This window comes from Halichoerus grypus, chromosome 8 (genome assembly GCF_964656455.1).
Source record: "Halichoerus grypus chromosome 8, mHalGry1.hap1.1, whole genome shotgun sequence".
NCBI lineage: Eukaryota > Metazoa > Chordata > Mammalia > Carnivora > Phocidae > Halichoerus > Halichoerus grypus.
The window spans coordinates 70841104-70911968 of record NC_135719.1 but is presented as its reverse complement, the minus strand read 5'-3'; the positions used below and the strand labels follow the sequence as shown (position 1 = coordinate 70911968).

At 45.3% G+C, this 70865-nt stretch overlaps 2 protein-coding genes and 2 long non-coding RNA genes across 6 annotated transcripts in view; 2 read left to right on the top strand and 2 right to left on the bottom strand.

The window, feature by feature from the left end:
* The window catches only part of LOC144382764 (uncharacterized), a 1008-nt gene extending 804 nt beyond the window's left edge, over positions 1–204 (bottom strand). The window contains exon 1 of the long non-coding RNA XR_013450153.1: positions 78–204. This is a non-coding gene — a long non-coding RNA (uncharacterized LOC144382764). The remainder of the gene's footprint in view (positions 1–77) is intronic.
* Positions 205–15455: 15251 nt separating this feature from the next.
* LOC118530624 (uncharacterized) lies at positions 15456–55542 on the top strand. Of its 2 annotated transcripts, none has more exons than XR_013450498.1 (3): positions 15456–15533; positions 28210–28315; positions 55476–55542. It is a non-coding gene; the product is annotated as an uncharacterized LOC118530624 (long non-coding RNA). The 2 variants fall into 2 exon arrangements; XR_004914735.2 differs by lacking the exon at positions 55476–55542 and adding an exon at positions 38225–38287.
* On the bottom strand, positions 51292–59795 carry CCDC32 (coiled-coil domain containing 32). Of its 2 annotated transcripts, none has more exons than XM_036084255.2 (4): positions 59692–59795; positions 58043–58298; positions 55536–55692; positions 51292–52229 (listed from the first exon to the last, which is right to left on the bottom strand). In XM_036084255.2, exons 2-4 carry the CDS (start codon positions 58284–58286, stop codon positions 52091–52093), a joined length of 540 nt encoding a protein of 179 aa, XP_035940148.1. In that variant the 5' UTR covers positions 58287–58298; positions 59692–59795; the 3' UTR covers positions 51292–52090. The 2 variants fall into 2 exon arrangements, with proteins under 2 accessions (XP_035940148.1, XP_035940149.1); XM_036084256.2 differs by having other exon boundaries at positions 58043–58293; positions 59692–59778.
* Positions 59796–64301: 4506 nt separating this feature from the next.
* Positions 64302–68369, top strand: RPUSD2 (RNA pseudouridine synthase domain containing 2). Its single transcript, XM_036084254.2, has 3 exons — positions 64302–64938; positions 66406–66702; positions 67423–68369. Exons 1-3 carry the CDS (start codon positions 64312–64314, stop codon positions 68155–68157), a joined length of 1659 nt encoding a protein of 552 aa, XP_035940147.2. The 5' UTR covers positions 64302–64311; the 3' UTR covers positions 68158–68369.
* The last annotated feature ends 2496 nt before the right edge of the window (positions 68370–70865 follow it).

Below are 70865 nucleotides of genomic sequence, written 5' to 3'. Positions count from 1 at the left end.
GTAATGGGTGGCTCTGCCAGGAGACCCGGGGCCCTCTGGTCCTGTCCACTTGGGGGTCCTGCCTGGGGCTCACCTACCTCATTCTCCTCCTCCAAAGATAGGGAGACGTCAGTATTTGTCAGAGTGCACTGTGGCGCAGACAAGCGAATTTGGCAGCTGTGGCGTCTTTCTTAAACCCAAGGAGGAGCGCAGGCATGAGGAGAAACAAGCACCAGATGTCTGAACATAGATAACTGTCGCTGTCAAATAACTGTCTCTGAAAACTCTTCCCTTTAATATATGCACGGTCTGTGCATAAATACGTTTCAAGTGTGCCCCAAGCCGTTTTTAAGTAAGGCCCAGCGCTCTCGGTGTAGAGCACCTCTGCTATCGATCCGATGTGCCGTAGACCTACTTGCCTTAAGGAACCTCAATTTGAAAGTTTCAGACCTTCTCTATTCTCCTGACATGTATTTCAACTTTTCAGGATGTGCTTCTTTCCAGGTACAAAGAATACAGTAGAAAGAGGGGTACCAGCCTCTGAAACGGAGCCTCTGGCTATCGGATGTTAGTTAGGAGATTTGGGGCATATGCACAAAGATCAAAAAAATGCCCTGTTCCTATTCAGTACCAAATGAGTGCTGTCAGTGTCTTTAAATGGGTCAAAATGTCTGAAGCATTAGGATCCAACATGACTGAAGGAATCCTCTGCCTTTGACGTTGGGTATCACAGCTCAGGCCTTTCGTGTGTGTCTCTGACTCCCCGGTTCCTCCTAGTTCCCATCTGTGAGAGTTGAATGAATGTCACATACCTGTGTTTCCAGAGCAGACCCTCCCTCTTGGTTTTAAGGTGGCCTCGGTGCTGTGTGAAGTGTCCCGGACAATGGTGGGGAGACCCGCGTGCTGCTACATGCCGTGAGTCAGGAATTCTGATGCACACATCCATCACTGTGATTAGTCTCTTTCCCTCTCGCTTCCTGTTTCTAGCAGATCAACAGGCTAAAAATGCCCCTGTGTCGGTAATTGTTTACCAAACCATCTGCACATGCAGATCATGCTGTTTAGGTTTACAGACGCATCCCCAAAATGAAGAGCATTTGTCTTGTTGATGCCATGATATATGTAGCAATCCCACCAGAATCAATGCTCCACAGATTCATTAAGGGGGGGGGGGTACCAATTTTGTTAGTATGTGGATTTCCCATTGACAAATGATGGCTCTCTTTCCATTGAAATATGGTACTTGCTTCAGTGAATCCTAATGCACAGGTTTCAACATCACAATTGCATGTTCTAACAGAATAATCAAGCTTCTAGAAAGAGTTGTTTATACTTGCTGTCTCCATTTCCTAAGTTCCTATTTATTCCTCACCCTGAGCCCCATCACTGCATGGAAACATCTTTCCCCAAGATCAAGATCTAGTGACCTCTGACTCACTAGATCCAGTGGACATTTTCAGCTTCATTTTCAACCTCCAAGAATACATTCAGTGACCTCCAAGCAGCATTCGATCCCGTGGACCACTCTCTCCTTCCTGAAACACTCTTCTCCCTTAGATTTCTGGACAATCCCTCTACTGGTGCCCTTCTCACTCTCTGATCCCACTGCTCTGGCTGCTTTGTGGGCTCATCTCCATTCAGCCATTGAATGTCGAGGCTCATCAAGATCTTTCCTGGGCCCCTTTCTCTCTTCCTGTATGCTTTCATCCCCAGCCCAGTGTCGAGTACCATATATGCCAATGTTCTCACACATAGATCTCTAGCCCAAGAGCTCTATCCATCACCCTAGTGCCAAAAGTGAGGGGACAACTAACATTATCTGGTGCCTAGGACAATTGCAATAGCCTCCTTTCTCTCTCCCCAAACCACAATTGCCCCGTTCTAATCCCACTCTGCTTACATCCTTCAATAGCTTCCCTCTTTTCTTAAGATGAAGACCCACATCCCCAACACAGCCGTAGGCCCTGCATGGTCCAGCTCCTGTCCTTCCATTTTCCAGAGCACTCCCCTCGTTCCTTAGTTCTCCCTGCTTCCCTGCCTACCACAGGGCCTCTGCTATTCCCTCTGTCTGAAATGTTCTCCTTCTGCCTCCACCCCCACTTTGCCTGGTTAATTCCTCCTCGTCATTCAGATCTTCTCAGTTGTTACTTCCTCAGGAGAGCAGCCTCTCTGACTCCCTACAGCAGATCAGTTGGCCTGGCAATGAGACATACCTCATCTTTATGACACTCCGGGCTGGGTGTGATTACGTATCTGTTCGTGCAATTATTTAATTAATAGCTGCTTCCCTCATTAGCCAATGAGTTTCATGAGGATAGGGACTGTGTCTAATTTTGCTTACCTTTCTACCCTCAGTTTAGCCTTGGAGTCTTAGCTATTTCAAGTACTGAAAATGGGGGCACCTGGGTGGCTCAATCAGTTAATCATCTGCCTTTGGCTCAGGTCATGATCCTGGGGTCCTGGGATCGAGCCCCGCATGGGGCTTCCTACTCAGCGGGAAGCCTGCTTCTCCTTCTCCCACTCCCCCAGCTTGTGTTCCCTCTCTTGCTGTGTCTCTCTCTGTCAAATAAATAAATAAAATCTTAATGGGGCACCTGGGTGGCTCAGTCATTAAGCGTCTGATCCCAGGGTCCTGGGATCGAGCCCCGTATCGGGCTCCCTGCTCGGCGGGAGACCTGCTTCTCCCTCTCCCACTCCCCCTGCTTGTGTTCCCTCTCTCTCTGTCTCTGTCAAATAAATAAATAAAGCTTTAAAAAAAAAAATCTTAAAAAAAATAAAAAACAAGTACTGAAAATGTTAACTATTTAATGATAAAAGTGGCTTTTCAAATTTTGCTTTAAGAAAGTTTTTAATGGGTTTTTATTTACATTTGCTTAAATGACCATAAATGTAAACATTCACTACTCTTACTCCTTTTCTTTTGGTAGGCATTCCAGTTGTGGGTAGATCTACAAAAATGAGGGAACAGAGGGCCCCCAAAGAGTCAGAGCCTATAGTAAATTATGTTTTTGATGTCCCAGATCTTATTTGGACTCTGAGTGTGCCAGGTGGTTATTGTATCTGTTGTTTATCAGTACTCCTGGAAATGCCCCCTGAGAGAATGCCACTTGTTTCAAGGGACCGTAAGCCGTGCTACCCACACAAACCCCCAGTTGTGGACCTCTGGGGGGCTTTATCATCATGTTTTCACAATCTGACAATCTGGAGGTCAGTCAAGGGCATAAAAAAATGCAACGATGTCTAGCAGCCAGCCCCCAACACACTGACGTCATTGGATGAGACCCTAGCACCCCAGGCCCACCTTCTCCACTGGGTTGATACCGCTCGCTTAGGCTCAGATGAAGCCGCCCTCCCTGTTCTTGCCTTTCCCCATCTGCCACTCCCTGTAGCTGCCATTTCCTTACTCCACCCACTGAGTGCCAAGGGCCCGGGGCCACTATCCCAGCCATCGTGATGGTCAGCTGCAGCTGCCATCCCCTATCAGTTCAGGGGCTGGGGGGTTCCTCCCTCATCTCTAACCCTAGCTCTCTTGAGTCCGGGCCAAATCCTGAAGAGTCTGGCTTGTGATTGGGACACTAGCTCATTTCCCCGGATGCTGTCATGTGGCCTATCCCTCTCCAACCTGCCCACCTGGCTTGCTTCTCTCAGAAGTTTGGGGCAACATTTGTCTACCTTTCTTACTTAGGAGTGCTGGTTTGGGAGCCCCCAGAGCCTAACCCTGAATCCCAAAATCTCTCTGCCATTTTCCCAGGATGAAGTGGGCCTTCATACAAAGGAGGTTCTCGATAGCCAGTACTGTTATCCTAGACCCTGTTCTGTGACTCCAGCATAATCCTTGCTACACTTTCCCTCCTGCGAAGACACCTCCCTTACCCACCCCCACCCCCACCCCCCGCATCCCCTCACATAGGCAATGCCTCAGCTCAGTTGTTACTTCTTAGAGCAGCCTCCTCTGACCCACAGACGCGATCAGATCTCTCGGAGGTTTGCTCCCTCTCCTCTGTAGCTCTTACTAGAGTTTGTAATCCTATATTTGATTTATATCTACATCCGCCTTGAGAAGATAAGGTCATGGAAGGCGGCAGTTTTGTCTTTTGCCCACCATGGTGTCCCCAGCCCCCTGCACAGCACCTGGTCCATGTAGGGACTCAATAGATATTTGTTGAATGAGTGAATGAACTATGATTCACTTCATTATGTGTCAAGCTTTTGAGAGCCTGTCTTCAGCAAACCCATTGGTCGGTGATGGCGAATAAAACGCTTTGGGGGCCAGTCACGAACCAGCACTCATTGCATCTGTGAGCACCACAATATTTTTGCTTGTGGGTTCGATACTCCAACCCCATATTTTATTAAAGTATTTCGTTCAGGGTGGTAAAAAACACTGTTACTGGCTTGCGGGCAGTTAAACCTGGCTCTGGGGGAAGGGGTCATGTTACAACACTGCAGATAAGTGAGCATATCAGTGCCAGGCAGGGAGGAGGCTGCAAGAACACCCAGCTCCTGCTTGGGGACATCTACCTCCTCCCTTCAGCTGTGTGGATTGCAGAGGGCTTGAAGAAGGGGTGGACAGTCCCAGAACCAAGTGACAGGTATTCCTATGATCCCCATAGTCATGAGGTGGCTCTTTGGTGTGGGGGGGGTGGTCCTCAAAATGGGACGCAAGTTGGCATCAAACATTTCCCGGTTTGCTTTGTGGTTTGTCAAGTCATCACACTGCTGTGCTGTTGGAAGGTGGCAACAATGTTTTTGAACAAAAATTGACAACAAAGCAGCTGTGATGTTGAGTGATGAGGCCCACTGGAGTAGGAACCACCATCCAGGGGCGCCTGGGTGGCTCAGTCATTAAGCATCTGCCTTCAGCTCAGGTCGTGATCCCAGGGTCCTGGGATCGAGCCCCACATCGGGCTCCCTGTTCGGCGGGAAGCCTGCTTCTCCCTCTCCCACTCCCCCTGCTTGTGTTCCCTCTCTCTCTGTGTCTCTCTCTGTCAAATAAATAAAATCTTAAAAAAAAAAAAAAAAAGAACCCCCATCCAGTTCACCGGTGCTCAGTAAAAGAAAGAACCCTTGCTGAATGGAAGAAGCTCCTGGGAAGCCAGTGTGGAGAAGGTGGAAAGCGCACCAGGCATGTTAAGGTGATGACCATGCTACTTGCCACGGTGGGCGGTGGGCGCTGTGCTGAGCGCTTTGAACACGTTGTTTCATTTAATCCCACAATAGCCTATGAGGGTTCTCATTATCACTATGTTTCAGATAATGAAACCACATGTCAGAGTCAAAAAAAAAAAAGTGCCAGAGGTAACACAGTTGAGTAACTGACAGAGTCAGGATTTAAGGCCGGTTCCGTGTGACTCCACGTCAACCCACTTAATACTGGGATACACTGCCCATTGGGAAAGTTGGGTTCAAGCCCTGATTCTTCCATGATGGCTGTGTGTCTTGGAGTAATTGCTTCACTTCTGCAAAAGTTTTATTATCTGTAAACTGTGAATAATAATACCTACAGCAGAGGGTTAGATGAGACAAAGTCCCTCACTAAAACTGTGCTAATCCCTCAGCCACTAGCCGCATGCGGCTCCTGAATACTTGCAATGTGGCTAGTCTGAACTGAGATGGCCTCAAGTGCAAAATAGACACTGGATTTTGAATACTTATTATGAAAAAAAGAATGCAAGGAATCTCATTAATAATTTTTCATGTGGAATATATGTTGCAATGATAATATATCGGGTTAAGTAACATATAGTACTAGGATTAATTTCACCTGGTTCTCCTTATTTTTTTTAACATGGCTAATAGAAAATTAAAATTGTATATATGACCCACATTATATTTCTATTGGACCACTCTACTCCAGAGAGCTATAAAGATGAGGGATTCTTGTTATGGTAATTTCGCACAGAACCATATTCCATTTCACCACTGAGGTCAGCACCTAGACACTCTGACGCAGAGTGAGTCCCCGTTTTTCTATAAACGTGAGTTTTAATGAATTTTAAAAGCTGTAGGTTTTGTTTATTTATTTATTTTCTTTGAGTATAGCTGGCACTTAAAAAACAAGCTGTAGGTTTTAATCTTTCTGAATCCAGCCTTTCTGATTCGTGTCTTGTGTTTCAAATAAACAAGATCTTCCGGGTGGAGGGAAGTCTCTATGTCTGGAGAAGTGAACCCACTCAAAGTGGGTATGGATGACAATTCAAAACATTCTGACCCAGATTCTTTATTCAGGTAACTGGAGAGTAAGCTGCATCTCATGAAACACAAAAATCCCTTTTCCCTGACACCTGGTAGAAATGCTTCCTTTTTTTTCTTTCACTGCTTATCAAACATTGCATAACCCAATTCATCATAATGTATGAATTGTTTCAGACCACTGTCAATGAAAGCATATCCTTTCAGTAAGTGCCTAAATTTTGTCTTGTTACTTTTAACCCACCATTCCAGTCTAGAGAATTTTGGATCCTGATTCTCTCATTGAGCATCATCATGCGATCTCTTTCAGCTTTGCGTTTGTCTGCAAATTTCATTTTAGACCTTCCATTGTTCCTTTAGGTCACTAAATGAGAACATGGCTAAAGACAGAAGAGTCAACTTAATTATAACCTTCATAAGGACAGAGGGGCCAAACGTATGTAGCTGAGACTAACGACTGGTCTACATTCCACGTTGAAGTAATATTCCAGGAAAAAGCACCCTATCATGAAAGGATTTTTGTTTTAGTTGGGGTCATGCTAGCTGATGTAATGCCCAAACCCCAACATTTCAGACGTTTAACACCACAGAAGTTTATTTCTCCCTCATCAGAGTCCAATGCTGGTGTTCCTGCTCGGTGGGTATCTTTTCTTCCTCTGGTGATTCAGGCCCAGGGCATTCCTTCCAACACCATCACACGGCTCCACCACCTCCTAGGACCTTGTTATCCTCTGCAGCCAGTCAGCGAAGAGAGCACTTGGAGAAAGCACCTACGTTTCTTTTTTCTTTCTTTTTTTTCTGGTGGGCAGCAAAGTTTATTGAGCAATAGCAAAGTGACAGTACAAAGCTCCCAAAGAGGGAGGGGACCCGAGAGGGTTGCCCAGCACCTACATTTCTTAAACCTGGCTTGAAAGTGGTATACAGTGACTTCTGTTCATATTCCATCAATGCAAATTTAGCACATGGTCCCTCCCAGACGTAAGGGGGGAGGCTAGAAATACAGTTCCTGGATGGGAAGCCCCTTTCTAGAAATGTACTGTACTATGGACAAGGAGCATGAAGTGTAGTAGACAGTTCTCCATCTCTACTACCTTATACATGGAAATTATTTCCATAAAGATGAATGCAAAAATGTCAATGTATTTTGAGACTTCACCATTCAACATTACCTGTCATCACTGCCCCCCAAACACATTAACTAACCACTTAAAATGCATAAAATAAGAGGAATAATAAAAAGATCGTTTAATTACTCCTGGTTTAAAGGGACACTACACTATTGCCCCAAAGGCAATGGTCATAAAAGTATATTCTCAAGATGGAATGAACTAGGCATAGGAGGATGAAGGAGGGAGCAGCAAGACAACCACCATACCTCTATTCACTCCATTAAGGGGGCAGATGTAGAGAGAACTCAAGTTACATCAATTTGAGGGAGGCTGCAGTCCGGCCTCCTTATCACCCTTGAAGTTGGTAAAAGAGAAGTGAAGTATCAACTGTTTTCCTTTTTTAATTTTAGTAACAAAAATCACAGAGTTATTCATATTTGTTCTCTGTTGGCCAAAGTTTCTGGATGACTTGCCAGACAAATACCTTAGAAAGATGACTTAATACCTAAATTGTCACATAAATATGTGCAAAATTATGTAAAATATCAAAGGGTAAACATGAACAATGACCTTTCCATTTCTTTATAGCCCCCGCAGTGCTCAGCAGTACTTACCGCAGCAGGCACCTGCTACGTATGTATTGATTTTTGATGGATTGAGGTGGATCCGGAGTTTGTTATGATTGTGCCTTACCTGAGTATTCTGTTCTAAAAATATTGATTTTAATAGTTTTATATATGGTAGAAGCATCAGTTCCCTTCATGGAGACTTCTTCCTTTGGTGTGAAAGGGTATACTCTATAAAAAGATACCCTAGATTGAGGTTTTCCCATGTCTTCCGTTTTGAATCTGGCAACTGGTCAAGGAATTAAATCTCTGTTCTTTATGTCAGTAGAACATATTAAGTAAAAATATCTAAAAATAGCTGAATATGGACATCTTTCTGCTTAAAAGAGCAGTCACTTTTGGTCATATTATGCTTATTTATCTTATGTACTAAGGTGGGGCAGGGGAGGGGATCAGCACTATGCAAAAAATGCTTGTAGATAGTCTTATAAAGGGGCACCTGGCTGGCTCAGTTGGTGGAGCATACCACCCTTGATCTCAGGGTCATGAGTTCAGGCCCCATGTTGGCTGTAGCGATGATTTAAATAAATAATAAATAAATAAACTTTAAAAATAGTCTTATAAAAATATAATATGTCCTGCTGTTTTAATAAGCTCCTCCCTTAAAGTGGGAAGATCATTTTATCCCAGCATCCACACACACACAAAATGACTGATATATTTAACCACATTGGAAAGAAAACACTCCTGCATGGCAAAAATACTATAAGCAAAGTCAAAAGACAATGTAAAAGTTGGGGAAATATTTGCAACTTGAATAACTAAAATCTAATTTCCCTGTTATGCCAAGGACTCTTAGAAATAAAACAAAAACAAGAAACAAAACCCACTAATAACCCGGTAGAAAAATAAGCAAAGGATATAAAAGACCACACATAGAAAAGTAATACAAAAATCCTTATATATGAAAAGATGCTCAACCTTGTTCATAAGTGTAAGTTAAAACGACAGTGAGCACATTTTTCAGTAAGAATTTGGCAAAAATCTAAACCTTTGATAAGACACTGTGTAGGTGAAGGTGTGGGGAAACACAGAGGGTAATGTGGAACAACTTCTGCAGAGAGCAATTTGACAATATCTCTCAAAACCGAAAATGCACTTACCTTTACACCCAGCAATTCCACTTCAAGGAATTCATCTCAAAGATATAACTTAGGTGCAAAGTGACATGTATACCAGGTCATTCATTGCATTGTTTGTATAGCAAAAATACTGGAAACAACCTAAATGTCCAGAGATAAGAGGAGTGTATAATTAATTAATGGCTCACTCATACAGTGAAATACTATCATACTATGAAAAAAAGCATTTTTATTTTCTATTTTTTTAATTCAGGATTTATTTATTTTTGCGAGAGAGAGAGAGAGAGAGAAGGAGAGCATGAGTGGGGGGAGGGGCAGAGGGAGAAGCAGACTCCCCGCTGAGCAGGGAGCCCGGGGACTTGACCCCAGGACCCTGGGATCATGACCTGAGCTAAAGGCAGCCGCTTAACTGACTGAGCCACCCAGGCACCCCCCCAAAAATTTTTTTTTTAAGATTTTATTTATTTATTTTAGAGAAAGAGAGAGAGCACACATGTAAGGTGGCAGCAGAGGGGGAGGGAAAGGGACAAGCAGACTCCTCCTGGTGGAGCAGAGCCTGACCCGGGGCTCAATTCCACAACCCTGAGATCACGCACAACCCTAAGATCACAACCCAAGCCAAAACCAATAGCCAGACACCCAACCAACTGAGCCACCGAGGCATCCCAACATTTTTTTTTTAAATGAGGAAGCTCTCTGAATGCTGACATGGAAAGATCTTCAAGATACATTTAGGGGGGAAAGCAAGATGCAAAATGGTCAACAGTATGCTATATTTTGTGCAAAAGAGGGGAGATTATTCTTATATGCTTATTGGCCCATAAAGAAACTCTGGGATCAGACTAATGACAGTGGAGGAGGGGCAGATCAGAACCAGTAGCTAAGAGATGGCATAGGTAGGAGACCTTTGTGAAAATGTTTCGAACATCTCCAAATGTTTGAACCTTGGTAATGTATGGTCTATTCATAAGTTAAATTTTTAAAAAGTAACAAGTCTCAGAGAACTTTGCAGCTTTGGTAGGATGATGATGGTCTTGGGACATGTGAATTTTCATGGTGAGTGACATAATTGTATGGTATAGATCATCTTGTATGGCTCACTGATTGCCTCTTCTGCCCAAGTCTTGTCTCCCCAGCAAAACCTCCAGTCCTCACCTCTTCTGGAGCCTCCTCATTGTCTAACCTGAGTACCCAGTAGGGGTCTGAGGAAAACTTGTTGATTGATTAAGCCTCTCAGACTTTTATCTCTTTTCATCACGAGCACTTCCTATGTGTTTTCACTTCTTCCTTTCACAGAAATCAAAATATTAGTGTGAAAGGACAAGGAAGGTAGAAAGTTGCCAGGTAAATTGGGCCTCTTGAGAGTGCATCTTCAGATTAAAAAAAAAAAAAAAAAAAAAGACAGTCTCCATCTCATTGATGAAAATGTGTTTGCTTTCTATTTAGTCAATTACCTATCGTACGTTGGATGGTATTTTCTGGTTCAAATGGCTGTCTGTATCAAATGCCAGCATTTAAAAATCGATTTCCTCTCTATAAAAAATCTATTTCCTCCACTCCTGTTTCAATGTCAACAACTCTACTGTTAGAATCTGGGAGTTGGTGTCTTTCCAGCCAAAGGATAATTCAGCCGAGATGCTTGATTTTATGATACAAATGTGATCTCACTTCTCCATGAGCTGCCTCCTGAAAAATCACTTAGTGGAGAAGAGACAAAAAGACCTAAGAGCCCAGCGCGTGCTGTGCTAGCTGCTGGCTTTGGCGGCGGCGGCCGGGGCAGCCAAGTCTGAAAGAGTCCCGCCAAGGCGGGAGGGGGCTCCCGGATCCCCTCCAGGAGGTGGACACCCGTCCTCCCCCCGCCTCTCGAGGTGGAGGATCGGCAGAGAAATCATCCTGGGCCAAGCGCTCTAGCCTGGTGTTTCACGGGAGCCCGGGTAGAGAGGATAGCTCACCGCCCTGCCCGCCCGCTGCTTCCTGCTGGGGGAGTCTGGGCGAACAGTGGCGGGCCAGGGGGTGTGGTCGGCTGCACCCCAGGCTGGATCCCAGGGGCCTAGCCCGACTGCACATGGCCCCTCCCCCAGGACAGACAGAGCGCCGCTCAAGGCTAGCCCCTCGTGGGTTTCGCACCCTCTTTCCTCCCCCCTCTCTCTATCCAACAAAAGACTCCAGAACACACATGCTTGGACAAGTTATTTGGGGACAATAAATGAAGCTGGCAGGGCCTCAGTTTCCTCTTTTGTATAATAATATCAAACTTTACATTTTTTTTAAAAAGATGTTATTTATTTGAGAGAGATCAAGAACGAGTGGGGTGAGGAGCAGAAGGAGAAGCAGGCTCCCTGCTCAGCAGAGAGCCCAATGTGGGACTGGATCAGAGGACTGAGCACGGAAGGCAGGCACTTAACCAACTGAGCCACCCAGGCACCCCAAACTTTACAATCTTTAGAAAACGATTTGGTAATGTCCTATAAAGTTAAATATACACTACTCAATGTATAAGTATTTCCCCAAGAGAAACTAAAATCTTTGTCCACTGAAACACCTGCCTATAAATGTTTATAAGCACCTTAATTCATAATAGCCAAAGACTAGAAACAACTCGAATGTCCAATCAACAAGTAAACTGAAAACACACAGTGATGTATTCATATAATAGAATACTGCTCAGCAATAAAAGGAACAAACTACTGATGTTACATGTTTAAGCATGAGCTAATCTCAAAAAGATTATGCTAAATAAGCCGGACTATGATTCCACTTATATGAAATTTCGGAAAAAACAAAGCTAACCTGTGGCATAAGAAATCAGAACAGTGATTTCTTTGGATGATATGGACTGAGAAGGGCAGAGGGAACTTTCTGGAGTGATGGAAATATTCTGTATCTTGAAGTGAAGGTTACATGAGTATCTACATTTGTCAAAACTCATAGAATTGGGGTGCCTGGGTGGCTCAGCCGTTAAGCGTCTGCCTTCGGCTCAGGTCATGATCTCAGGGTCCTGGGATTGAGCTCCACATCAGGCTCCCTGCTCCGCGGGAAGCCTGCTTCTCCCTCTCCCACTCCCCTTGCTTGTGTTCCCTCTCTCGCTGTGTCTCTGTCAAATAAAATCTTTGAAAAAAAAAAACTCATAGAATTGTACTTAAAATTTTGTATGTTTTATTTTCTATAAATGACACTTCAATTTTAAAATATATCTGAAAGAAAAAACATTTGAAAAAATAATAGTACCTTATAGGGTTGTTGTAATAACCAAATGAGTGAATATGTGAAGTGTTTAGAGCAGCACCTGGCACATAAGATATTACCATGTAAGTATTTATATAGTATTTATAGTCTGAACATGTAGTATTTATATAGCAGTTTTACATAATACCTGTAATTAATCTGAAATCTGTGACACTGGGACTTATATTTTAAAATACTGTATGTCAGAATTTTCCATAAAGGAGTTCACATTGGATGAATTGACCTCCCTAAGCCTCAGTTTCCTCATCTGTAAAATGGGAATAGTACCTATCCCATGTGGATTTGGGGGACCATTGTATGAAACCACCTGTTTCAGAAATAAAACTATTGCTGATCTCTGCGGAAGTGGAACGCTGGTGACGAGAGGGTCTTTGTTGAGCATGCCTTCTCAAGAGCAGTTATGGGAAGACAGGCCCCAGCTGCTCTTCTCCGCATGAGGTTGGAGGAGAGATGCAGAAGCTCAGAGGAAAATCTTGGAGGGAGTGCCTGGAACTGGGCTAGATTCAGAGGCCTCTCAGAAAAAGCGTGGATTGGAATATCCAAGAAGGCGAGTAAGGCAAGAGATGTCTAATGGAATGAAATACTGCACCCTGCTGTATGTATAAAATTCCCTCTTTTCTTGGTCTCCTCTATAAGCCTTCAAAAAAAAAAAAAAAAAAATCTACAAGATAAAGCTCTCGTGTTAAGTGGATTTTTTGGAGAAGTGAGAGGAATTGCTAAATCCTGCATCAAGGGTGGCACTGGGAGGGAAGGTAGGCTGCAAATACCCAAATCTGGGTTATCCGGGTGTCCGGCACCGTCCTGAGTGCAGGGTACGTGCTTAATAAATGACAGACATTTTACGTCGTGTGTACACTGCTGGCGGAAGATCCTGCCTCGTTGCAAGCGGTGGGCTGAGGTCAGAGCTCCAGAGCAAGTGTTTCTATGACAACAACGGCGTCTCTGCGCCCCGGAGTGGGCGCGTGCAGTAGGGACGTGGCCGGGGTGGGCTCTAGTTTGCCTCACCTGTGGACCAGCAAAACCTCCCTCTCTGGGGCGCAAATGATTCCCTCCCACCCTCCACTTTAGCTTCGTGCGGGTCCCCAGGCGCCGCTCGGCGAGCAGTGAGCGGCCTCTCAGCTGTCGCGCCCCGCCGCGACCCTCGCCCACGCCCTCCCGGGATCTGGCCACGGGGGCCCGCAACCCGGGCCGGTGACAGGACCCTGTGCTCTGCGAGCTGTCCTCATTGCGGCCCTCGGCTCGGGACTCTGGCCCGGGGCCCGCCGGCCGCCCGGACTCCCCACCGAGCGAGCCGGAGAGTGCGCAGGGACGGCTCCCCGGCCCAGCGCTCACTCCCCAGGGGCCGGGCGGGGGTGTCAAGGTCTCGGCTCCGTTCGCTCGCAGCGCCGCCCCCTGGCGCTGAGCCGGCGGCAACGTGCGGACGGCCGCAGCGCGGATCTGGCGCAGCCGGTTCCGCCGCCGCCGCCGACGGGGCGGAGACTGGGCGGCCGCGTGGCCCCGGCAGCCGGCCGGAGGGGTCCGAGCCGCTGGCTGAGTAACCGGCCCGGGCCGCCGGGTCGTGCGTCCCCCGGGGGCCTGTGCTCTGCCTGGTCCGAACGGAACGTTTGACGTCGCAGACGGCGCTCCCGAGGCTGCGCGGATTGGGACAGGCATGTGTAAAACAGGGTCGCAGCCTCAGTGCCCTCAGCTGGTGATGCAGCCGTGGGCAAGAGCCAAGCCCTTCTGCAGGCAAGGCCAGGCAGGCAGCCTCCCACCCACCGAGGAAGTCAGGAGTTCCTGACCTCTCCCCGTGACCACATCCCATCTGCCTCTGCCCTGGCCCTCTGCTCCCCGAACCTGTTTTGAGGATAGGCTTGAACTCCTGCTTCTGACACTCACACCTACTGAGTGTCCATCTGTAGGGACCTAGCGTTGCCCTCTTTGTCTTTGTCCTCCCCCACCACCCCCACCCCAGCCATCACCCTGTCTTCCCCAGTGACCCAGTCTCTCCTAGACCTTTCCTCAGCCCCACCCCTGACGCTTGACCCTTATCACAGGTGAAGCTCACGTAGCTCCTTCAGCAATAAGCCTGGTGCTCAACCCCACCCCTATTTTCATCCGTGTTTCCCTGTCTTCACAACCTTGTGGCTATTTCTGGCTCCCTATTCCCCCAAGTCACCACTATCCATCCTTAACAGGGACTCCAAACCCTGCCTTCCCCACTGTCGTCATGGTCCCTGACTCAGCCCCCCAGCCCTCCTTGAATCTGGGATTACTGCCCCAGTCCAGTGCAGAAGCTTCTCCTGACACGGCCTGATGGACCTGCTGGTGTCCCCGCTTGAGACTCCAGCTTCTGCCCTGCTCTGGGTCCCACCCCCAGCCTGTACTCTCACTTGTGCTCACAGAGCTGTCAGTGGAATCCAGACTCCTGGCAGAAACTTCTCTCCCTGTTCAGCAGCCCTCCTGGGGTTCACAGAGCAGATTCAGGCTCCTGCTTTTTCTGCCCGAAAGGATGGAGCCCCATTTTTTAATCTCACTTGCTCCTGTGGGTCCTGCATCCTCCAGGGACCTCCTGGGATGATGGAGAAGGAGGGGAGCTTGCCTCATCCTTCCCTCTGGCACACCCTGGGTTGCTGTTTGGTCAGCTAAATATTCCCACCAAAAATTGGTAAAGGAAGCAAGAGCTGGTTTAATCCTCAGAGTCTTGGCTGCCCCTGTTTTCTGGAGTTTATGATGGCAACATTGCCACTTTCTGAGCACCTACTGAGTGTATTAATGGACCCCCCAGAAAGGAAGATCATCACCCTTTCCCCTGGCTTAGCTAAATCCTAACCCTGCCATCAAGACTCAAGCCCCATGTAGCCAAGGGCTTAATTAAGAGCCCACCTTTATCACTTGCCATGATTTTCTCACTCTGTTGTTGCTGTCTCCAGAAAGAGACAGTGATGTCAACTCCGTCCCTGTGATCAGCTCTGGTGTACCCCAGCACACCCCAGCACACCCCAGCCAGTCACATGCCAAGAGAGGGTGGACTCCCCTTTCCAGTGGCACTCGGGATGTATGTTGTGGATGGGTGCCCAAGAAGATACGTGGATGCAGGTCCCTCATGCCCCATGAGGCCACCACAAAGCTGTTCTTGGCCCATTACTGAGGACACATGGTGTCCTGCCTCTGGATGAAGACAGGAGTCCATCCTTTTGGGGATACACACTAAAATAGTGCTTCTCATATTTCCAGGTTTTTTGCACCAGGAAAAATCACTGGCGTAGGGTCCACTGGGAGCTTGCTAACTTTTTACTTTGCCAAGAAGTGCACTGACAGTAAGTACCATCTACTATCACCATCATTTCATTTATAAACGAATTTTAATTCCAATAATATGGGAATGGCATTGATGCATACTAACAGATTTTGCTTTTTAAAAAGCTTTTGTTTTGAAATGTTTGCAAACATAAACAAATTGCAAGAATAGTACAATGAACTCCTATATGCCCTCCCCTCAGATTTACAAAGTACTAACATTTTGCCATATTTGGCTTATTGTTCTCTCTTTCACACACTCAGAAAGAGAAAAAGTAGTCTCTATACAAATAAATTTATTACCTAAACCATTTGAAAGTAAGTTGTAGATATGGCACCTCTTAACCCTGAAATACTATAGTATTATTATCGAAATCAGGAAATTTAACATCTTTGGTACAATAGTATTATCGAATCTATGTACCTTCTTCAATTTTTGTCAGCTGTCCCAATAATGTCCCCTCCCCCTGCTGCTGGAGGGGAGCTGGAGGAGGGTTCCCTCCTCCCTCCCATCTCCTCTCCTGCTTCTCTCTCCTCCCTCTCTTCCTCCTTCTCCTCCCTCTTCTCCACTTCCTCCTCCTCTCCACCCTCCTCCTTCTCCCTCTTTCTCCTCTTCCTTCTCCTCCTCCTGCTTCCCCTCCTCCTCCTCCTCCTAATAGCTGTTGGTTTCTCTGGTCCAGGATCCTGTCCAGGATCAGATACTGCATTTAGATGTCTTGTCTCTTTAGTCTCCCTCAAACTGGAAGAATTCCTCAGCCTTTCTTTGTGTTTTATGACATGGACTTTTTTTATTTTAAGTACAGGCCAGTTATTATGTAGAATATCCCTCAGTTGGAGTTTGGCTGATGTTTCCTCATGATCATATTCAGGCAGTGCCTTTCTGCCAAGAATATACCACAGCAGTGATGTGTCCTTTCTCAGTATATCACATCAAGAGGCACATGACATTGGTTTGTCCTATTTTGAGAAATGTTAATTTTGATCACTTGGTGAGAATGGTGGTGACTGTTTCCCCACTGTTAAATTACTATTTTTTCCCTTTGGAATTGGTAAGTAATTTTTCAGGTGAATTAACAAGCCTTTTAAATGAAATAAAATTGGCTTTCTGGAAAACTCATTCCCTAGTCCCTATTTTCCTCATTTGCTCATGTCTGTTGAAAATATCTTCAAATCATCAGTGATCAGGGCGCCTGGGTGGCTCAGTCAGTTAAGCGTCTGCCTTCAGCTCAGGTCATGATCCCAGGGTCCTGGGATTGAGTCCCACACTGGGCTCCTTGCTCAGTGGGGAGCCTGCTTCTCCCTCTCCCTGCCGCTCCCCCTGCTTGTGTGCTTTCTCTGTCTCTCTGTCAAATAAGTAAATTTTTTAAAAAATTTAAAAAAGCAAACAAACAAAAAACAAATCAGCAGTGATCCATACACTGGCTCTTAAAAATCGCTGCACAAGAATGCAACTAAATTATTTATCTAACAAATACTTGAGTACTATATAAGGCATGCAACTCAGAGGAAGAATGGTTTACAAGCAGGACCAATAAATAATACAATCAAATATGGCACACCTCTTTTATAGAAAGCCTCTGAACCTAACTTCGGATTTGATGAAAACACAGGGACAGAGGAACAAGCTGAACAACACAATGGGGAAACAATCACTAAATCCAGAATGTGGAACATTCTGTAAGAAAGCTGGCCTGGGGCACCTGGGTGGCTCAGTCAGTTAAGCGTCTTCCTTAGGCTCAGGTCATGGTCCTGGGATCAAGTTCCGCATCAGGGTCTCTGTTCAGCAGGGAGCCTGCTTCTCCCTCTCCCTCTGCTGCTCCCCCTGCTTGTGCTCGCTCTCTCTCTCTGTCAAATAAATAAATAAATAAAATCATAAAAAAAAAAAAGAAAGAAAAAGGAAGCTTGCCTGCAATCTTCAAAAGGACGATGTCATAGAAAAAGAAAGGAGTGACTAATCTGAATTAAATGATGCAACAATTCATGAGCTTTGATTGAATCTGATTTTAAAAAAACTATAATTAGGGACAATTGGGGAAATTTTCATATAGACTAATATTAGATGATACTATGGAATTATTTTTGGTTTTCTTAAGTATGATAATGGTTTTATAGTTATATAAGGGAATGCCCTTATTTTAGGAGATGCATGCTAATGTGTTTAAGGGTAAAGTGGCATGATGTTTCCAATTTACTTTCAAAACGTTCAGCAAGAGGCACCTGGCTGGTTCAGTTGGAAGAGCATGAAACTCTTGATCTCAGGGTTGTGAGTTCAAGCTCCACGTTGGGTGGAGAGATTACTTAAATAAATAAAACTTAAAAGGGGCGCTTGGGTGGCTCAGATGGTTAAGTGTCTGCCTTCAGCTCAGGTCATGATCTCCTGGTCCTGGGATAGAGCTTGGCATAGGTCTTCCTGCTCAGTGGGGGGAGTCTGCTTCTCCCTCTCCCTCTGCCTCTCCTTCTCCCTCTGACTCTCCGCAGCTCATGCTTTCTCTCCCCCCCAGCTTGTGCGCTCTCTCTCTCAAATGAATAAATAAAATCTTTAAAATAAATAAATAAGGGATGCCTGGGTGGCTCAGTTGGTTAAGCATCTGCCTTCAGCTCAGGTCGTGATCCCAGAGTCCTGGGATCGAGTCCCACATTGGGCTCCCTGCTCAGCGGGGAGCCTGCTTCTCCCTCTGCCTGCTGCCCCTCCCACTTGTGCTCTCTCTCTCTGACAAATAAGTAAAATCTTTTAAAAATGAATAAATAAATAAATAAAACCTTAAAAAAAGGTTCAGCAAAAACTCATGCATATTATATATAGAGAGAGCAAAGTTGCAAAATATTAAATGTTGAAGCTTGATAGAGAGTAAGGATGCTCATAATACTATTCTTTCAACTTTTCTGTGGTTTTGGATTTTTGAAAATCAAAGATTTGAAGGAATAATATATAGGTGTAATTATGATTAATAAAAATAAAACTCCCTTTAAACTGTTCCTGAATTTACAGGGCACCTGGGTGGCTCAGTGGGTTGAACGTCTGACTTGATTTCGGCTCAGGTCATGATCTCAGACTCCTGGGATTGAGCCCCGCATGGGGTTCCACACTCAGTGGGGAGTCTGCTTGTTTCTCTCTCCCTCTGCCCCTCCCCCTGCTCACACATGCTCTCACTCTCTCTCTTTCTCTCTAAAATAAATAAGTCTTTTTTTTTTTTTTTTTAAGATTTTATTTATTTATTTGACAGAGAGAGACACAGAGAGAGAGGGAACACAAGCAGGGGGAGTGGGAGAGGGAGAAGCAGGTCTCCCGCGGAGCAGGGAGCCCGATGCGGGGCTCGATCCCAGGACCCTGGGATCATGACCTGAGCTGAAGGCAGACGCCTAACGACTGAGCCACCCAGGCGCCCCTAAAATAAATAAGTCTTTAAAAAAAATAGTGTTGCTGAATTTACAGTATTTTTTATTATTGTAAGTTTTCTCTACTAGTTTCTCCTTACTGTTACATGTGGAGAAGCGCCTCAATTTTTTTATATTTAAAAAGGCTCCTAATTCAGCCTTTCTGGAAAGAATCTTGGTGATATATGAGACATCTTACAAAGTTCATTATCACCTTTGACTTGGGTATTTACCCGAGAAAATAACCATGCACTTCTGTAAAGATTCAGCAACTGAGTTGTTCATTCCAGCGTAACAGTACCTCAGTGAAGAAATTGTGTATAATTTAAATGCTCAACTCTTTATTGCTGGTTGAATAAACTATGGCCCAACCACCTAAAGAAAGGAATCTGGCACAGGCATTGAAAACGTGAGGTCAGCCATGTTGTTGAGGCTTGTAGCACAGGTGTCGTTGAGGCTGGATGACTCGTATATAGGAGCCCATTATTTTTCATTAATTAAAAAAAAATGCAGAACGATGTTTAACAAATGAAAAGATTGGTACAATATATTTAGCTTATGAAAAAAATAGTATGTACTGTCTAATCCTATTTTTGTTTAAAAAAAAAAAAAAGACTGGGAAAATATACATCCAAATGCTCAACCTTGGTTATCCGTTTTTATTTTCTCTTATTTATTTTATCTTATTTCAACTTTCTAAAATTTATAGACTGCACGTGAATTACTTTTATATTAAGAAAGAACAATAAAAATGATGTTTGAAAGATGACAGAGAGAGACACAGCGAGAGAGGGAACACAAGCAGGGGGAGTGGGAGAGGGAGAAGCAGGCTTCCCGCCGAGCGGGGAGCCTGATGTGGGGCTCGATCCCAGGACCCTGGGATCATGACCTGAGCAGAAGGCAGACGCTTAACCCACTGAGCCACCCGGGCGCCCCCGCAACGTGTTCTTCTGCCTAGTTTGAAGGAGCCCCACTGGGGGTCCCTGGGGCCTCACCCAGAGGTGGGACCATCCCCGGCCACAAGGTGGCAGTGCTGCTCGCGGAGGGCGCCTCCTTCTACAGAGCACCCTCGGCCGCACCCCCCCCCCCCCCCCGCCCCCAGTGTCTTCTGCCACCCCCCACCCCAGCTCCCCTCTTACCCTGAAAACACAGGAGCACTGCCTGAAAAAAAGAAAGACATCCTGGTGTGTACGGGGGCTCCTCCCCTTTCTGCACCTAGGTTAGGGGTGCAAATAGTGCCAGCCCTGAAGATGGCAAGTCTGGAAACGTTCCTTTCCTTGGGGATACTAGGCGGAGAAGCCTTCCCCGCAAACAGTTGTCTAGTTGTATCTAGATGTGGCAGAGCTGCCAGATTGAGAGAGAGAGTGTGTGTGTGTGTGTGTGTGTGTGAGAGTTGTGTGTGTGTGAGAGAGTGAGAGAGAGAATGTGTTAAGAATGTATTCTGCATGTTTTACTGATGTTATTTTTCTTGTTTGTGTGTGTGTGTGTTAATATTTAGAACATGTTCTTTTATTTCAAAACAACAATATGGGTAGAATGTTGAAGAAAACACAATATTTACTTCATATCCAATTCTATGCGTATTTTCTTCTGCTTTTCAGTCCACACATTGTCATCATCATATTGGAAATCCTTGCTATACCTTCCTTTGAAGCAGGATCAATGCACTATGCAGATATAATTTCAGCAAATAACTTAACCAATATGAAGTGTATTGAATAATAGTATCCTTTTGTGTTATGCTCTGTGGGCTTCTAAAAAAAGTGCTTTATCTATAAAACAATAATGTAACTATTTATAAAATTGTTTCCCAATTAAGAAAATGTCCAATAATTTATAAAAGTGGACATTTGCACAATTTTTTTTATAATTCATCTAGTGGTTTAAACTGTAAAAATGAATGTTTTTAGTATATTCACAGAGTTCTGCAACCATTACCACAATCAATTTTAGCAGTCATTATACTGCTGTATCCATTAGCACTCAGTCCCCATTCCCCCCCCCACCATTCCCACCCCAAGGACCTCAGCAAGCGCTACTCTGCTGTCTCTATACATTTCATTTGCCTGCTCCAGACATTTCATATTAATGGAATCATACAACATATGTTCTTTAGTGACTGACTTGGCATTATGTTTTCAAGATTCATCCATGTTGGGGCACCTGGGTGCTCAGTCAGCTAAGCATCTGCCTTCGGCTCAGGTCATGATCCTTAAAATCCTAAAAAAAAAGATTCATCTATGTTGTCACATACCAGTAATTAAGTCCTTTTTATTGCCAAATAATATTTCATGGTATGAAATTTTACTTGTCCATCAATTGATGAATATTTGGGTTGTTTTCCACTGTTTGGCTATTATGAATAGCCAAGCACTTGTTGTTAACTGTCTTTTGGGGCATAGTCATCCCACTAGGGGTGAAGTGGTTTGATTTGCATTTCTGTGATGGCTAGGGGCTATTTGCATATCCTCTTTGGTGAAATGTCTATTCAGATCCTTTGCTCATTCTTTAGTTGGATTATTTGTCATTTTAATACTGGATTGTAAGAGTTCTTTATATATTTTAGATACAGTCCCCTTATCAGACTTCTGATTTGCAAATATTTTATCTCATTCTGTAGGTTGTCTTTTTACTTTCCTGATGATGCTGTTTGAAGCACAAAAGGTTTTTTTTTTTTCCAAAGATTTTATTTATTTATTTGACAGAGCGAGAGAGCACAAGCAGGGGGAGCAGTAGGAGAGGGAGAAGCAGGCTCACTGCTCAGCAGGGAGCCTGATGCGGGGCTTGATCCCAGGACCCTGAGATCATGACCTGAGCCCAAGGCAGCCGCTTAACCATCTGAGCCACCCAGGCACCCCAAAGCACAAAAGTTTTTAATTTTGATGACGTTCAGTTATCTGTTCCTTTCTAAAAAGATTTTAAGTAGGGGCGCCTGGGTGGCTCAGTCAGTTAAATGTCTGCCTTCAGCTCAGGTCAAGGCCCTGGGCTCGTAGAATCGAGCCCCATGTCAGGCTCCCTGCCCAGCGAGGAGTCTGCTTCTCCTTCTGCCCCTCTCCCTCTGCCCCTCTCCCCTGCTCATGCTCGCTCGCTCTCTCTATTGCTCTCTCTCTCAAGTAAATAAATAAAGTTTAAAAAAACAAAAAATAAAAAGATTTTAAGTAATCTCTACACCCAACATGGGGCTCGAACTCATAACCCTGAGATCAAGAGTCTCATGCTCCTCTGACTGAGCCAGCCAGGCTCCCCAGATCCATAGTTCTTTATAAAGTTAACATACATAACACAACAGTAATTCCACTCTATGCTATTTACCCAAGAGAAATGAAAAACTATATATCCACAGAAAGATTTGTACATGAACGTTTATAGCAGTTTTGTTTGCAATAAGGAAAAATCAGAAACAACCCAATAGCCATTAACCTGAGAATGGGTAAATAAATTGTGGCATATTCAATACAAAATAAAGACAATTCAATAATTTAAAGGTACAAATTACTGATACACACAACATGCATGAATCATAAAAATACTATGCCAAATGAAAGAAGCCAGACACAAAAGAGTACGTACTGGATGATTTCATTTAATTGAAATTCTGGAACAATCAAAACTAAGCTATCATTACAGCAGGTCAGTGGTTTCCTGGGGACAAAGGGGGAGGGAGGACCAACTGCAAAGAGGCTTGAGGGAACTTTCTGAGGTGATGGAGGTGCTCCATCTTCATTGGAGTGGTTGTTATATGTGTGTATACCTTTGGAAAAACTCATCAAGCTGCTTTTAATGTACTTGATGTACCTTAAAATTAACATACTTAAAATGGGTACGTCTTATTATATGTAAATAATACCTCAATAAAGTTGATTAAAAAATAAGTCCACACTCGAGAGTTGGCTATTACAAGAGCTTCAGGTATCTCTATATCTTATCTGTCTCAGGCACTTCACTGATTATCATAATGAATATTAGAAATGGGTTTTCATTAAAAACTTAGAAAGACCATAAAGTATAATCAATAAATTAGTAAATGCCTCTCTCTGTATTGTTATGAGGATCCAATGTGATAATGTATATGAAAGTACAGCTTTGATGGGCTTTACAAGTTAAGTCTTGGCTCATAAGTCAGAGACGTCCCAGGCTTCCAGATTTCCAGCCCCCTTACGATCCTGACCTCAAGGCCTGAGAAGTCCCTCTGGGTGTCCCCTGCCAGGGTCTTGGCTTGCTTACACTTACCTCTAGGCCTCGCCTTCTGAAGGGCCCTGATCCCGTGTAGCATGGTGGGGAAACCCTTAGAATCTGCCTTGCCTCTGAGTGCCTGGGCGGAATTGGAATTGACCTTTACCTCTTGGCCCTTACCTGTCGCCCCAGGATGCTCTTTGCTTTGACTGGCCTGGGAGTTTGTAAGCAGTCAAGACAGCTCCACTGCACTCACACAGCCCTTGTTATGGCCTGGCTGCTTGTGTACCCCTCAAGTGGGTACCACAATGGGATGGTGTTTGGAGGTGGAGCCTTTGCTAGGCATTTGGGCTGAGGTGAAGTCATGAAGGTGGGGCCCTCATGATGGAATTCGTGTCTTTGTGAGAAGACCAAGAGACCAGAGTGCGCTCACTGCCCCTCCCTGCAACCACCACCACCAGGTGAGGACACGACAAGAAGGTGACTACCTGCAAACCAGGAATAGGACCCTCACCAAGACCTCAGCCATACTAGCAACCTGATCTTAGACTGCCCAGCCTCCAAAACTGGGAGAGATAGCTATTGTTCAAGCTGCCCAGTCTGTTGTAATTTGTGATAGCAGCCTGAGCAGACGAAGACAAACCTCATCCTGGCAAATAGGAGATGAATTGTGGCCCTTCTTCTAAAAGTCTCCTCAACTACATTATGTCTCCTAAATTTAGACAAATTCCTCCTGAATATTCCAAAGCCACCATACTGTTTTGTACCCATTTCCAGAATCCCAGGGAGGCCCGCCCAGCCTGTTCAGGCCCCTGTAAACTGACCCTCCCGCTCTCCAGTGACCTCTTACCCAGACCCAGATGTTCCTCTGACCTCACCCTGGTGCCGCTGGAGTTTCACACGGTCGTCCAGGCTCACCCTGCCTGACTCTGTCTCTCCCCTAAGCTTTGAGCATAGAGACCTGAGACTCCGGATTCAGCTACTGGAGTGTGACCCCCTGCTCAGGGCATGGGTTCTCCAAACCTTAGAAGCCACCCACCCACAATGTCTGGCCCACCCAAGACCTGGGCCCCTGGGGGTTCATGCTCTGGTGTCTCTCCTTAGGTATAAATAAAACAGTGTCCTACGTAACTGCACATCTTGTCCTTAGCTTTTTTTGCCTGACCTTGTAAGTTACCTTGAGCAGTGATTGGGAGTGGCTGGGCTTTCGTGTTCTTTCCCACGGAGAGAGCAGAACTAAAGACCCCCCAGCAACTCCTGTGAGCTGTGTGGTATGTGGGCGGGCTGCCCACTGCAACCTCACCTCCCATCATGTGAGCTCTATAGACCAGAGCCGAGGAAAGTTAAAGCTGCTCAGACCCAGGGATAAACACCATTGACAGTGGCCACTGTCCTTCCACAACTTTTTTTAGACATAGGAAAACATAGGGACTTGTTTCTGAGTGTGTGTTGGGGTGGTAATATTTTTTTTCTTTTAAACAGACTGGGATCATATTCTTTCAATTCAACAAGTATTTATTGATTACCTACTGTATTCTAGGCACTTTGAGCTCACTGAAAAATAATTCTGCAACTTGCAGTTTTTGCTTTAAAGCATAAAATCTTTCCATGTCAATACATAATGATGTGTCGTTATTTTTTCCATCATTGTAAAACTTTAGCACACTTAGCGCTTTAATGCATTTTCTGCTCTGATAAATATGGAATTGATCGAAGTACCTCTAGCTATTTCCATCACCATTATTGGGTGGGATGCAATGAACAGATTTCCTAAGGCTTGGGAATTAGGCAAAAGCAGGGTCATGAATTTAAGTCATAGAATCTTTCTCCCCAATGGGTTAAAACATATTTTTCAGTTTTACTTTCTACGGTGGATCTGTAAAAAAGTATTAGATTAGTACAACTATTTTTGATCTACATGTTTGTGATAGCTGATACAAAAAGGAATTTGTTGGGTTTGGGAGATAGCATGTGGGGGGCAAGATAGGGCTGGAGAAGATAGGCCCTGAGCACTTAGGACATTGGAGGTCATGCAAAGAGCCATGGAAGTCATTGTGGGGTTTTAAGCAGGAGCAAGATTGGAATTCTATTTTTTCCAGTTTCACTGATATATGATTGATATATAGCATGGTATTATGTTTAAAGTACACAACATAGTGGTTTGGTATAGATACATATTCTGAAATGATTACCATGTTGTTTAGTTAACACCCATCACTTCACATTGTTACTTTTTTTTTGTGATGAGAACTTTTAAGATTTACCCTCTTAACAAACAACTTTCAAATATACAGCACAGTATTGTTAACTATAGTCACCATGCTGTACCTTACATCCCCAGAACTTACTTATTTATAACCAGACGTTTGTACCCTTTGACCCCCTTTCCCCATTTCCCCCACTCCCTACCCACTGGCTCTGGCAACCACCAATCTGTTCTCTATTTCTGTGAGTTTGTTATTTTAAATTCCATATATAAGTGAGATGATCCAGTTTTTGTCTTTCTTTCTGGCTTATTTCGCTTAGCATAATATCCTCCAGGTCCATCCATGTTGTTGCAAATGGCAAGATTTCCTTCTTTTTTGTGGTTGAATAATATTCCACTGTATTGATAAATACCACAGTTTTTTATCCATTCATCTGTTGATGGACATTTAGGTTGTTTCTTTGTCTTGGCTATTGTAAATAAATTGCAATGAAAATGGGGGTGTAGGGGTGCCCGGGTGGCTCAGTCAGTTAAGTGTCTGACTCTTGATTTTGACTCAGGTCCTGGGATCCAACTCCGCATCAGGGTCTGCCCTCAGCGGGGAGTCTGCTTGAGGATTCTCTCCCTCTCCCTCTGCCCCTCCCCCACTCTCTCTCTCTCTCATAAATAAATAAATCTTAAAAAAAAAGAAAAAGGGGTTATAGATGGTGTAGATGTCTTTTTGAGATAGTGATTCTGTTTCCTTTGGATATATACCCAGAAATGGAATTGTTGGTTCATATGGTAGTCCTATTTTTAATTTTTTGAGGAACCTCCATACTATTTTCCATAGTGGCTGTGCCAATTTACATTCCCACCAACAGTGCGCGAGGGTTCCCTTTGCTCCACATCCTCTCCCACACTTGTTATCTCTTGTCTTTTGAATGACAGCCATTCTAACAGATGTAAGATATCATATTGTGGTTTTGATTTGCATTTCCCTGATGATTAGTGATAGCGAGCACCTGTTGGGTGCTCACTTTTCATGTACCTGCTAGGCATTTGTATGTCTTCTTTGGAAAAATGTCTATTCAGTTCCTCTGCTGATTTTATGATCAGATTGTTTATTATTTGCTAGTAAGTTGAATTTCTTTATATATTTTGGATATTAACCCCTTACCAGATACATGATTTGCAAATATTTTCTCCCATTCCGTAGGTTGCCTTTTCATTTTGTGGATGGTTTCCTTTGCTGTGCAGAAGCCTTTAGCTTGATGTAGTCCCACTTGTCTATTTTTGTGTTATTGCTTTTGTTTTTGGTGTATATTAAAAAAACCATTGCCAAGACTGATGCCAAGGAGCTTACCACCTATGTTTTCTTCCAGGAGTTTTCTGGCTTCAGATCTTTTTTTTTTTTTTTTTTTTTTTTTTTTTTTTTTTTTTTAAAGATTTTTTTTTATTTATTTATTTGACAGAGAGAGAGAGAGAGATCACAAGTAGGCATATAGGCAGGCAGGCAGAGGGAGAAACAGGCTCCCGCCGAGCAGGAAGCCCGATGTGGGGCTTGATCCCAGGACGCTGGGATCATGACCTGAGCTGAAGGCAGATGCTCAACAGACCGAGCCACCCAGGTGCCCCCTGGCTTCAGATCTTATGTTCAAGTCTTTAATCCATTTTGAGTTGATTTTGTATATGGTGCAAGATAATGATCCAATTTCATTCTTTTGCATGTGGCTGTCCAGTTTTCCCCACACCATTTATTGAAGAGACTATCCTTTCCCCATTACATATTCTTGGCTCCTTTTGTCATGAGCTAATTGACTGTACGTGCATGGGTTTATTTGTGGACTCTCTATTCTGTTACACTGAGCTATGTGTCTGTTTTTATGCCAATACCAGACTGTCTTGATTTCTATCACTTTGTAACATAGTTTAAAATCAGGGAGAGTGATGCTTCCAGCTTTGTTCTTCTTTCTCAAGATTTCTTTGGCTATTTGGGGTCTTTTGTGGTTCCATACAAATTTTAGGATTTTTTTTATTCCCATGAAAAATGCCATTGGAATTTTGATAGGGACTGCATTGAATCTGTAGATTGCTTTGGGATCTGTCATTATTTTTAACAGCTGCATGGCACCCCATAGCACAGCAGCAACATAACTCCACAGTTTCTAGTTCCCTAATTTTAGACATTCAGATTGCCTCCATATACTTTTCTATTACAAATAAGGCTACAATGGGGGCACCTGGGTGGCTCAGTCGTTAAGCATCTGCCTTCAGCTCAGGTCATGATCCCAGGATCCTGGGATCGAGCCCCGCATCAGGCTCCCTGCTCAGCAGGGATCCTGCTTCTCCGTCTTGCTCTGCCTCTCCCATATGCTTGTTCTCTCTCTCAATAAAATCTTTTTTAAAAAAAAAAAAAACAAATAAGGCTACAATGAGTGCCTTTGTCATTTGACCTTGTGCACATTTGTGAATATTTCTGATGGGCTCTGATGAGGAGAATTGCTTAATTGAAGAGAATGTGCTGAATATTTCTAGTTGTTGTTCCCCGATAACAAGTTTGTGTCCATTTATTCTCCTACCACTAGTGTGTGCGAGGACTCTGCTCCTTGTGGTCTATAGGTCATATTATCAAACTGATAGGTGAGAATGGGCAATAACCTTCTCCCAAGACCCTGGGATCATGACCTGAGCCAAAGAGGGATGCTTAACTGACTGAGCCACCCAGGCGCCCCGGCAGTAGGAATCAGCCTCGGCCATTGATACCAACTGAGCAGCTTATGACCCTCAGGACAGGGTACTTCTAGGGTACAAATTAAGAGAGGTCAAGCTCTAGCTGTTCCCATGGGTGAGCTTCAGCTATTACAAACACTCGCTCAGATTAGCTGTGTATTTCTACACCCAGGGTCTCTTTTCTCCCTTACCACCACCTTCTAAGATAAATGTCATTATCTTGTTTACAGATGAGGAAACCCACCCAGAGAGGCTGATTCCTCCAAATCACAGAGGTCACAAGTAACAGAGCCAGGGAGGAAGGGGCGCCTGAGGGTGAAGGAAAGAACAGCAAGGGTAGGGCCACTAGTAACCCCAGGGCTTGGGTACCGACCTGGGTCTCAAGGCCAGAAGCAGACCAGTTGTGTGGTCTGGAATGGTGCTGGGTTCCTTCGCATGGGCTGCAGGGTGTGCGATCTGTTCTGCCTGTGCTTGTCCTGCTTGGACACGAGGTGGAGGCCACAGGTATGGAGAGTGGAACCCCCTGGGTCTGGTAACTCAGAAGGATCGAGGGGGGAGTGGAGAGGACTGTTAGCCTGGTGATGGCGGAGGAGTTCATGAACTGACGATATGTGTGCAGACCCTGTCCATGAGCTAATGAGAAACCTCTTACATCCTCCCACTTGGCTGCTGCGGCCACTGCTTTAGTTACTGCCCAGGGCCCTCAGCATAGACCTCATTCCTCCAAACAAAGCAGTCCCTTAAGCAATCCTTGTATTACTGTGGCTCTAAGCCTAGGAATTCCAAGGACAGACTTGTTTAACCACTTCTGGCTCCAGCACTTGTAGACTGGTCCTCAGAACTCAGGGGTTTGAAGAAGTATTTTCAGCAGACTCTGAGTGGGGAGCCAGCAGGCAGCTAAGTGTCTTTCCCTTGAGAGTCCGTTTGTTTCCCAGGGAAGCTCAGCTCCAGGGGACACACTTCCAGCGTCACAAAAACCCCTGTGGCCCTACACCTTCGGGATTTCAGTCCCCAAACAGGAGGTTCCTCTGGGTGGTGCCATCTCGGGCCCTCCCCCACACATCCTGGAGTGAGGGGCACAAAACACCACACTTTTTGCCTGGGAAGGGGGCCTTGCCCACTGGCAGCATGACTGACCTGGTAGTTTGCTGGGGTTTTCAGATGTGAGAGGCCCAAAGACCACAGAGAAGAGACTTGCACCTGAGCCTGGTGAGAATGTGGTCCAGGATCTCAGGAAGGTACCATCTCTCGGCCTTTTTATTTGAAAAACAGTAGGAAATCTATTCTGTGGTTATGTGAGAGAATGACTGTATTCTTTTATTTTTAAGATTTTATTTATTTATTTATTTATTTATTTATTTATTTGACACAGAGAGAGAGAGAGCACAAGCAGGGGGAGTGGCAGAGAGGGAGAGGGAGAAGCAGGCTCCCCCCTGAGCAGAGAGGCCAATGCTGGGCTCGATCCCAGGACGCCGGGATCAGGACCTGAGCCAAAGGCAGATGAGATGCTTAACTGACTGAGCCACCCAGGTGCCCCAGAATGACTTTATTCTTAGGAAATGCATATATACATATATGCATATATATATATATATATACGCAGAGGGAGAGAAAGCACACATGCAAATAATTGGTGAATCTGGATAAAAGCTTTTTGGAAATTCCTCATATCATGCAACTTTTCTGTAAGTTTGAAATGGTATCAAAATTAAATGGTGACAGGGGCGCCTGGGTGGCTCAGTTGGTTAGGTGTCTGCCTTCAGCTCAGGTCATGATCCCAGGGTCCTGGGATCAAGTCCTGCATCAGGCTCCCTGCTCAGCTGAAGCTTGCGTCTCCCTCTGCCTGCCACTCTCCCTGCTTGTGCTCTCTTGCTCTCTGTCAAATAAATAAATAAAATCTTTTAAAAAAAATTAAATGGTGACAAAAAAGTGGAAATATAAAGATCAGAGGAGCAGATTTAGGTAAATTAATTCTCATTCCCACCCAACGAGCCCAAGAATGGATTTAATTTTGAATTATTTTTACCCAGTTATAATCATGGACAGTTCTGTAGTCTGTCTTTTTGCACTTGATGCCAGTCACAAAGTGTTGTCTGGGCTGTTACACAGTCCTGGTAACTGTCATTTAAATGACTTATAAAATTCCATTTTAGGTCATTGTTTCTGCTCTCCCATTGAGGGACACTCCAGAGGAAGCAGAGGATTGATCTTAGTTCTTCATGAACTGGTACCAGGCGCTATCCACCACAGGCTATGTACGGGCATTATCTTATTTGACCCTCACAATCACACTAAGATAAGTATTTTTACCCCCAATTTGTGGGTAAGGAGCTTATAGCAAGCCAACCTCATTCACTAGAATTCAGCATTCAATTCCAGTCTCTCTGACTCCTCTGCTCATGCCTTCCCTCAGCTCTTCCATGACTGAAAGCTTTTTCTTCCTCCTCCTCTAACTTCACAGCTCTTTTTCGGTACTGCAGTTTTTATCTTGTATTGTGGTTAATAATTCCATGTCGCAAATCTGAGGCTAGACCATGGGCCCTTCGAGGGTGGAACTCCCAGCAGATTCATCTTTGGAGGCCCAACATGCTTAGCCCCTATGTGTGTTGTATACATGGCAGGAGCTTACATCATTTATTCTTTCAACAAATACTGTATTTACAGAGGGCCTACCATGCACCAGGCACTGTTCTAGATTCTTGGGACACATTAGCGATTCAGTAAACAAAATGGAGCTTACATCCCCAGGGAGGGAGATGTACAATAAAGAACATACAGGGGGCGCTTGGGTGGCTCAGTCGGTGAAGCATCTGCCTTCGGCTCAGGTCATGATCCTAAGGTTCTGGGATCAAGCCCCACATCGGGCTCCCTGCTCAGCGGGGAGTCTGCTTCTCCCTCTCCCTCTACCCCTCTTAGTGCTCCCTCTTTCTCTCCCTCTCTCTCTCTGTCTCTGTCAAATAAATAAATAAATAAAATCTTAAAGAACATACATAGTAAATAAAAGCATATATTATGTTAGAAGGTGCTAAGTAATATGAGAAAATGGAGCACGGTCAGGACAATAGGGGTACAGGAGAAGCAGGTGTTTCAACTTTAAATAGAGTAATTAGGGCAGGCCACACTGAGGATGTAACATTTGAGCAAAGATTTGGAGGAGATGAAAGTGAATACAGTGCGAATGAACAAATGAAGGAATCAAATTACTTGTATGTGCAGAAGAATGAAACTGGACCATTTCCTTACACCACACACAAAAATAGACTCAAAATGGATGAAAGACCTAAATGTGAGACAGGAATCCATCAAAATCCTAGAGGAGAACACAGGCAGCAACCTCTTCGACCTCAGCCGCAGCAGCTTCTTCCTAGAAACATCACCAAAGGCAAGGGAAGCAAGGGCAAAAATGAACTTTTGGGACTTCATCAAGATAAAAAGCTTCTGCACAGCAAAGGAAATAGTCAACAAAACCAAAAGACAACCAACAGAATGGGAGAAGATATTTGCAAATGACATATCAGATAAAGGGCTAGTATCCAAAATCTATAAAGAACTTATCAAACTCAACACCTAAAGAACAAATAATCCAATCAAGAAATGCGCAGAAGACAGGAACAGACATTTTTCCAAAGAAGACATCCAAATGGCCAACAGACACATGAAAAAGTGCTCAACATCACTCAGCATCAGGGAAATACAAATCAAAACCTCAATGAGATACCACTTCACACCAGTCAGAATGGCTAAAATTAACAGGTCAGGAAATGACAGATGTTGGTGAGGATGCGGAGAAAGGGGAACCCTCCTACACTGTTGGTGGGAATGCAAGCTGGTGCAGCCACTCTGGAAAACAGTCTGGAGTTTCCTCAAAAAGTTGAAAATAGAGCTACCTTACGACCCAGCAATTACACTACTGGGTATTCACCACAAAGATACAAATGTAGTGATCCGAAGGGGTACGTGCACCCCGATGTTTATAGCAGCAGTGTCCACAATAGCCAAACTATGGAAAGAGCCAAGATGTCCACCAACAGAGGAATGGATAAAGAAGATGTGGTGTATATATACAATGGAATATTATACAGCCATCAAAACAACAAAATCTGGCCATTTGCAATGACGTGGATGGAACTAGAGGGTATTATGCTAAGTGAAATAAATCAATCAGAGAAAGACATGTATCATATGATCTCACAGCTATGAGGAATTCTTAATCTCAGGATTAAGGGTTGCTGGAGTGGTGGGGGGTGGGAGGGACGGGGTGACTGGGTGATAGACATTGGGGAGGGTATGTGCTATGGTGAGCGTTGTGAATTGTGTAAGACTGATGAATCACAGCCCTGTACCTCTGAAACAAATAATACATTATATGGTTAAAAAAAAAAAAAAAGAAGATAGTAGGAAGGGAAAAATGAAGGGGGAAATCGGAGGGGGAGACGAACCATGACAGACTGTGGACTCTGAGAAACAAACTGAGGGTTCTAGAGGGGAGGGGGGTGGGAGGATGGGTTAGCCCGGTGATGGGTATTAAAGAGGGCACGTTCTGCATGGAGCACTGGGTGTTGTGCACAAACAACGAATCATGGAACACTACATCAAAAACTAATGATGTAATGTATGGTGATTAACATAACATAATAAAAAAAATTTTTTTAATAAAATAGCAAAAAAAAATTACTTATATGATACATTCTAACTCTACAATTAGAAAGCGGCATTAGAAGAGCTAAGACCCTAAGTCTGAAAAGATAAATTCCAAGGAGAGAAAAGATCAAAGTTTAAAAGATCTTACCAAGCACAGATAGGGTGAACAATGGCTCGTTCCACGAACAGCGCCAGTTTGGCTGCTCCAGAGTAATGTCGGCGTGAACAATAAAAGCTGCTTTACACGTAGGTAGTAAACCCATGAGACTTACACCCCTGAAGATGGCATAGGCTGAAAGCACAGGACAGTTTTCAATAAACCCATAGATGCCAGCCCCGGGGTCAGTGATTGGAAGAAGTTGGGGATATTTGTAGGGCATGCCCCAACCCTTTGATGTGATCCAGGGCAAAAGTCTAGTCTCTCGCCATGTTAGGATGCAGGGCCTTGGTGGGCTGAGTGCTACCCAGAAGTCCTGATGACCCCGGACTGCACATCTCACGTCAGCTAACGCTGAGAGCCCTTCCTTTCCACTGCATGCTGGTGACGGTTGTTGTACAGATTGCAAACTGCACAGGTGGAATTATTACATTTGTGGGGTTTTTTTAAATACAAGAATTACACAGGGGCTCTTGGGTGGCTCAGTCGGTTAAGCGTCTGACTCTTGATTTTGGCTCAGGTCATGATCTCAGGGTTATGGGATCAAACCCCATGTCGCACTCCATGCTCAATGCAGTCTATTTGTCCTTCTCCCTCTGCTCCTCCCCCCATTTGCACTCTCTCTCTCTCAAATAAATAAATACATACATACATACATACATAAAATCTTTTTAAAAAAATACAAGAATTACATAGAATCAATTTATTTATTTATTTTACAAATATATACACTCTTTTAATTCCATCCCAACCAAAATACAGAACATTTCTGTTACCTCAGACCCTTGTGCAGTGAGTTTCCCCTACTTTCTACCCTAAGCAATTGCCAATCTGATTTTTACATCCTAATATTATTATTTTAATGGCAAAGGCATTTCCTATAATATCACATGAATATAGAATCAACTTTTTCTTTTTTTTTTTTTAATTTTATTTATTTATTTGACAGAGAGAGACACAGCGAGAGAGGGAACACAAGCAGGGGGAGTGGGAGAGGGAGAAGCAGGCTTCCCACGGAGCAGGGAACCCGATGCGGGGCTCGATCCCAGGACCCTGGGATCATGACCTGAGCCGAAGGCAGACGCTTAACGACTGAGCCCCTAGAATCAACTTTTTCAAACATATAATCACACTCTCTGACCAGGTCAGGATATGTCATTTTGACCAAAGTATAATCTTTAACAATTTTTTTGCTTAGTAAATAATTTCCAAGCTAAATGGCCTTTGTTTTCCATAGACTGTTTCTGTATAAATACATTAACATAATATTGATGAGTATATGAAGGATATGAAGTTGGCTTCATATTATGTATGAAGTATATAGTATATAATATTGAAGTATATGAAGTTGGCTTAATATTAGAAGAATTTTATACAAACAGAGGCTTAGTTTGCAAAGTAAGTACCTCCTGAAACTTTGCCTTATATATGTAGATTTTTGTTTATTGAGTTCTCTTAGAGTAGAGCACATCCACTTAATATTCCAGTTTTTAAAATGTATTTAAACTTTCTATTTACTGATAGGGAATACTCTCAAAACAGGAAAGTACAGATCAGCACGTATGGTATGCTGTATCGGATGCTGTCATTTCCATTAAGAATATACCTGTACAGGCTCAAATATGCATAGAATGTCCCTGAAGGATACACAAGGAATTGGGAATAGCATCTGTCCCCAGGGAGGGAAACACAATGATTAGAAGCCAGGGGAGGAGGGCGATGTTGTTTTTACTCTCTATCCTTTTATATCTTTTGACCTTTGTATTGTGTGTGTACGTTACCTCGTCAAAAAATAAAATAATTTTTAATGCATCATGAAAAAAAATAAAGCATTGCTGTTTCAGGACAAATGTGTAGTCACCAAAATGACTTGGAAATTAAGTAGTGGATGTTAGTGTTATGACACACTGACAGGGTCAGGAAAAGTATTGACTCAGTCCAGGAAATGCCTTCTCCAAAGTGCTCCCTTTAATTGCAGACTGTATTTTAAATCAGTTGACCTCCATTTTGTTTTACAGATTCATTCAAGATACAGCTTATTTACATGCTTTTCTCAGATAGGGACCTCTGCTCTGATCTCACAGAGCCAACCATACCTGCTCTTAAAGATTGCCTTTTCTTCTCCTTTTTATCTAGTTGCAGCTTCTGAAACATGGGCATTTTAATAATTATATGAGCCACAGATATGAACACATAATCTGCACATGATAACGTACAATTAGTAAATAGAATCATGGAAAATATTCCACCTCAATGGTCAAAGAAACTCAAACTAAAACAAAGAAATACCTTATTTAAGAAGCAATTTATTCAAAGGTTACCCCCTAGTGGCAAGGAGGGTCTGGTGAAAGTTGTGTGTATTTATCACCGGCTAAAATCTAAATCAGCTCAGCCCTTTGGCCAAGTATATGTCAATTCATGCAGCCATAAAAATATTAATGTCTTTTGACCTGGTAATCCCACTCCTGGGAATTTGTCCTGAGGAAATTTTTTCCAAAGAGAAAAAGCTCTGTGGGGGAAAGATCTTCATTGCATCTTATCCATCAAAGGGAAAAGTGATGGCCTAGAAAAAGTGATGGTTTTGGAGTCAGGTGTCTGGGGTTTGATGTCTTGATTTGGGGATCTGCCACTTCATGTCTGTTGGTGTTGGATAAGTGACTTGATCTCCCTGAGTCTATGTCGGCAGGGTGGAAGGAGGGAAATCAGGTTGGGAGAGTCATGTGGGACGAGAGTATGGAGGATCTTGACTGCGAAGCCAAGGTCTCCAAGCTCTATGAAGTGGATGAGAGGATCATTGCAAGTATCTGATGAGAGCTCCACATCAGGAAAATTAACCTGGCAGTGGCATATAAAATGAATGGAACTAACGAGAAGGTGGAGGTGGGAAGGCCCCTTAGAAGGCTTCCACAGTAGTGTATATGAGAGGCAATGACTAATTAAATGAAACAGCCTAAACTGTGTGAGTACCTTGTGGGTGATGACTCATTATCATAAATCACCAGCCTCTCCACAGCATCTGTTCTATAGTCTGCGCTGAGCAGAAATATTACCTAATAATACCTTCTATTTCCAAAGCCCTTTACAGTTCAAAAAGTGCTTTCATGTGTATTATTTCATATGATCTTCTAGGGTGTTTACAAGTTGGCATTGTAAAGGACTTTTCCCAGATATTGTACTGGGCCTATTCATTTATAATTTCCAGGGCCCACACTTCCTGTCCTTCACTCAGCTTCCTTTTGTTCAGTATTCAGCACTTTACAGTTCTTTTTCCCATTTCACTGCAAAAAAAAAAAAAGAGTGGCTGAACAATGCACCTGGTTCCTTGCTTAAGTCCCTCCGAAGGTAGGTAAGTCATCAATGTGCTGGATTTGAGCACATTTGGTTTATTTAATCATTCATTCATTTTTCTCTGATTGCACTGGAGTTTCACATGTTCCACCACATGTTGTCCCCATGATGCTCCGTACACATGAGTGAGAGCCCATGAGGGGGCCCAGCCTTCCCTCTCTTCTCTCCAGCTCCAGGAGGCCCAAAAAGGGATCCACAGTCACACAGACCCAGCTCCTGAAAAATGGGACTAGCGATCCCCCGGGAAAGCTGGGCCCTGGCCTCCGCTCTGATCGAGACATCCTAACTCGGGGCTTCTCTGCCTTCCAGAGGGACTAATGAGCAGGGCTGAGCAGTAATTAAGACTGCGTTCAGTTCCCCATCACAGAGCACAGCTGTAGCCAGCCAGGAGGAGGGAGGGGGAGGAGGGCAGGAAGGATGCCTCCAGCTCTCCCCGCTCTGAGCCCACTCTCCAGGGCTCTGGTTAGTGCAGCAAGGGGAGTCAGTAAAGCCAAAGGCTGAGGGAATAACTATAGGATTCAGCTGCCCAAGGCTAGGGAGAAAGGATCCAGATGCCAGCCAGGTGGTGCTTCTCCATCCCATGGGATGCCAGTGGGCCAACGCTGTGGTCTTGTCAGAGGTGAGAAGTACCCTGTCTTGCAGCCAGCCTGGCACTATAGGACCTGGGTCAGGATGGGGCTGTGGTCTGGCAAGGAAGGGGCAGCATGACCCATGCCACCCACTTCTCATTGCCATGTAGATGTACCATTGCTTCTGGGGAGTCTGAGACCTTCTCTGGCTCACACCCTACACCAGGGGGTCTACTCTGGGTGAGGACCAACAGCAATCACAAATACTCAGTGAGCAATATTGAGCCAAGTTCTGGGGCTCCACAGATCAGTACGACCCCGCCCATTCCAGACGGTACTCCCTCCAGTGGGGAGGCAGACGTGCAAACAGAGACATGACTGCTATGAGAGTGCTAAGAACAAATTCTAAGGGAAACAGAGTAGCCTGGGGTAGATTTAGAAGAGCTCTACTTGTATGGTAGCATTCGAGTTGAGTCTTGAAGCAGAACACGGATTCACCAGAAAAGAGATTTTTGGCCAAGGGAATAGAGCAAGCAAAGGCAGGGGCATGAAAGAGTGGATGGCCTGTCCTAGCGCAGTGAGCATCCAGATCCAGAAGATGAGGCAGGCCCGGCCCAGAGCATAAGTGGAGAGGGAAGGGATGGATTCTAGAGGCCACAGGCCTAGCGGGAGCAATTGCCAGTCCGACTCACATTCCCCAGTTTACACCACTTCAGGAGCGCAGATGCTCCAAGACTATCAAAAAAAAAAAAAAAAATCCCTGGGGAGCTGTCCCAGCCCCAGGTGCTGAGCAGGAGGGGGACAAGGGGTGAGTTGAGGGGCTGATGGAGAAAAGGCAGAGCTAGAGGGAAGGGCTTAGACAGAAGAAAAAGGCCCCTTACTCACACAGCGACACAGCTGCAGCCAGGGGAGAGGGATGGTGCGGTGCGTGTGCCAGGCTGGAGCCTGGGCCTCACGTGGGGCGGCAGGGCACCCGTTTCCCTCCTGCCCTCTGCCCGCTACTCTGGAGTCCCAGGTACCCGAAGGTTCCCAGAACCTACTCTGTCCCCAGGGAAGGGGCAGGAGGAGTCACTGATGATTCTGTAGGGCCAGAACTAGGAGGTTATGTCAATCAACTTGCAAACAGAGGCCCACCACGCATAAACCTGTGAGTCAGAGAAAGAGAGATTAGCCTCAAAAGTGCTGGATCTTTGGTAACACTGTGACCACTTTCAAACATACATAATCAGGACTCATTTCAAATAGCCTTTTGGAAGCATGCTAACTTACGTGCACTTGGTCTGCTGTGCCCTCTCCTGCCAAGAATCACAAGACTTTGCCTTCCCTTATCTGAGTGGCTCAATGGCAGTTCTCCAAGGGGATTTTGGGCTGACTGATGAATAAAAGAAGGCTGGAATGCTGGTGTGTTAAGTCACCACCCACCTCCTGGCTGGTGAGTGCCCCCTTCATGTCTTTCCTGCATATAGATTTCCAGTACACTACAAGACTTTTTTTTTCATTCTGAATTGGTGGTCTTGTTTTCCATTGCAGTGTTTCCCAGAAGGCTTGAGATTTCTTGCATGGCCATGACTTGAAAGTCTAGAAATGAAATCCACAGGTGAGCTGTGTTCTCTATGGATCTAACCTGAGGCTGCCCTATACCCTTCACCTCTCTCTTAAGGGGTCCCAAGGTTAACAGGACACCTGTGGACACCTCTTCTGGTGCCTGTATGTCTGCCCCATGGGGAAAAGATGAGGAGTGGGACGGGTGTGTGTGAGCAGGGAGGAGGGCTGTGAGTCCAAGCCCCCATCACACACGAGCTACCAAAAATCTGGCAGTCCTTCTTGTGCCCTTGTCAGGGAAGTGGCCCGGGGACCCGCCTCGTCTCCCTCTGCTGACCTGGCAGGCATGGGAAGCAACTGTGGAGGGACCTTCAGAGCTGGGAAAAGGGGAGGGAAGATTAGAATGCCTTTTATGTTGAGTGTCTTTCTTTGGACTTTTGCATTCATAATATTTCTATTTTTGAAAGAATCATTGGCTCTTTTTTCTTTTAGCATATTTTCCTTCGAGCAATAGAGGCTTTTGCAATATGGAAAAAGCTACATTTGATCTGAAGGAGTCTGGAGGGGAGCTCTGAGCGCGGGGAACTGACCTTTAGTAACCACCTACCCAGAGCCGTGGCTGGCGAAGCGCGAGCGGAGCCTCCAGGAATGATGTCTGGTGCCCTCCATAGGTCAGGTCACAATGGGCGTCTTGGTGACGACCGCAGCTGTGTGTGCATGCCTGTGCTCGGGCCCCTCTCTCCCGCCGTTCCTCTAGATGGCTCTGGCTAACGCGTCCCTCCTCTCACCCCGTGGCCAGCTGTCCCAGTTCTCCTCTCTCCCTCTCTCCTTTCAGCCCAGCCTGGAAGGCCGAGGGCTGGGCCAGAGGGAAGCAGTTGTTGCTGTTTTTCCCCAACTCCCGCTCAAACGTGGCACCCATAGAAAGGTCAAGCCCACGTGGTTCAGCACTCCCCTGCTGGCCCGCCCTGGCTGTTACCATGACGACTGCTGGGCTGGAAATGTCCTTAGCCACCTCTACTCCGCACTTTGGGTGACGGTCCCTGGCTCCGTTCTCAGGAAAGCCACTCCGTTCCAGGGTTAAAGGGCTTCTGGGAATATGGACAGATGGACAGACACAGAAAAACAGGTCGAGTCAGAGGCACGCACCATCTCTTTGACGGTGACAAAGAGAAACAAAGCGTATTTAGGGACCCAGAGAATGTGAAGAGGCAAAGAAGTGAGATGGTGACAGAGTCTCAGTGACGCAGGACTGAGGGCTGATGCATAAAACACAGCAGAGTCTGAGACAGAAACAGGAAAAAAGAGACAAAGAGAGGCACAGGGGGAGAGAAGCCCCCACTGAAGAGCAATGGAGAGGGCCTGAGGGAGGAAGAGAGGGAAGAGGGGACAGGTGTGAGAGGGGTCAGCCCACCCTGCCCCGCTCCCATCCCAGTAAAGTGCCTTGTCTTGAGCCGAGCTTGGATCCAGTGTTTTGTCTCATGTCTCTGACATCTCAGGTGGGTTTCAGTTGATGGGCTGGCCAGCCTCTTCATCTGGCTGGAAAACGTTTGCCAACCATTTGCCTTGCCCTAAGCTAACAGTGGTAAAATCGAACCCCGCCCCAACACACACCCACTACCCACCCCCTCCTGCCATAGGGAGGCCCTTCGTTCCATTTCACCCCAAACTCACCATTAACACCTACAACTCAGCCTCCCTTCTCCCAGGTGGTGAAATGGGTATCAGAGCACTGAGCAGGGATGTTAAACAGTGAGGCAAAATTAGGGAGTGGTGAGTGTGACCATCAGAGGTGATGTAGCCCCCTGGTGGGAGGTACCTGACATGACGGAGGACAGAAGGAATGGCTGGAAAGACAGTGAGTACGACTCAGGAATGTGGGGGTAAGGGCGAGAGAAGGGTTTCAGAGCTCTGACCAAGGAGGCCAGAGGAGTGGTAACTGGAGTCGCAGACCAACCTGGACTGGTCCTCCACGGCTGGCCAGGAATCCTGCTTCTAACATTAGTGCATTGCTTTCCCATCTTCGAAGTGTCTCCAAGGCTTTGAGTGAGGTCTCTCAGGGTCTTTGAGTTCTTGGTCATTCTTAGCCTTTGCTTCTTAAGAAACAATAGGCCATCAGCAGAGGAAAGTTGGAGCCCATCCAGCCTTCGACCAGTTCTGGCCTTGACCATTGTAGACTGAACAATGCAGCCACTGTCCCTAATGTCATCATGTCCTGAGCTCACATGTGGGTGTAGAATAGAACAGGTGGCAGCCTGGAGAGTGCAGTGCCCTGGTGCCCACAGCCTGGACAGCCCAGTGAGGGAGCTCAGCCCAGAAGGGAGACTTCAGCCCAAGAGACCTATGGGTGAACATCAGACAAGGCTATGCCGAATTAGCAAAGCTGGAGAACCCACTGGGCCACAGAGGCTAGAACGTGGAAATCAAAGGTCCCGTGCTGTCCCTGGAAGACAGGTCCTGGACTGGGTGGGAAGGGGACCAGGGCAGATGCTGGTGATGACCTGCCCCACATCCCTTCAGCCCACCCCTGTGTCCAGCTGCAGCTGCGGTAGACGGTCCCCGTGCATGCTCACAGCTTCCCCTCTGTGTTATAATGATTTATAAGACATGTATACTTGGTCATTCAGATGACCACAACATATTTCTCAGATATATTTGGTGTTCATCCACAGTTTCTGAAAGCATTTCAGAGCCAGAAAGGTGAAGTAAATGTCTTGTTATTACTGAAGGTGACTTACGGACCCCACCCAAAGGGTTGCCAGGAGGAACAACTCTGTGATTAGAGGGTGAGAACCTCCGAGGAGGGGAGAGGGGCTGTTGGCTGAATCAGCCAATGGCCAGTGACTCAATCATGACTATGCAGTGAAGCCTCCAGAATTACCCAAAAGGACTGGGTTGGGAGAGCTTCAGAGATGGTGAACACGTAGAGACTGTGGAGAGTGGTGTGCCTGGAGAGGGCATGAAAGCTTCAGGTCCTTTCCCTGTACTTCCTTTATGTCTCTCTTCATCTGACCGTTGATTTGTATCCTTTATCACATCCTTTAATAAACTGATAAATGTGAAGTGGTTCCCTGAGTTCTGGGAGCTGCTCTAGCAAATTAACTGAACCTAAAGAGGAGATGGCTGGAGCCTCCCATCTGTAGCCAGTTGGTCAGAAGCACAAGTAACAGCCTGGGGCTTGTGACTGGCATCTGAAGTGGGGGGTGGGGGGCAGTCTTGTGGGACTGAGCCCTTACCCTGTGGAATCTGATACAATCTCTGGGTAGATAGGGACAGAATTGGGTTGAATTCTTGGACGTCCTGCTGGTGTGTGAGAATTGCTTGGTGTTGTGTGTGGGAGAACCCCACGCACTCACCCACTCCTGTTTGGAATTGGGTCCAGGGGGGCGCCTGGGTGGCTCAGTCGGTTAAGCATCTGCCTTTGGCTCAGGTCATGATCCCAGGGTCCTGGGATCGAGCCCCATATCAGGCTCCCTCCTCAGCAGGGAGTCTGCTTCTCCTTCTCCCTCTGTGCTCTCTCTCTCTCTCTCATTCTCTCTCAAGTAAATAAATAAAATCTTTAAAAAAAAAAAAAGGAATTGGGTCCAGGAATCTGAATAGACCATCCCTCTCCTTCTCTGTGGGAGGATTTTCTCAGCCCCTGCAAGGCAGCCTGGAAGTAGCAGGAGCTTAACACTCCCAAATGACAAACCTCAACCACTGAGGGATGAGCACTGGTAGAATAGAGCCCAGATTTCCCCATTATTTAATGGGGACATTCTGAGCTGTGATTTTTAAGGCTCCTCAGAGTGATCCCAGGGGTACTGAGCCCTAACTACCCACAGTGAACCACTCAATGTACCCTATCCTGTCTCATTGTCCTTGCTCCCTTACTTCTGCCCACTCCCTAAAATAAACTGCCTACATCCCAGTCTTTTTCTCATGGTAGGTATTCAGAGGACATGAAATAGCACAAGGACTGCCTTTCCGTGATCTTCCCTGCCAAAGAGTCTGTCCCATAGGGCTGGGCTAAGATAAGAATTGTTGGAGGGCTCTGCCTCTGACTGATCAGAAGGGGTCATATCATCTAGGGAGGGAAAAGAGCTCATCAGCTCTCCCTTCCAGATTTTGGGTCCCCAATGGACCCAAATGGTAGGTCCCCAATGGACAACCACAGACTTTCATAACTGGGAAGGACCTTAGGGGTCGCCTGATGCAACTTTCTGTGATATACAGGAATCCTCTTTACATCTCTGATGCCTGATTGAACACCTCCAGTGACAGGGAACTCACTACCTTTTACAAGGCAGCCTTATCTGTTCTTGGACAGCTATTAGAAAGTTTACCTTATAAGGAATGGTAATTGATCTCCCTGAAACTTACCCCCAGTGGTCCTAGTTTGTCTGTTGTATGTCAGTGTTTCATTTTCCTACTCAAGACTCCTCCAAATATTTTAAGACCAACTATGTCTATCATATCTTCTCTTTCCAGGCCAAATTTTATTGCCTTGACCTTTCTTCAAATGAGGTGACCTTCTGAGCCTCCCCACTCTGGGTCCCTCCTCCAGGCAGCACTGTGAGTTTGTCAATGTTCCTCTTTCATACTGCCCAGATGATGCTTCAGAGTCATATGGCCAGTGCAGAATGTACTTTTACACTATTATAGCCCTAAGTACATTTCCACTATTGATTCCTAGAATTATAAATGTTGGCAGGTACACACCACTACTGACTCAATTGAACTGTAAAGACACTGAACATCTGTTGTTTTGGTTTCTCAGCATCCCTTGTGCTTTTCTGCAGGTAACAGCACTCTCCCCCACTTCCCATTCTCAAATGGTTCTGGTGGGATTGCCAACCACAGCACCCTGTGCCTCTAGCCATAGGTTTGGGCCCATGACCTAGGCTCAGCCAATAAAAGTATCCTGTCCCTGGTCACAGCAGTTGGTTCAATGAGCATGTAACCCAGGTTGGGCCAATCAGAGTCCTTTCCTGGGATTTATTATATGGAGTTGGAAGGGCTGGATTTGCTAAACTGGGATGATGTGCAGAACTCCCAGTTCTCTACCTGCTATACCTACACACAAAGAAATAGAGAAAAGTTAAGAGTGAAAGAAAGAGGAGACTGAAAATCCTATCCGAGTCCTTGGATCCAGCTGACCTTGAGGCCAGATCTACTTTTGTCCTTCCCAATCAGTGTCCCTTTATGGCTTAATCTAGATAGAGTCTGGCTTATGTCACTAGAACAAACTAATACACAGTTCTTTTTTGTCTTCTAATTGTGGAGTTAATTTTTTTTATCCTAAATGAAGGGATATTTATCCCTATTAGATTTCATACTTTGTCCCATCATTCCAGTCTATTAAAAAATTTTAGAGTCTGATTCTGTTGCCCAGTCAATTACCTATCCTCTCACTTTTGGTAAAGATGCCTTCTATGCACTTATCCAAATCATTGATAAAAATGTTGAGCTGGGGGTGCCTGGGTGGCTCAGTTGGTTAAGCATCCAACTCTTGATTTCGGCTCAGGTCATGATCTCAGGGACCTGGGATCAAGCCCCAGGTGGGGCTCCATGCTCAGTGGGGAGTCTGCTTCAGGATTCTCTCCCTCCCTCTGCTCCTCCCCCTGCTTGCTCTCTCTCTCTCTCTCAAATAAATAAATCTTTAAAAAAATGTTGGGGCACCTGGGTGGCTCAGTCAGTTAAGTGTCTGCCTTTAGCTCAGGTCATGATCCCAGGGTCCTGGGATTAAGCTCTGCATTGGGCTCCTTGCTCAGCGGGGAGCCTGCTTCTCCCTCTCCATCTGCCTGCCACTCCCCCTACTTGTGCTCTCTCTCTCACTGTGTGTCAAATAAATAAAATATTTAAAAAATAGAAATAAAAAATAAAAATAAAAAAATGTTGAGCTGGACAGAGGAAAAAAAGGAGGAGGAGAAAAAGAGGAGGAAGGAGAAGAAGAGGAGGAAGAGAAGAAGAAGGGAGAGGGGGAGGAGGAGAAAAAAGAAGAAGAAACCAGCATCATGTGAGTTTATCAATCAATGAGCATAGTTTTTAGATGGTTGTTCAAACAACTATGAATTTACGATACTGTGCCCTTATCCAGCCTACACCCTCCATCCTGTCTCCCAGATCTCATGATTTATTTGATCACTCTGCTGAAGATCACGCTGCACCTTGGCATCTGCTGAGTTACCAGTGGAGAACCTCATCCAAAAAGGACATAAGATAAAAAGCCAAAAATGACCCTATTCTTTAAAATGCCCCAAAACTCAGGGTGCGTGCCTGGCTCAGTAGGTAGAGCACGCAACTCTTGATCTCAGGGTTGTGAGCTCAAGCCTCATGTTGGGTGTGGAGCCTACTTTTTTTAAAAAAAGGAAAGAGGGCACCTGGGTGGCTCAGTCAGTTAACCGTCTGCCTTCAGCTCAGGTCATGATCGTGGAGTCCCAGGATCGAGTCCCGTGTCAGGCTCCCTGCTCAGCGAGGAGTCTGCTTCTCTCTCTGCCCTTCACCCTGCTTGTGCTCTTTCTCACTTGCTCTCCCTCCCAGACAAATAAATAAAATATTTTAAAAAGGCAAAAAAAATAAAATGCTCATAAGCTCTCAGTAGCCCATCTCCTTTCCTGTGCACACATGCATGCACGCACAGACACCATCCCTCTCACCCACCTCTGCCTCCTCCCGCCCTGCTTATCTGCAAAAGAACTAATTTTTTAAAGTGGATCAGGTCAGCATGAAGGGAGAAGAGAGTCCGCCTGTTTGGGAAGAGAAGACCTTTACCTCAGAACAATCTGTGAGATGTAGCACTTGGGAAAGGGAGGTGGGGAGAATGACAGGAGATGCATATACCTCTTAGCCACATGTTGACTCATGGCGGGCAGCATGCGGACGCTTAGCACAGCCTCCCAGGGGAGGCATCAAGGAGCCGAGGCCCACCCGCGGTCGCTCCAGTCTAGCCTGCAGGAGGCAGGGTTGCACACCCTCGGAGCACAGGCTCTGCGGAGGGCTAAGCCAGGCTGGCCCTCCCCGCACCACCACTGGCTGAGCACCCGCCACTACCTCGTGCCAAACCCAGGTGCCGTGCTTCCCTCTTCCTGTTCTCTCACACTGCTTTCCACTCAGATATCAAGTTCCAGTGGCACTTCCCCTGCGTGCTTCCCGCATCCATCTCTCTCTACCCTCAGTGCCACGTCCTCGTTCGTGTAACCATCATCTCTTCAAATATTTCTTCTGCCCCACGCGGTCCTTCTTCGCTTTCTGGGACTCAAATGATGCATATATTAGTCTGTTTGATATTTTCCCACAGATCTCAGAAGCTTGGTTTTCTTTTTTCTTTTCTTACTCCTACTCCTTTTTGTCTTTGTGTTTCAGCTTGGATGATTTCTATTGACCTTTCTCAAGTTCATTGGTTTTTTTCCTCAGCTGTGCCTGCCTATGGAATAGCTTGTTGAAGGAATTCATCTCTGATACCAAGTTTTTTATTTCTAGCATTTCCATCTGACTCTTAGTTTCCATGTCTCTGCCGAGACTCCCCATATGTTCCTGCAATTTGCCCACCCTTTTTCACTAGACCCATTAACAGATTAGTCATTATTATTTTAAGGTCCCATCCAGTACTTCCAAAATCTGTGTCATCTGGGAGTCTGGTTCTGTTGATTTCTTTATCTTTTGACAATGGATTGGAGACTGAGGTAAATGGTGTTTATGGCTGGAAGTGGGCGTGCCTCTTCTGTTGGTCTGAGGGGTTGAATCAGTTGAGTTAGGGGTGGGGACTAGGGTGTCAGAGGGATTTTCTGGGCTCCTGCTCCGCCCTCAGCTTTTTTTTTTTTTTTTTAAAGATTTTATTTATTTGACAGAGAGAGACACAGCGAGAGAGGGAACACAAGCAGGGGGAGTGGGAGAGGGAGAAGCAGGCTTCCCACAGAGCAGGGAACCCGATGCGGGGCTCGATCCCAGGACCCTGGGATCATGACCTGAGCCGAAGGCAGACGCTTAACGACTGAGCCACCCAGGCGCCCCCGCCCTCAGCTTTTCAGCCATCCCTGCCCCCACCGGCAGTAGACTACTGTTGCTTGCCCTGTGGTGCTAGGCTCCTGGAGGGGCAGGACACGCGGGGGTGGGAGTGAGGATGTGTGTGTCCATTATCCGGGTTCAGCTTTAGTCTTAGACACACCCCAAGGGCAAGAGTGAGGCTTTCTCCCTATTCCCTCTGAAAGCCAAATTCTGCCTTATATCCGTGGTTGGTTTTGGGTGGCCCGAGTTTCTTGCCCTGTCCCCCCAGCAGAGCAGACCCTTGCTTGAATCTTCAGCCCATCATAGTTTCCTGTTTTCCCTTTGGGATAGAGGGATTTTGCTTCCATTCTTCCTCACTGAAGCAATGGATCTTTGTGCTAAAGAAGGGCGAAAAGCTTGTTACTCCTCACCCAGAAGCAGGTGAGTTTTGCTTTTATCACTCCCCCTGAAGCAAGGATCTGTTGCCCCTTCCCCAGTGGCTTAAGGCTTTCGCTTATAGGAGAGGATTGTGGAAGCAGCTGAGGCTTTTTGCCTTCCCCCAGCAGCTGCCTTATCAAGTCTGCGTGCTCACACACCGAGGAGGAGAGCTCTCTCCCATTCCCTGCCCTGCTCCCACTTTCCCTCAGAACCTCAGGGGAGGCCCATGGAAGAAAGCTTACTTGTGAGTACAACTCTCCCATGTCTGGAGCTGTCTCCAACTATTCTAAACTGACATGCTAGCCCACGTGTAGCCTTTTCACTTCTGTTAATTTTTCATTGGTTTCTTCTTACTCACGTGTAGGTCAGCCACCTCTTTCTTCCATGCTCTGTTAAAGTTGAAACTGTTCATGTGTGTCTCTCCTTGAAAAGGCGTTTTTTTTTTTTTTTTTATCGCCTTGTGACCTCAGCTTCCTGAGGACTCAAGAAAAGCTATGATTTTGTAGATTATCTGGCTATTTCTCATTGCTAGGGTGGGAGGGACGTTTTCTTGCAGCATATTCTATCTCCTAAGTGGAGACAGAAGTCCTCAAGTCACTGTCCTCCCTTTCTTAGGCAACTGCAACCACCTCACAGCTGGTCCCTGCCTCCAATTTTGCTCCTCTCCATACTGCACCCAGCATAAGTATTAAAGTTCTGTAACCATTAGAAACCAGAAGGGACTGAAAAATAAAATATTTGAAATTACCTCCATAAAATCTGAAACCCAGGTCATGGTGTGCCAGTTACCTACTGAGTAACAAACGAGTCCAAAACTCAGCGGCTTAAGCCATGACATTTATTTTGTTCATAAATCTGCAGGGCTTTGCAGGGACAGCTTGTCTCTGTTCCACATGGTGTCAGCTGGGGTGGCTTGAAGGCTGGGGCCTGAAACCATTTGAATCTCTGATATGTCTGATGCCTGGGGTGGGAAGCCTCACACAGCTGGGGGCTAAACTGCTGGGAGCACCTCTGTCTCCCTGTGGCGCTTCTATAGTATGGTGGCTTCAAGGTAGCCAGACATCTCACATGTTGGCTCAGACTACCAAGGGACATGTTTGGGGGGGCTGGGGGGATCGGGTGGAATGTTTTTATGATCTTGCCTCAGAAGTCACACTATTTGTGCTGTACTGTATTAGCAAGGCAGTTATATAGGTCTACCCAGGTTCAAGGGGAGGGAGTATTGACCCAACATCCCAATATAGGAGTGTCCCCATCATACTGTAGGATGAAAGGGTGGGATGAGATATATTGACATGTCCATCTTTGCAATCTGCCAAACATGATTCTATTTGTTCTGTAATAGTGAAACAATAACTTCAAAGAAATTAAGCTAGAAAATATAAATAAGGGAAAACCACAAGCCACCTAATTGCATTATTCATTTGGACATATCATTGCCAAGTGTGAATTTGTGCTTCCCTAATCAATTTAATCATGTGGTATCCATGGCAGCCCTAACCATCTTTCTAGATGCAAATCTGATCCTGTCACTGCCCCTCTTAAAATGACCCATTAGTGGGGTGCCTGGGGGGCTCAGTCAGTTAAGCATCCCACTCTTGATTTTGGCTCAGGTCATGATTTCAGGGTCGTGGGATCGAGCCCCGCATTGGGCTCTGCGCTTGTCCCTCTCCCTCTGTTCCCCCGACTCCTCAAATAAATAAATAAATAAAATCCTAAGAAAAAAAAAATGACCCATTAGCTCCTTTTTGCCCCCACAATAAAATCCAAGCTCCTTAACATGGCTCACAAAGCCCTTCACACCTGGCCTTGTATATTAATTTCCAACCTCACCTTTGAGGCTTCCTCCTTTGTCCTTTATGCTCCAACTACATTGAACAACTTTCCAGTCTCCAAACTTTCTTCTGCCTTTAGGCCTATGTACATGCTGTTTTCCTCTTCTGGGACTTTGCTATGCCCCCATGTTCCTCTCCCTCCATTCTTACGGTCTGACTGCTACTCATTTTTTCTGGACTCAGCTTCCCTAACACAGCCTCTCTCCTACCTCCTACCCTGACTGGCCTAGGGCTCTCATAGCTCCTTCCCATATGCTCTAAAGCACCCTATGCTAATGCCTTGACTCTGCAGCACTAGCAATTACAGCACTAATTAGCTAGGCCATATCTCTCCATCATTCCACATGGGAAGATGTGGTTTTGCTTTATTCACCACCATGCACAGTGCAGGGGCTCAACAAATATTGGCTAGGTGAATGAATCTGTGCCTTAAACCCATTTCTGCGTTCAAGTAAACAGCTCTCCCACAAACCTAAGAGTGCTATGGCAGTGTCCTGTCTTGAATCTTATAACTCAAGCAGGGCCAAAACTGGTTGGGGTGGCTTGGAATTTTCAGAAAAATATTGCCTGTTTCATGTGGCTGGAGCTTTTCTCAACCTTGGGGAGTCACTTCAAGGCAGGGCCAGGGAGTGGTCCAGGGCGTTCTCCTTCTTCCAGCAATAGTCCTGGTGGGCAGGCCTGCCTGGGACGGACACAGCTCGGCAACAGCTGGTGGGATGTTTGTTTACTTTCTGTGCCTACATCCAGAGCCTATTTCTGGAACAGGACTGGACGCAAGCCTGTGCCATTCCAGCACTGATCTTACCAAGCGCTGGGTGATGAGCGCCATGTGCGAGAACAGTGGCCGTCACCAGTCACTTAGCTTATCTCCCTGGCTCTAACCCAGCCTTCTTTGGGTATGCCAAGTCATTTCTGCTTTGCCCTATTGGTAATTGTCCTCACTTGGCTCTAAGAGTTAGCATTAAATATTGCTCCATTTGCTCTTTCTGTTTCACTTGGGGTAATAAGAAAAGCCCTCTCAACTCAAATTTTACTGATTTGAGGAAGTGCTAACTGGAGTTCCTTGGGAATTTCCAGGGTCAAAGGAAACAAATCAGCATTTCTGGCCAATACAGTTTTTCCTATGGTTAGTTAAATTTCTAAAAGGGAAATAGAACACAAAGAGGTCATTTGACTTGTGATCACACAGTAAGCCATAAGACAGATAAAGATAGCACCCAAGACTTTTGGATTCAAATTAATACCATTTCAATAGCTAAGTCAAGTCTATATTAATAAGTTAGCTTTGGGAGCTAATATCAAATTTGTTTTTGCTAAATGGTGCTTCACTTTTTTTTGAGAGCCATCACTGGGGAATCTAGGTGGCTCAGTCAATTAAGCATCCAACTCTTGACTTCAGCTCAGGTCTTGATCTCAGGGCCATGAGTTCAAGCCCCCCCATGCTGGGGATGGAGCCTACTCCAAAAAAAAAAAAAAAAAAAAAAAAGAGCCATTACTTAGGTTGTTATCTCTAAACCAATCAGAAATCAAAGTTGCAACTCACTGGACTCCCTTCTGTGGCAATCTGCCTCTACTAAAGAGTTAAGTGAGCAGGTAGCTGAAGATCTGGGACCTTCATCCCATACCTCACCCAGGTTTTCACGAGGGGCTAAAAGCCTTCCAGTCCAAAAGTTCCTTTTCGGTTCCTCTAATGCAATTCGCCACCTCCTCACACTAAAATTTCTGTTTCTTAGGTAGAAAATGGGAGGTAGGGAAAAGGCAAAGCTAGAATCTCGCCTGAATTACAGAAACACTATCTTCTGGTATGGATAGATTCTCTAACTGTCCAATGAGAGATTGGACAGTTAGATTCTCTAACTGCTCTTTAGCAGAGTGTTTTGGGACCTTACCACTTTTTTTCTTAAATTGTTACTGAGGAAGAATAATTTTTGTTTATCATGCAGGGAGAAGAAAACTCAGTCTTTAAAAAAAAAAAAAGTCTATCCATCCACCTGAAAGCCATCAGATGGCCCTGTAGGAAGAGTGTGGTCTAGCACCTGAACCCCAGGCGGGGATGGCAACTTGCAAGCTCAGTCCAGGGCCAGATGATTGTCAGTGTCTGGCTTCCTCAAAGTGTCTGGGGAACACAGAGGGTCACTCTCTATGTCAAAGGTATCCTACTATTACAAAGCTAAGACCATTAATCAATTTTAAAAAAGGAAAATATGCCTGGAAGTTCCCCCCCTCCCCAAATTCATATGATTCAGCAAGTATATGGAATTACCTGGTTGATTCCCATTCTTTCAGACAAGGCAAATACTTGATTTAGATGGGAGCACATGTTCTCTGCAGATTTTTAGGGTCACCCTGCTCATCATTAAGGACTTGAAACCTATTACCCAGGAAGAAGTTCCATGGCACCACAGCCACAGAATCCTACCCTCAGAGCACCGAGGTCTGGCTTGTCAGAGGGTACATGTTAAAAATAGAAGGCTGGTGGGCACCTGGGTGGCTCAGTTGGTTAAGCGACTGCCTTCGGCTCAGGTCATGATCCTGGAGTCCCGGGATCGAGTCCCACATCGGGCTCCCTGCTCAGCAGGGAGTCTGCTTCTCCCTCTGACCCTCCCCCCTCTCATGCTCTCTCTCTCTCATTCTCTCCCTCAAATAAATAAATAAAATCTTTAAAAAAAAAAAAGGAAAAAAAAAAAATAGAAGGCTGGCAAAGGTTATCAACTCTCCTGCATTGTCACGCACTTGTCTTTACCTCCCCACTGCCTGGGAGCACCTCTCTGGGGGGCGGATGGGGTGGGGAGCAGGTCAATAGCACCACACACACAGCTCTTCTGATGCGAAAAGTTTTATATGGACAACACAGACTGAACAAGAACGGCCAGGAAAGCTGCCACAAGCGAGCTTGGAACTATTCAGGGGTGGTGTCAAATACCGACGCCATATTTACAAGTCTAATTTGAAGACTGGCCCATTTTAAGTGCAAGAGGAAGTTAGGGGAGAAACCATGCATGAAATCAAAAATATACATCTACACACAAACACCCAAGTTTTCATACCTTGGTCCATTTTCTCCACAAGGAATGAACCAAAGGAAAAGCATGGCCTCTTTTCCTAACATCCCTATATTTATTACAAACTTAGAGAAGCCCCACATGGGCTGTGGATCCAAGGAGGCCGACTTGATTCTCCTTGGCCCCACTCACCCCTGACAATTAACCAAGGGAATGCTGGGAACGCAGGCAGGAACATCCAGAAGAGGCAAGAAAAAATATGGCTCACATATATTAAACCCAAGGGTATCAGTTTCTCCAAATACTGTCATACTTGCTGCTTCACTAGATTCTTAGTGGACTCCTCACCTGCCGCAACAGAGCTCAGGCAAGCTGTGAGACACAGAGGAAAGCAGTATCTTGATCCATCATGCACTGGGTCAGTCAGTTTATCCAAGAGAGTCACACACGGCAGCCCCAAGCAAGTCCTCGGGGGCCCACAGCTGTTTGCTTTGTTTAGTGGGAGGGTGGGCTTCCCCCCCTCCCTGGATTTTTCCTTGCTGCTCCGCCGAGCTCTCCGCTGTTCCCTCTGGATCCAAGACAGCTGCTCAGCGTGTGTGTGTGTGTGTGTGTGTAATTTATTGTTCTGCTGCCGCTGGCTTGTCCCCGGCTGCTGGCTTCTCAACCTGGGACTCTGGAGGAATCAGATACTGGACCTCCTCTGTACTGATGGCTACTTTATCTGGCTGGAGCCACCTCTTGAAATGTTCCAAGGTGCTAGGAGAGAGCAGGGGGAAAGGGTGGCTGCATCAGACCCAGCTGATTAATTACTTAATGATTATCTCAGTTACTCAAATGCTGCCTTCCCGCCCACCACCAATTTCTTCCTACAATTGTTTTTCACTGCTAACGGGGAGAATGACGATAGTCCTCTGACAGCTGTGCATCCTGGCAGCTCAGCGGCATAATTTACCCCCTAGTGGGCACTTTGGCTATAAGCAGCACCAGGCCCCCTTCCATGCACAGCCTCTAAAGGCTTGGCAAGAGTAGCTGAAGAGCTTATGCCTCAGTCCTGTCTTTTTTTTTTCCTCAAAACCAGAGAGGAAATTGTCCAAGGGAGGAAACATTCAAATAAACGCCAAATTATTAGTGAGCATCTTGAAATCTCCTATACCCAAGGCAGTCTGAGACTCGATTATACTTACAGCACTTAGTTACACTAAGCACCATTTTTGTGGGGTTTGTTTGTTTGTTTACTTCATCCTATAGCAAGTCCCCAAGATGGAAACATCTGCGCAGCAAATTTCTCCCACAAAGAAACAGGCACTGTGCCAGAGGGCTCTTTTTGGGTTTGGATCTGTTCTGGGGGGGGGTGGGGAGGGAAAGTGTCCCCTCCCACCTTCCTTAAGTACCCAAGACCCTCCACTCTAACGCTTATGAGCTATTCATAGTAAACTATAAATGATGACAAATACCGTAAGCCTTATTCTATGCTCTTCAATAGCCCAAAGTCTTAAGCCAAGAAGTCAAGACATCACCAGCAGATTTTAGACACCTAAAATGGGGGAATTGTGTTGTAGACAGTAGGATTTCTCAGCCTATTACTCCTCTGCCAAAGGCATGCCATGAGGAGGGTCACCTACCTGGCCTTCACATACCTGAAGAACCACACAATTCTACTACAAGATGGCCTCTGTTTAAAACAGAAACTTTGAAGTCTGCAAATAAATGCCTATCTACTGTTTCTGGGGCGCATGTTTTAACACTGATAGAAAGAAGCGTTCCCACAGATGGCAGCTCAGGGGAACAGGTGTCCACAGCTCAGGGGCCTACGGTACTCCAGGAGCATTTCATCTTCATCTACCACACTCTTCACAGAATTATCTCAGGGCGCCTGGGTGGCTCAGTTGGTTAAGCAACTGCCTTCGGCTCAGGTCATGATCCTGGAGTCCCTGGATCGAGTCCCGCATCGGGCTCCCTGCTCGGCGGGGAGTCTGCTTCTCCCTCTGACCCTCCTCCCTCTCATGCTCTCTGTCTCTCATTCTCTATCAAATAAATAAATAAAATCTTTAAAAAAATAAAAATAAAAAATAAATGCCTATCTACTGTTTCTGGGGCGCATGTTTTAACACTGATAGAAAGAAGTGTTCCCACAGATGGCAGCTCAGGGGAACAGGTGTCCACAGCTCAGGGGCCTACGGTACTCCAGGAGCATTTCATCTTCATCTACCACACTCTTCACAGAATTATCTCAGTTGCTTCTATAGAAAAGGGAACATCACATCACTGTAGGTATGGAGAAACACACAGAAACATTAACTCGGGCCTTGGTGCTGATTCGACTTTAAAAGAAAAAGAATTCCTACTTGAACATTATGCAGGAGAAAATTTTGTCTTTTCTTCTCAGAATTGGAAAGGAGGCAAACATTCAAGGGGAGAGAGAACAGAATACCAAATTATTGGTGGGTTGGGAATGTGTGCATCTTCAAGTCTCTTGTGTTTGGGGCAGTTTAAGGCTCAACTGGATTGAGTCTTTAGAGACAGATAAGAGCAAAATGTGTATTATTTTCTGAACCCTCAGAAGATAGGTAGTTGCCCTGACTTTAGATGCCACACTGATTTCTGAAGAATCTGGGGGCATGCTGATACAATATTTAAGATAATGTAAGTGAAAATGCTTTGCATATTGAAAAGTAAAATATAACTATCAAGTTTTATTCACCTACTGTCTCTGATTTCAGCAACCATATCTTCATCTGACATCATGGGACTCTTAAAATCAATGTTAATGATATGTTGCAAACTTAGGTGTTGTTTCCCTAAGACCTATTGTTAAAATTCAGGTTTTTACTTTATTTTATTTTATTTTATTTTATTTATTTTTTTTTTTTAAAGATTTTTTTTTATTTGAGAGAGAGAGTGAGAGAGAGAGAGAGCACAAGAGGGGGGAGTGGGAGAGGGAGAAGCAGACTCCCTGCCGAGCAGGGAGCCCGATGCGGGACTCGATCCTGGGACTCCAGGATCATGACCTGAGCCGAAGGCAGTCGCTTAACCAACTGAGCCACCCAGGCGCCCAGTTTTTACTTTATTTTGAATAATTTCTTACTGAACTTTAAAATTCTGTTAGGACTAACACTCATAGCTAACACTTACCTAGTACTTACCAGGTGCCAGGTCTGTTCTAAGCACTCGACACATAGTAACTCCTTTAACCCTCAAAACAACCTGGTGAGGGAAGAGCTACTATTCCTGCTTTACAGAGCAGGAAACTGAGGCACACCCAGGATACTTCCTCAAGAACATACAACCAGGAAGTGGCAGAGCCTCTTTCCCGGGTGACGGGTGTCGAGCACCATTCCGCTCTTTGCAGAATGTCCTCCTCTCTGCATCCGGCCCACCTGCAGATACTGTTCAAGTCCTGCCTTCTTCTCTGGCACAAACACCAGAGCCCACAGGGAACTCAATGGTCTCTCAACTCCCAAAGCATGTTCTGTCACTTCCACTCACCTGGCTCTTTCCTTATGCTGCCTTATTTTATTAGATATGGCTTTATGTATATTTGTCATCTCTCCCCAAATAGTTGTGGGGACCAAAAAAAGGAGGGATCCTAAAATTTCCTAACATCTCCCCTCCACTCCAGCATCCTCAACCCCATAACATCATGGGCAGTGCCTTCACACAGTAGATGCTTAAGAAATTCATTCATTTAGTCCATACAAATTTGAATGCCTACAATATGACAGGAACTCTCTAAGGCAATGGCGAGTCACAGGTAAGACACAGTTCCAGTTGCTGATTGGTTACTACTTTCTCAAGCGCATTGTATACTTAGAAATGAAGACAGTGCTTTCTCATTAATTCTGTTCAATCTGTGATCAAGATGTAGGTAGGGTATTTGCTTTTTTGCAAAAATAATAATTATCAACATCTGCTACTGGACAAAGAGCAAATAGAGCTCAGAAAAGCTGATGTTGATATCAACCAATATCTGGACTCAAATGTCACTCTCCCTGAATTCTTTAGAGAAAGAGAGATGCTTCCAGTGAAATACTGTCACCTGGAACTGGACTGAGAACCAGTTACCTCTCATCAGAATCAAGTCCATCCACAAAGAACTCTGATGCTAACTTCTCCTGGAGGAACCGATCCCAGCACTCCTTCTTGGCTTGGGCCAAGGTTCGAAGCATGTCCTTGGAAGTCACTTCCTGATTTAAACCTTTGATTCTTCTTAGCTTCTTTTCTAAAGAGAAGAGGAGAAGCAACTTAACAAGGAAAGTGAGTATGAAATGAAACTAAATCTAAAATGCAAGGTGACAGGGGCATCTGGGTGGCTCAGATGGTTAAGCGTCTGCTTTCAACTCAGGTCGTGATCTCCAGGTCCTGGGATCGAGCCCCAAGTCAGGCTCGCAGGTCAGCAGGGAGTCTGCTTCTCCCTCTCCCTCTGGCTCTCCACTTACTTGTGCTCTCTCTGTCTCTCCATCTCTCAAATGAATAAATAAAATCTTTTTTAAAAAATAAAATAAAATAAAATGCCAAGGTGACAACTTAAAAATTCTCTCACTAATGAGTACATCCACACTCCCTGCAAAAGAGCCCTTTTTTTTTAAGATTTTATTTATTTATTTATTTATTTGAGAGAGAGGGAGAGGGAGAAGCAGCCTCCTTGCTAAGCAGAGACCCTGATGTGGGACTCGATCCCAGGACTCTGGGATCATCACCTGAGCCGAAGGCAGATGCTTAACCGACTGAGCCACCCAGGTGCCCAAGAGTCCATTTTTTTTAAGGACAGGTAAAGGGAAATGTACATTTTTCTTTTTCCTTCACCATGTCTTAATTCTGTATTGTATCAAATACATGTTTAACCCCAGAAAGGAAAAAAGCCATAGGCTCATAAATAAATCAACGGCACGTTTTCTTTGAAATTACAGAAGCCAGCAGGTATCTCTCAAAGGCATTACTTGTTTTCCCTGGCTTGACATGTGTCAACTCCTTGAAAATAGTCTCTCTGAGGAGTAAATGGTTTTTCTTTCTGCTACAGTGACATGAAGTAGTTTCCAAATCTCATGAGAAAGAATTAGAGAAAATGATGAAAGATCCAGTGGTTCATTAGACACTAAAATTGACTGGATGAGAACTCAATAATAAGAGACCTTTAAGATCTCTATCTGTGATTAAAATCTTGATTAAAGAAAAGCAATCTCCCAACATTTTTTAAAGTTACTCAACTTGTGGCCTGGATGTTGGAACCTAATAAAAACAAACATCTTGTAATCCCAATGAGAGTGGTCCACATGGCTTCCTGATGATAGATATTTAATTACTCTTCTTTGCATTTTAAGTGTAATTGTGGAACAACTGAAGAACAGAAGGAAGGGGATCACCATTTGCCTTCTGCTTTAATGTAGTCTTGCCTTCAACAATAATAAATGGGTAAATGATGGCCTTTTGGAGGGGGAGGGTGAATATCAAGCCCAGACCCAATTGAAACTTTATGATTTGCAATCCTGTTTTCATTTCTTTTTTTTTTAAGATTTTATTTATTTATTTGAGAGAGAGAGAGAAAGAGAGAGAGCGCACACACGAGAGGGGGGAGGGTCAGAGGGAGAAGCAGACTCCCTGCTGAGCAGGAAGCCCAATGCGGGACTCAATCCCAGGACCCTGGGATCATGACCTGAGCCAAAGGCAGACGCTTAACGACTGAGCCACCAAGGTGCCCCAGTACAGTAGTTTTTCAATACAATAGTTTCACCAGAAATCTGTGTGCAACTCTGGGGTCTTGACCTTTTCTTTCAAGATGGCAAAATGTCTGACACTTTTGAGTTATCTGAATATATGGACCACCAATAGTAGGCAAGAGGGATCTACAGAATGCCAAGAAATGAAGCAGAATTCAGGTGAAACAGAGGCAGGAGGTAACAACGACTGTTTTAAGGGATATACAAGGAAAAGTACACTACATCAAAAACTAATGATGTAATGTATGGTTATTAACATAACAATAAAAAATTTAAAAAAAAAAAAAAGGAAAAGGGTGCTCCTGGGGTGCCTGGCTAGCTCAGTCAGTAGAGCATGCAACTCTTGATCTCGGGTTCAAGTCCCACATTGGGTGTAGAGATTACTTAAAAAATAAAATCTTAAAAAAAAAAAAAAAAAGGAAAAGGGTGCTCCTTCCCAACAACCAACCTGAAACACCCCCCCCGGAATATACCTAACAAATACATGTGGTGAGGACAAAAAACAATAATTAAGAATAGAGGGGCGCCTGGGTGGCTCAGTTGGTTAAGCATCTGCCTTCGGCTCAGGTCATGATCCCAGGGTCCTGGGATCAAGCCAAGCCCCGCGTCCCCCACAGCGGGCTCTCTGCTCAGCAGGGAGCCTTCTTCTCCCTCTCCCTCTGCCTGCCGCTCTTGTGCTCTCTTGCTCTCTCTCTCTGTCAAATAAATAAATAAAAAATCTTAAAAAAAAAAAAAAGAAAAGAATAGAAACCAGGTGATGAAACAGAACTTCAACATGCTTCCTTAAAACCACCAGCTTCTGAATCAAAAAAAAAAAAAAAGAAAAGAAAAGAAAAAAAAAGCCATCTAACTTACCTAGAGATGCTAAATACACTTCTGAATCCTGCAAGGGAGCCCAAGGCTTTGTAGCTGGCGGAACAGCAAACTCTGGGGCCTCCCTCTGGCCTGTGCCCGCAGGGTAAGAATCCATAAAGGAGTCTGAGAAGGCATTGTTGGCACCATCTTCCTGATCAGGATTTGGTAGACAGGAGCAGATTTCAGCCCAAAGATCAGGGCCAGGTCTTGTGGTTGTTGAGTCAATGCTCTCAAACATTTTCATTTGGAATCTGAGCTGAAAAACAGAGATGTAAGGACTGGCTTTAAGGATATAGGATAAGTATGCAGGACTCGGATATTTATCCAATGAAGGAAGGTAACAGGCTTTTAAGAAGTTTCTCTAAACTTAAAGTGTCTTTTATTAGATTCCTGTTACAGATATAAAAATGACAATAGGGTAATTGGATCCCTCTGCTGGCTCTGCACTCAAGTTGTTTTCATAACAAAATTTCTTTTTAAAAAATGAAATGTCTATAAGTCAGACACAAAAGGACAAATATTGAATGATTCCACTTATATGAAGTACCTACTGCAGTCAAATTCATAGAGTCATAAAACAGAATGGTGGTTGCCAGGGGTTTGGCAGAGGAAGGAATGGGAGTTACTTTTTAATGGATAGAGTTTCAGTTTGGGAAGTTCTAGAGAGGGATGATTGTGATGGTTGCACAATCATATGTGTCACTGAACTGCACATCTAAAAATGGTTAAAATGGCCAATTTGTGTTATATATGTTGTAACACACACACACACACACATTTCTAAGACATTCCCAGTGGAGACAACCATTCTGCAGTTTTCTCCAGAGATCTCCAAAATGCAACCACTCTGTCCTAAGCCAATTAAATTATGTTTTCAAAAGCACACAGACTACAGGCCTTGCAGAGTTCCAAATGCATGAGGATAATAACAATGCTTCTTGGTGAAAACTGTGAGAAAGTAATGCCATATGCAAAGCCCCATGTGCTCATTACATGTAGAAGCTGGGCTATATACCTTATTCTTATAAGTTCTTATTTTAATAGAAACACTGGAAGAGACATTTCCATCAGTTTACAGAGGAAGGAACTGAGGATCAGAAGGGTAACTAGTCAAGGGTACCTTGCTGATATATAGTGATTCCTTGACTGGAAACCAGACCTGTGCCACTCCAAAATCCATGTTCTTATCCAATTCCACACTGCCAGGGGCCTTCATAACTATCTAGTCTTACGGAATGGGTTGACACCTTCTTCCAGGAGGGACCTTTTGGATTAGGAAGGCTGGCCGGGCTAAAGTGTGAATAATCCCAGGAGTGACAGCCCAGCCAACGTAAGCGCCCAGAAGGTATGTCACAGCGGCCTTGGATGAACTGATGCCAGGGTCCACAGTGAATCTCCACCCCCATCCCGAAGTCGTTTGAGCCCACCAAACCAAAACTTTGCTCGCACCGAAGCCCGGGCCTCACCCCCCACCCCCCTAGGAAGTCCAGAACAGCGCAGGGAACCCTGGTGTCCAGACCCGGGCCTCAGTCATTTTCGCCTCAAGGACGGGCTGGGCGGGATGAGTCAGACCATGAGGCCCCTCTGTGGTATCCCGGGATGGGATCGGGGCCCTAAAACGCTGGGCGCCCCTGACCCTCTTCACCTACCGCAACCGCCTGCCCAGCAGCTCACAAACGCTCGGCTTAGTTCCGTCGCTGAAGGCTAGGAAGAAGTAGGGGGCGGAGTCTCCGCGTGACGGATCACGGGAGTCCTCCAACCACCGCCCAACCTGGCGATGTTCTGTGCGTGGATTGGTTGACAGGAGCCCGGCCGGTAAGGAAGTGAGGAACGGAGTGCGAGAAAGAGGTAGGCGGGACTTGTCGCGGGGAAACAGTGGAGTCACATGCCCTGGTCCCCCACCTTCTCTAGGGACAGGTAGATTCCACTAGCATCTGAGCGTACCCGGCGCGGGGACAGCGTCCTCCTCCCATCCTCTTCTCGGAGAGGGTAGCCCAGTTGCCAAGGCCTTTGAGTTTTCCTGGTTCCCTGAGCAAATTCACCTCCTGGGCAATCCTCTGGGTTGGTGTTTTGTCCCCGAAAATTTCACCCATTTGCTACCCAAATTAGAGCACTCTGGCTGCTCGGATGGCGAAGGAGACTACTTTCCTTACTCTTACAGGAGACCCAGGTCGCATTAGCCAAGTTGTGAGGCTTTCTCTTACTCATTTAGTCAGTAGACACCGAGCTCCTCCTGTTGTGTTCTAGGAGTTGTGTTAAACGGGAATTCAGAACCGGTAAGAGTAGGTATGGGTCCCAGAGGTCTTTACAGCTAAATGTAGAAGGGTGCGCGCCATAGGGGCAGACAAATTTACAAATAACAGCACAGAGTTATAGAAGATATGACAGAAGTGTGGCCAGTGTACCTGAAGGAGAGAGTGGTAAGAGAATGTGTCACATTTTTTTTAAAGGAGATGACCTTTGGGGCGCCTGGGTGGCCCTGTCAGTTAAGCATATAACTTTTTTTTTTAAGATTTTATTTATTTATTTGACAGAGAGAGAGCGAGAGAGGGAATACAAACAGGGGGAGTGGGAGAAGAAGCAGGCTTCCCTCTGAGCAGGGAGCCTGATGCAGAGCTCGATCCCAAGACCCTGGGATCACAACCGGAGCCGAAGGCAGATGCTTAACGACTGAGCCACCCAGGCACCCCTAAGCATATAACTCTTGATCTCAGCTCAGATCTTGATCTCAGGGTTGTGAGTTTGAGCCCTGTGTTGGGCTCCATGCTAGGCATAGAGCCTACTTAAAAAAAAAAAAAAATAGAAGAAGATGATGATGATGACTTTTGATATCTTTCAGGGCTTATCATTTCCCTACAATGAAACCCTTCCTTCCCCACTCTCCACCCCCAATTTCCAGAGCCAGTTACTCTCTCCCAAAGAAACATGTGACCAAAGACATGAGCCAACCATCAGTAGACATAACTTGACTGAGGCTATAGCCTTTAGATGTGTCCAAAGCCAATCTATGTGGCTATGGTGGTAATAACTACCACCATGTAAAAAGGAACTATGAGGAACTCTGCTGGCCACATTTATAACCATCCTTAGAGAGCATATGAAAACAAAAGGAAGTGGAAAGCAAGAAGATTAGAAAGCAAAGGAGCAAATAATAGACAAAATTTTTTCAGTGCTTATTCATAGAAAATAAGTAGGGGGTTGAGGGTCAAGTCTATGAGTGAGAGATTCCCCAGAGTCCTCTAACTGCCACCAAAACTGGAGACATGAATCTGGCAGCATCTGATTCATAGAAAGGGTCACTGTAATAGGTTTACAGGTGCTTCATCAAGCTACTCCGTGACCTTTCAACTCATGCCCTTTAATCTGATTTTCTGCTCACCAAACAAACTCTTGATTTCAAATGTAGCCTCTCAAATATTTTGAACAAGGATGAGGGTGTCTTGGGTGCCTGGGAGGCTCAGTCGGTTAAGTATCTGCCTTCGGCTCAGGTCATGATCTCAGGGTCCTGGGATCGAGCCCCACGTCCGGCTCTCTGCTCAGCAGGGAGCCTGCTTCTCCCTCTCCCTCTCTCTCTGTGCTCTCCTGCTCTCGCTTTCAAATAAATAAATAAAATTAAAAAACAAAAGAATGAGGGTGTCTTTAACAGGCACAAGTAGTCACTGGTATAAGATGGAATACATTTTCTAACTTAAAGTTACAGTTGTAAATTATCAAATTGGCACCCTTACAGATTCACCGATGTCCTCTAAGTTTAATTAGCGTGTGTGCTGAATAAATTGAAACCAGATCCTGGACTTGCAAAGCCATGTGATCTCCCACTCCCCAAGCACTGATCATATGGGGAAGCCACGTGAGGGTAGTCGCATCCCTCTATCTCAGACTCTGCATTAACCGCAGTGTAACCTAGCACAAATATGTTTTTTATTTGTATGCTTAACCAGCATAGGTCTTCACTGCGATCAGGAACTATGTCTTTCGTACCTCTGTACCTCCAGAGCCAAATGATGCCTGGCAAATGTTCAAAATTTGTTTGGTATGTGAATATTTGAATTAGAACTCACATGGTCAAACCACACTGAACTGGAGCTAGAGCTTGTGATTCCCTCTTCAGTTCCTTCTTCATGTTGCAACAGAGGTGATCTTTTGGAAATAGAGATCAGATCATGTCACACACCTCACAGACACACGAAAAACTCTGATGATTTCCCACTGCTCTTACCATAAAGACTTAAATCCTTATCATAGTAAGTTAGTTGGAGTTCTTAGTTCAAACAGTAGAATTCATTTAACCAGTTTAAGCAGTAAAAGAAATTGATTAAAGCTGCTCTGTCCAATAGAACTTTCTGTGGTGATAGAAATTTTCTGTATCTGAGCTGTCCAATAAGGTAGCCAGTAGTTTCATGTGGCTGTTGAGCACTTGAAATGCAGTTTGTGCAGCTGAAGAACTGAATTTTAATTTTTCTTTCATTTTACTTAATTTAAATTTAAATAGCCATATGTGACTAATGGTTACTCCATTGTACAGCACAGGATTAAAGCATACTAAGTAGTTCACAGAATCTTAAGATGGACCAGAGAGTCATGTTTGGGGTCCATACAGCCGGGAACAGTGTCTAAACCTCACCGAGGGACTACTCAGGGAATACTTCAATGCCTTTGAACATAGATACTGCAGCCAGCATTGCTGACTGACCACTGGACGCAAGAATCTCCCCTACTGTTAGCCCTCCAAATCAGATGTTTCCAATGCTATCTTTTTTTTTTCTTGAGAGAGAGAGTTTAGCATTTAACCTCATTCCAATGCTATCTTGTCACACATGGGTTCTACACTGTGCCTGCTTCCTCTGCTGTGTGCCTCTGAACTAAAGGCCCTGACTGGGGGCGCCTGGGTGGCTCAGTCGTTAAGCTTCTGCCTTCGGTTCAGGTGATGATCCCAGGGTCCTGGGATCGAGCCCCACATTGGGCTCCCTGCTGAGCGGGAGGCCTGCTTTTTCCTCTCCCGCTCCCCCTGTTTGTGTTCTCTCTCTGTCAAATAAATAAAATCAATGTTAAAAAAAAAAAAAAGGCCCTGACTGATCAATGGAGCCCAGGTGATAAATGCCCATGCTGCAAGGGAATCTGGGAAGGCCGGTTTCTGGTTTCCACATCTTATAATGTGGGAAATTCCTCACACAAAAGAAGAGGGTTAAGAAGATGCTGGATATCCAAAAAATATGACAAATGTCTGCTCTACATGGTCTATACCAGCGCTTCTCAAATGTTAATATACAGACATACCATCTGAAGATATTGTTGAAATACAGATTCTCATTCAGTAGGTCAGGAGGGAAGAAGGAACAAGATTCTGCAGTTCCAACAAGTTGCCAGGTGTTTCCCATGTTGCTAATCCAGAGATTGCATTTTGAGTAGCAAGACTTTATACAATCCCACAAGGACTTCCTCTCTAGAATGTTCCAATATCTCATTCCTTGTCTGTGCTTCAGACACATTAGGAAAAACATTCTTTAAAAAAAAAAAACACTTTATTGAAATCGAATTCACATTCCATACAATTCACCCTTTTGTCATGTAGCTGGTTCTCAGAGGCCTTGTCTTCTCTTGATTTGGCTCTGTTTCTGAGCCTGTTCTCCAGCTCTCTGTATTCTATGAGGCACTAATATCCTTTCAATAATTGCCTCTCTGATGAACTTAACCAGAGTTGGTTCGTATTTTGCATTTAAGAACGCTGACAAATACATCTTCTGCTTCACTTGCCCTTTTAACAGGACAGGAGCATATGAAAGGCAAATGGGAGTTCTAATCCTTCTCAGGAAGGATAGGATAGGTGTGAAGACATTGCTTCTGGGGTGTGCGTGTTTAGATACATATATTAACAGCTTTATTGAGTTATAAGTCACATACTATAATATTCACCCTTTAAAGTGTACAACACAGCGCTTCTTAGTATAGTCAGAGTTCAGCAATCCTCATTCTGATTTGTTTTGAATAAGGCTCCTTTCGTTTTTCCAGACCCAAGGGACTTTGAGCGTATCTACATGGAATCTACACTTTTGATGAGTCATTCTCACAGCCTCTCCACTGAACTCACTCCCATATTCACTCTCACTCACTGACTCTCAACTGGCAACTCAACACGTTCAACTCCACTCATTCAACTCCCTCCTTCACTCCTTCTCTTCTCAGTCCCCGCCTCGACGCTGGGCCTCGCTGATTGGCTGGTGCCCGGTGACGTCCTCACATCGCGACCCATGATCTGGGGCCGAGTTGTCATGTGGCTGGGCGGCCACCGGTGGCTTCCAGTTCTTCAGCAAGGGTGCCTCAACCTGCGGCGCCTTATCGCTGGCAGGATTTGGGGTAGTTGCTGGGGTCCGATGGCGGAAACATTCTCGACTGGGGCCGAGGCAGCGACCGGGCTGAGGGCTGCGGTTCAACAAAACGGAGACGCATGCGGCGACGCGAGGGGTGAGCGGACCTCCGGGAGCCCGGAACCTGTAGGCCCGGGAGTGGAGCCGGCCCGGGAGGTCGGGAAGCAGACTCCACTGAGCGAGGAGAAGGCCCCGGTTGCAGCTTCGGGCCCAGGCAAGCGTAAAAAGCGACGGGACGCCATCAGGGAGCGCGTCGTGCCACCCCCGAAGAAGCGGCGGGCAGGGGTGAGCTTCGGCGATGAGCATTTTGCAGAGACCAGCTACTATTTCGAAGGCGGCCTGCGCAAAGTGCGGCCTTATTACTTTGACTTTCGGACCTACTGCAAAGGCCGCTGGGTGGGCCACAGCTTGCTGCACGTCTTCAGCACCGAATTCCGAGCCCAGCCCCTGGCCTACTATGAGGCCGCAGTCCGGGCGGGGCGCCTGCATCTCAACGAGGAGCCGGTCCAGGACCTCAGCATCGTGCTCAAGGTGGAGTCCTGATGGGGCCGGCAGGAAGCGGGCGAGGAAAGGGGGCAGGGGTCTTTTCAGAGTTAATAGGGCATAGGTACTGGAGTAAAATCGAGGTAATTCTGAAGCGTTTTCGCTTTCACTTGGAACACTCTTGTAGCCCACTCCTCTTATCCCATCTCCGCAAAAGTAGTCTCTGCTTCAAAACCCGTATATCCCCTCCTTCCAGGCGGCTTCCTTGTTTGCAGGGGACAGAAGTTGGAATTCTTAAAGCTCCTTTTGTGCCCTGTCTTGTGGCACTGGCACTGATCGCTATGTTGCGTTGTAGATCTCTGTACAAATAGTAATAATAGAGCCTGTCATTTATGTCTCCTTACTGTGTGCTGGCACAGAGGTAAGCATTTTATGTACTTAACATCAAATTCTAACGACAGCTTTGTGGGGTAGGTATTGCCACCTCATTTTACCTGTGAGGAAACAAAACTAAGGTAAACTTCAGAGAGGTAAGTACCTGCAACAGTGTCACCTCCAAAGTCTGTGTTCTTGTAACTACTACTTATTTATCATAGATCCTGATATGATAGAATTGTGAAATGTCAGGTATAGAAACTAGAATTGTCTAGCCCAGTGCTTTGACCCTTTAAAATTCCATCACAGCTGAGAGTTACCAGACTCCCCTGTCAGTAACACTTTGTTGTGAGGGGAGAAAAGGTGATTTCAGCATTTGAAGAATGAGTGGTTTGAATCCCCTCTCCCATCCCAATTTTGAGAAGTACAGGTCTGGCCTAATCCTCACATTTTACGGATGAGGAAACTGAGGCCCAGAGAAGTTAAGTGACGTGCAGGGAGCCTGTGGCAAATCCAAGTCTAGAGACCAGATATCTGGACTTACAGCTTGGTGTTATTTGTTCAAAGTCACAATAAGTGATGATTTTATGGAGCTTTTCCCCCCCTCTCCATTTTAGAAAACTTTACTTTTTCTTTATTTTTATTTTTTTAAAGATATTTGTTTGTTTGTTTGTTTAGAGAGACAGAGCAGATGGAGGGGCTGAGGGAGAGGGAGAGAATCCCAAGTAGACTCCCTACCCAAGGTGGGGCTCGATCCCACCACCCTGAAATCATGACCCCGGCAGAAATCAAGAGCTGGACGTTCAACCAGCTGAGCCACTCAGGCGTCCCAGAAGACTTTACCTTTTAAATATAACTTTATTGTAGAGAAAATACAAATAAACAAAACCAAAAAACATTCATAATCGCACCACCCAGAAATATCACCAAAACATTTTTGTGTATATCCTTCTAGTACTTTTTCAATGCCTGCTCCCTGCCTGTGTGTCTGTATTTTTATAAAATGAATACACTATGCACGCTGTCTTTTCTGCTTAAGGATGTAGTGTGACCATTCTGTCAGTAAGGAACAGGAAGCTGTGTGAAGTTGATTACATGTTGCTCAGCTCTGGTCTGATGAGTTGCCTGTGTCATTTGCAGGACAATGACTTCTTGAGGAACAGAGTGCACAGGCATGAGCCACCAGTCACAGCAGAGCCTGTCCGCCTGCTAGCTGAGAATGAGGATGTGGTGGTTGTAGACAAGCCTTCTTCCATTCCTGTCCACCCTTGTGGCCGCTTCCGACACAACACTGTCATCTTCATCCTGGGCAAGGAGCACCAACTCAAGGAGCTACACCCATTGCATCGGCTTGACCGCCTTACCTCGGGGGTCCTCATGTTTGCCAAGACAGCAACGGTCTCAGAGAGAATTCATGAGCAGGTTCGGGACCGGCAGGTGAGCTGGGCTTTTGTCTCCTGCATGCCACTTCCTGGGCTCACGAATGCTCTGTATCAAAAGTGTGTCACTGAGTTCTTTTGAAGTGGTCCTTCATGTTATCTGGCCAAGCTTCCTATCCTCAGGAAGGTCAACACTGAAAATGTGAAAAACAGGCTATTATCTCTTATGTTTCAGAAGATCTTTAGAGATGGCATATACATTGCCTCTCTTGGTAGTTTGCTGTTTTGAAGTTTTAGAGTGCTGACAAGCTTACTGAGGTGTTTTTTGGTTTTGTTTGTTTTTTTATGACTGAGGTTTTTAAGATTGTGGGGAGAGCCTACTTGGTAGAAAGATTCTGGATGAAGTCGGAAGAGGCTTGGGTAGAAGAGTTAAATGGTAGTGACTGTGGTCTTGAGACTTGTAAGTCTGGATTTGATTGTGATACATTTAGTGTTTACTGTGTACCAGGCTCAGTACCAGGTACATTAGAGTCTAACTGAATCCTTATAACAGTCCTGTGAGGTAAATGCTTTTCTAATCTTAACATTTTCTAGACAAGTTAATGGGATTTAAAGGGGCTAAGTATTGTACCCAGAATCATGCAGCTGGCAAATGGTGGAGCTGGAGTTTGAATCCTCTTCTGTCTGACACTGATACATTTCTCATCACTGTATTGGGTCTGAACTTAATGAGTTTAGGCTTTGTGCTGACTTTCTCCCTCTTCCCTCCTCTATGTAGCTGGAGAAGGAGTACGTGTGCCGGGTGGAGGGGGAGTTCCCCACTGAGGAAGTGATCTGCAAGGAGCCCATCTTGGTGGTATCTTACAAGGTAGGGGTATGCCGCGTGGATGCTCGGGGCAAGCCCTGTGAGACAGTGTTCCAGAGACTGAGCTACAATGGCCACTCCAGTGTGGTGCGGTGCCGGCCACTCACAGGCCGCACTCACCAGATCCGAGTCCACCTCCAGTTCCTGGGCCACCCCATCCTCAATGACCCCATCTACAACTCAGTTGCGTGGGGCCCCTCCCGGGGCCGGGGCGGCCACATTCCCAAGACAGATGAGGAACTGCTTCGGGACCTTGTGGCAGAGCACCAGGCCAAACAGAGCCTGGATGTGCTAGATCTGTGTGAGGGTGATCTGTCCCCAGGACTCATAGACTCTACAGCTCCCTCCTCAGAGCTGGGCAAGGACCACCTAGAAGAGTTGGCTGCATCTGCCCAGAAGACGGATGGAGCAGTTGAGGCAGCTCCTCAGGATCTGGACACAATGGCCTTGGCACCAGAGAAGGCAGCTGAAACAGATGTTGTAAATCAAGAGATAGACCCTCTCTGTGCAGAGTGCCGGCTGGTGCGACAGGACCCCTTGCCCCAGGACCTTGTGATGTTCCTGCATGCTCTGCGCTATAAAGGGCCAGGGTTTGAGTACTTTTCACCCATGCCTGCCTGGGCACAGGATGACTGGCAAGAAGACTGAGGGCTGTGGCCAATGGAGGGGTTGCTTCTTGAATTGGAAAAGGAATGGGCCATGGTTTTTAGGAGTTGACCTCATGGGCTGGTACTCAGGGTTTCTACAGGCGTGAGGTTGGGCTCTTAAAGGATCTCCTTATACTTGCTACCTCCTTCTTTCCTCCCCCTCTAGCTAGAGTTAGGGAACTTGTTGGTTTGTAAATATATCCCTTTTTCTAACACCTTGTGTGTTTGGTTTTCTTCCTTTTTTTTTTTAATTGAGGTAAAATTCACATAATGTACAATTAACCATCTTAAGATACACGGTTTAGTGACATTTAATACATTCACAAGGTTGTGCAAGCATCACCTCTTAACTAGTTTCAAAACGTTTCCATCACCCAAAGGAAACCTGTACCCATTAAACAGTCACTCCCCATATCCCCTTTCTCCTAGCTCTGGTGACCATTAATCTACTTCCTGTCTCTATGGATTTGCCTATTCTGGACTTTTCATATAAATGGAATCATACAATATGTGACCTTTTATGTCTATCTACTTTTGCTTAGCATAATGTTTTTAAGGTCTGTCCAATTTATAGCATGTATCAGTACTTCATTACTTTTTCTTTTTTTTTTTTAAGATTTTTATTTATTAGAGACCGTGTGCACATGCACGAGAGAGCACAAGCAGGGGGAGGGGCAGAGGGAGAAGCAGACTCCCTGCTGAGCAAGGAGCCATATGTGAGGCTCGATCCCAGGACCCTGGGATCATGACCTGAGCCGAACTGATTGAGTCCCCCAGGTACCCCAGTACTTCATTCCTTTTTATGGCTGAATAATATTCCATATGGGTATACCACATTTGTATATCCATTCATCAGTTGATGGACATTTGGGTTGTTTCCACCTTTTGGCTATTGTGAATAGTGCTGTTATGAACATTCATGTATAAATTTGTGTTTGAATACATGTTTTCAGTTCTTTCGAGTATATACTAAGGAGCGGAACTGCTGGGTCATATGGTAATTCTATTTTTAACTTTTTGAAGAATCACCAAACTGTTTTCTACAGTGGCTAAGCCATTTTACATTCCCCCTGGCAATGCAGGAGGGTTTCAGTTTCCCCATATCCTCACCAATACTTGTTACTTTTCATTGTTTTGATTATAACCAGCCTAGTGGGAGTGAAGTGTTCTTGCATTGTGGTTTTGATTTGCATTTCCCTATTTAGCATCTCTGAGCATCTTTGCATGTGCTTCCTGGCCATTTATGAATCTTTGGAGAAGTATCTATTCAAGTCTTTTGCCCATTTTTAAGTTGGGCTGTTTGTCTTTTGTTTTTGAGTTATAAGAGTTCTTCATATATTCTGGATATAAGACCCTTATCAGATACGATTTTCAAATATTTACTCCTGTTTTGTAAGTTGTCTATACATTTTATTGATAGTGTCCTTTGATTCACAAGTTTTAATTTCTTTTTCTTTATTGCAGTAAGAACACTTAACATGAGATCTACCCCTTGACAAATTTCTGTGTGTACAGTACCGTGTAGTTAACTATAGGCATAACGTTGTACAGCAGATCTCTAGAACTTAATCATCTTGCATAACTAAAAGTCTATACCCATTGAATAACAATTTCCTATTTCCCCCTGCCCCCTACTCTGTTTCTATGTGTTTGACTGTTTTAGATACCTGAAAAAAAAATTGTCTTCCTTCACTTAATATTCACAGAATACTCTGTACTTCAAACGTGTGGGGACTTTTCCCACACCAAGCAATTCTCGCAACACCAGCTGGGTGTCCTACAATTTAACTCAATTCTGACACTATCTACCTGAAGATAGGCCTCAGACCCACAGGTCAAGGGCTCAGTCCCACAAGACTGCTCCACATCAGATGCCAGTTGCAAGTCCAGGTTATCACCTGTGCTTCTGACCAACCAGAAATCAGAGGTTCCCACAACCCCCTCCTTGGGTTCAATTACTTACTTGAATGGCTCACAGAACTTAAAAACAGTTTACTTACTAGACTATTGGCTTATTACAAAGAATATTAAAGGATATGGGGTGCCTGGGTGGCTGAGTTGGTTAAGTGTCTGCTTTCGGCTCAGGTCATGATCAATCCCAGGGTCCTGGGATTGAGTCCCGCATCAGGCTCCCTGCTTGGCGGGGAGCCTGCTTCTCCCTCTCCCTCTGCTGCTCCCCCTGCTTGTGTTCTCTCACTCTCTCTGTCAAATGGATAAATAAAATCTTAAAAAAAAGGAAAAGAATGTTAAAGGATATGAGTGAACAACCAGATGACGAGACACATAGAGCAAAGTCTTGAAGGGTCCTGAGCACAGAAGCCTCTGACCCTGTAGAGTTTGGGGTGTGCCATCCCCTGGCATGTGAATGCCTTCTTGTTCACCAACCCAAAAACTCTCCGAACCTAGTCATTTAGGATTTTTATGAGTGGTTCATTACTTAGGCATGGTGGATTAAATCATTGGCCACTGGTTAAGTTAATCTCCAGTTCCCTACCCACAACCCCCGCAAGTTAGTAAGTGGGCTGAAAGTTCCAACCCTCTTATCAACAGAGTTGGTTCCCCCGGCCAATCAACCCCCGTCCTTAAGTGCTCTCCAAAAGTAACTGCATTAACAAACTCAAGTGTGGTTGAAAGGGGTGTGTTATAAGTAACAAAAGATACCTGAATCACTCTCATCACTTAGGAAATCCCTAGGGTCTTAGGAGCTCT

Excerpts from the sequence above, each read along its gene's own strand:
- CCDC32 (XM_036084255.2), bottom strand. The coding sequence starts at position 58,286 with ATGAAAATGTTTGAGAGCATTGACTCAACAACCACAAGACCTGGCCCT. Across the intron at positions 55,693-58,042 it reads AGTGTATTTAGCATCTCTAG|AAAAGAAGCTAAGAAGAATC; the intron begins GTAAGTTAGATG and ends TCTTCTCTTTAG. Across the intron at positions 52,230-55,535 it reads GGACTTGATTCTGATGAGAG|CACCTTGGAACATTTCAAGA; the intron begins GTAACTGGTTCT and ends GCTCTCTCCTAG.
- RPUSD2 (XM_036084254.2), top strand. The coding sequence starts at position 64,312 with ATGTGGCTGGGCGGCCACCGGTGGCTTCCAGTTCTTCAGCAAGGGTGC. Across the intron at positions 64,939-66,405 it reads ACCTCAGCATCGTGCTCAAG|GACAATGACTTCTTGAGGAA; the intron begins GTGGAGTCCTGA and ends TGTCATTTGCAG. Across the intron at positions 66,703-67,422 it reads AGCAGGTTCGGGACCGGCAG|CTGGAGAAGGAGTACGTGTG; the intron begins GTGAGCTGGGCT and ends TCCTCTATGTAG.